A 68,626-nucleotide genomic window follows, 5' to 3' on the forward strand; every position below is an offset into this window, starting at 1 on the left:
TTAAAGATATGGGCCCTTTGAAATCTCCTGGGCCAGATGGCTTTGGAGCATGCTTCTTTCAGAATTACTGGAGTACTATTGGAGATGAGGTATGCCTTGCTGTTTTATCTTTTTTGAATGGAAAAGCTGGGTTGGATGGGTCTATTAATTTTACTCATATTGCTTTAATTCCCAAAGTTGAAAAACCTGTTGTAGCTAGTGACTTTCGGCCTATAAGCCTATGTAATGTCTTGTATAAATTAGTGTCAAAAGTCCTAGCTAATAGGTTAAAGAAAGTGCTGCCAGAGATTATTTCAAAAAATCAGAGTGCCTTCCTCCCTGGGAGATTAATTACTGATAATGTAATGGTGGCATATGAGGCTTTGCATACTATGAAGACAAGGCAAAAAGGAAGGGTTGGTAGCATGGCATTGAAGCTGGATATTTCAAAGGCATATGACAGAATTGAGTGGGGTTTTTTGGAGGCCATTATGAGAAAGCTTGGCTTTGGTGAAAGGTGGATTAAATTGGTGATGGTGTGTGTTACTTCTGTAACATATTCTGTTCTGATTAATGGGCAGCCAGGTTGTACTATTAAGCCTTCTAGGGGAATACGCCAAGGAGACCCCATTTCCCCATATTTGTTTATCCTTTGTGCTGAAGGCCTAAGTTCTCTTGTTGATATGGCTGAAAGGAGGGGTGATATATGTGGTGTTGCAGTTACCAGAGGAGGTATAAGAGTAAATCATTTACTCTTTGCTGATGATTCTGTCATATTTGGGAGGGCTAAGCTGTCTGAGTGGTTTAAAATTCAAGATCTTCTTAGCACGTATGAGAGGGCCTCAGGACAAAGTCTAAACAGACAGAAAACTACAATATTTTTTAGCTCCAACACACCAATGACAGTGAGAAGACAGATTCAGCAAGTTGCAGGAGTTGCTACATGTGGCAATTTTGAAAAATACCTTGGTCTTCCCTCTATTGTAGGTAGATCAAGGTATAATACCTTTAAGAGTTTAAAGGAAAGAGTATGGCACAAGGTGAATAATTGGAAGAATACATTTCTTTCACAGGCAGGGAAGGAAATTTTATTGAAAGCTGTTGCCCAAGCTATCCCAACATATGCAATGAGTGTTTTTATGCTTCCAAGGAGACTGTGTAAAGAAATTGCTGCAATTATGGCCAGATTCTGGTGGGGGCATATGCAAAATGATAAAAGAATCCATTGGAGGAGTTGGTCAAAGATGGGGGAATCAAAGAAAAGAGGAGGATTGGGTTTTAGGGAGTTTGAAAGCTTTAACAAAGCTATGTTGGCCAAACAAGTTTGGAGGATGTTGAATAATCCTTCTTCTTTGGTTGCAAGGGTTATGAAGGAGAAATATTTCAAGAGGGGGAACTTGCTGGAAGCTAGATTGGGTCATAGTCCTTCCATGATATGGAGGAGTCTTTGGTCTTCTTTGGGTTTGATTAAAACTGGTCTGGTTTGGCAAGTTGGGAGGGGTAATAATATTAAGGTTTGGAAGGATAAATGGATTCCATCATCCTCTTCTCATATGGTGTCTTCTTCTGTCAAAATTCTAGCTGAAGATGCTTGTGTTAACCAACTTATTGATGAGAGTACAGGTCATTGGAAGACAGAGTGGATTTCTGAAATTTTCAGTGAAAAGGATGCTGAAGCCATCTGTAGTATTCCTCTTAGCAGGTTGGGGTCTGAGGATAGAATGAAATGGGGCTACTCACAGAATGGTCTTTTTTCTGTGAGGAGTGCCTATCATCTTGAGCATTCGAGACTGATAGCTGAGAAGGGGGAAAGTTCAAATATGCTAGAAAATGAGTTTGGTTGGAAATCAATTTGGAAGCTGAAAGTGCAGGGAGTGGTAAAACAGTTTATATGGAAGGCTTGTCATGATTTACTTCCCACCAGAATGAACTTGGCCAAGAAGAAAATAATTGAAAATAGCTTATGCCCAGTGTGTGAGAGGGAAGAGGAGTCAACTATACATGCTTTGTGGGGTTGTCCATCGGCATCAGATGTGTGGGCAGAAAATAACAGTCCTGTTCATAAATGGGCAAGCTCAGTGGTGGATTTCATGGAGCTTTGGAAGCAGCTGAACTATTGTTTGGAGGAGGAGAAGGTTGGTTTGGTGGCCTGCACTTTGAGGAGAATATGGTTGAGAAGAAATGCTGTTATTTTTGAAAAGAAGTTTGAAGATCCGAAAGCTTTAATTAGTGCTGCTCAACAAACTTTTGCAGATTTCAGAGAAGCCAATTCTGGTTCTATGCCTACTCAGTCTAACAGAATTATGGCTAGATGGAAGAAGCCTGATGCATTGGTCTGTAAATTTAATTGGGATGCTGCCATTGATGCTACTAATAAAAGGGTGGGAATTGGGGTTATAGTTAGAGATTCAGAAGGGGAAATTCTTGCTTGTATGTGCTTAAGAATGAATAATTTGTTGAAACCTGCTTGTGCTGAGGCATATGCTTTGAGAAGGGCTATGTTCTTTTGCTTAGAGCTAGGCTGTTCAAGTGCAGTTTTTGAAGGTGATTCTCTAGTTGTGGTTAATGCTACTAATAGTGGATGTGAAGTGAGTCCAGATTATAGTGTTATCATTGAAGATACCAGGAAAATGCTTAGTAATGATGGGAAATGGTCTGTAAAGTTTACTCATAGGGAAGCTAACAATGTAGCTCACACATTGGCCAAATTGGCTCTTGATTGTAGTGATGAAACTATATGGATTGAGGAGGGTCCTCCACAGATTAAAAATTCTGTGTTGAAGGAAAAATATTGTAATGATTGATTGATTGTTAATGAAATATGTAGGGCCTGTTGGTTCCTACTTGTTCCTTTCAAAAAAAAAAAAAAATAGCTATGTTATTATTAATTTCATATAATAATTTATCTCAATTCTGCCCCTCATGGCAGCAAATTGATGAACTTCAGTCTTGACAGCCAAGTTTTTAAGGGTAAAGCTTGAATGATATCAACAAATGAAATGACTTTTTTGTTTTAGTTTCAACTGTACAAAGGTGGAGAATCTACCGTTAGGGCTAAATTGACCATAAAAATCTTAAATATTTGCTTGAGTAAAAGATTATATACAGTGTATTAGAAGTGAACTCGCAAGTTGTTAGATTTTAATTTGTCATATGTTAACATTAGTTGTTTGCTAAACAAACCCAAGTGGCAGCTAATGTTTAGATATTGACTATTTGGGACATCCTATCTCAACTGAAAAGGTTAGGGCATATCCAAACAAACTTAAATCTATGAGAGGTTGATCATTCCAACTTAAATTATATGGTTTCATGACTTAGAAGAATTTAGATCTTTAATAGATCAGGAGGCCGCTGTTAAGCCTTTATTGATCTAGTTCTTCTTATGACTACATGGAGGTCCTAACTAGAATTAGACCGACCAATACTATTAAGGAGTATAGGGTTGAGTTTGAAGCCTTGTCAAACAGGCTGCTTATGGCTTTGCCGAAATCCATGAACAATGAATATGCCCATAATATTAGAACAGCCTCTAAGAATGTGATTCATTGCCCTATTGAGGTGGGATAACTCGATCTCTTTCAAAAACCTAAATGTCTTAAGAAGCTAAGAATGAAATGATAGTTTCTGAAGAGGCTCCTCCAATATCATTACATGCTATCACGATATCCTGGAGTCCTAAAACCATGAGTCGGGAGGAATTGGAGATTATTAGGCACTGCTTTTCATTTATAGGGGTATCGCACGTCTTTATTGACCCTGCAGTTGTTACAAGAACTCTGACCGCAAGTTAAACCAGAAGAGAAGATTAGCGTGAAAGTTGCTAATGGAGAACAAGTCACCAGTGAAAGTGATCCCTCTCTCAAGTCTTACCACGTTACCTCATTTCTAAAGCCAGGCTGATACTAACAATTCCAAATATTCTCCAATTGGGTTGGAACAAATTTGTTAGGGACCTGATAGCTAATGTAGATAAATCATTCTAACACCTCTCCCAATTGTCACATAAATATGGATATTTTATAGTCTAGTAAATCCTCCGAATCAGAAGACATTATTTATAGCAACATATATTTTGCTGCACACATGGTTCAAACACAAGTGCCACACTCGAGCACACGGTACAGGAATACTCGATCATAGAAGACTATGCTTCAATCCTGGAGTAGTAGAATTGATGGCAAGGTGTATATGGGTGTTGCCTATGAGTGTATAGAACTGACAGATAATCTTATCGTGAAAAAATAAATAAAGTTTCAGAGAGATACAAATCAATAACCAAAATGCTTTAAAACAAACATCTCCACAGCAATTTGAAGAGAATCATGAAAAAAAAAATACCTACTGGGATCCGCAATACGTTGAGCTGCTCTCACAATGCAATTACACAGGGCAAAGATATATAATAGGAGAAAGTTAGAAGGAAAGAAACAAATGAACAACCACATAACCCGAGAAAAAGAAAAAATATACAGGGACATCAGCTTTTCACGTGAGGGAGCCGAAAAGAAAATACAGCATAAGTACTCCAATTTGGTATACGAGTGTTTTCACTATATTCCACAGCCACAATTAACAAACCAATAATGTCCAACCCATCAAAGAATCCAAAAAGAGAACACATGGCTTATTATACATGGTGGCTTTGGATGCGACCAATAAGTCTGCACTGTTCTGGAAGCAAAGAAGAAATTACTTGTTCATTGAGTGCAAAAAGCTCACCATCAATGCCGCAACCATTGTGAGTGTGCTTTCCAGGCTTAATCTTCACTGACTTTACCTGTATCCAAATGGAAGTGGAGTTATACGGGTTAGAATACAATTTAAATAATTAGTTAGACCCACAATTTAAATAAGGGTCCCACGTTTGGAACTTGGAATGAGATGATGAACTCTAACCCACTATTCAGTTTAATTTTAAGCTGAGTCTAATATCCAAACACTCAACTCTCAAACCACTAAACGCATCTCAATTTAAAACCTCTCGACACGTGAGATCCACAACCATTTTCAACTCAACACCTCTTTACACGCGAGATCCACAACCTTTTTCAACTTTCAATAAATACATCTAAACTCATCTTAGATGGATCCCACACAACTCACTCCACCATCTCAACTCACTACTATTCATAAAGAATTCAACTTATCTCAACTTATCTTAACATCCAAACGGGGTCCTAAACTTTTGGAACAAATGGTGATTTATGTACGACGCAATACTTGAGACAACAATAGAACACAGAATGATAAATCTTGGGAGAGGTGGTGGATCTTAAGGGGAAATGATCGAATCTGCCCACATGCAACTGCAACATATTGACTAACCCAACTTCACACAACCCATGTCCAACGGGTGACAATAGTGTCACATGCAGTCTGCTACAAATTGCAAGTAAAATTTAAGAAATGCAGCAGGATATAATTTCATTGATTTTTTTTTTTTTTTAATTTAAACTTTGTCTCGCCTAAACCCACCTCCCACTCCCCCCAAAAAAGTGCAAAGGCATTGCTAGAGTAATGACCTTACCTTTACATATTCAACATAGGGCAGTGAAAGGTGTCGACCCAACTGCAGCAGTATGAAAAATCTCAAGAGTCTCAACCGCCCACTTCCATGAACCAAGAGCAAATCCATGGTGTTGTCATCGTGCTCAGCTTTTGGTGCCACCACCTGAGAACTCTGAACAGTTCTGCATGCATGGTTACAAACGAGAATGCCAAGATATTGTCCTTTTGTGACAACCCATTTATCTTCACATCGAGGTATGACTTCCCTCCTCATTCCTGTTTCTACATCATCAGATGGCCCCGGCAATTCAATTGGATTTTCTACATCCCAATTAGGCTCACTATCCCACTTTGGTTCACTGTCCCATATTGGGCCTGGATCAGATAGTGTAGACGAAATATCCTCCTTATCATTGGTTGCAGCATTCGTCCAAGAACATCTAGAGGTATCATTTGTGGCAGTCAATCCAGTCCACCCTTTATCAGCCCTCGACTTCGACCTGGTCCTCGGCCAGTTTGGAGTGGTTGATAGAGGTAGCTGAGGATGAATAACTTCTGTCTCTGCTGTTACGTTGCTCCTCCCAGATGACAGGCGTTTTGCTTTTGGATCCAGGCCACGTACATACTCAGATGGTTCAGTGCTAGCATGAGTGCTACTACATGTAGTATCCAAGTCTCCGCCAGACATTCGACTGGGGGTCATTATCGAGTCAATGCTAGATAGACTAGAGGCTCTGGGAATGCCATCTTTGCTTGATCTCCTCATAATGTCTGTGTACAGTTCTGATATGTCAACTACTTCCCGTTCGGTTGTGAAGTTTCCATCAACATCCTCTTTGGATGCTGGAAGATATTCCACTTCATAGTTGTACTTTGGCAAGCATAAAAACTTGAGAAACCCAGCAACAAAATATCGCAGAGGGCCAAAGCGCTTCTGATATTTCTCAGAAAGTTCCAATACTACAACAAATTGGAAATACAGACACATAAATGACAAATATTTTTATCGGATAAGTACATACACAACAGATATTTTATAACTAATCACATATCATTGTGCTATGCATTTGATACATCACCATCAACTGTTAACTCCTTCCAACTATATTTAGTAGTTAATCATATTTCTGTTTAACTACTATGTCTATCATTTACCTAGACTAATGAATCAAAATACAATCTAGATAACTTAACAATATCAAAGGACTGCTAACAGGTCACAACATTATCAAATATCCAGAATTTCTAGCCGACACTAAACACTATATCATAAATTAAAAACCAGCATCTTCTTGACAGGAAATAAAAAAAAAAAAATTGCTGGACTACAAACGCACCAGGCCAAACAATAACTACAGCATCAGAATCAGCCCCTCAACACTCCAATTGAACATGTCGTGTAACAAGGGAGAATCCATGCATGTGAACAGGCTAGCATACGATGCCAGGTGTAGGAATTATGCTAAAAAGTACTTTCAACTATGTTCACATGACTAATGAAGACAGAAGATCAACATAATTCAGAAAACAGAAGGCAGTTATGACTCTTAACAACTTGGCAGAAAAATAAGAAACAAGTTATTATATAGAAAGGTCACATACATGAACTGTACTATGATTCAGCAGGCTATACCATACAGGCATGAAAGTTCCAGTCATACCAGGAGATGTAAAGGTCACTATAATTAGGTAAAATACACACAATTTGGAGAAATAAGTAATGTTATAGTGTCACACAGCTGCATTTATTAGGTCAGGCATCAGGACGTCAGCTCAAGTCTTCAAATTGAATGCGCCAAAAGAGAAAATCTCCAGCAGATATTTTTGGTTAAAATACAATAGTGGAAACTGCAATTAAACTGCGTTCCACAGCATGAACATGAGTTTGCGACGCTAAAAAACAAATAAAGCTTGAACATTTTTTCACATCATTGAACCAATTCAAACCAAAAATACAAAATCTCAAGCTCCCAAGTGGTACAATAGGTGAAATTAACTATCACCTCCCTTAGGTTAACTTATCAGACATTGTTGAGAGGTGCGCATCAGTTTAAACTACAGATTTCATCCTTTTCCTACCTCTTTTAGCACCTAATTAAGTAAAACATGAAGTACAACCACATAATGGAGTCACCTTTCTTCCCAAAAAAAAAGGATAACGAAACACGAAAATAGGGTAAATGCCTGAAATTAAGCAAGCCTCAAGTGTGAATCATGCTTTCTCATCTGACAATTAGCAACAAAGCATTCTTCTTCAAACTTTGTTTTTTTTTTTTTTTTAATCGGTAAAAAGGATTTTATTGATCGTAGGAATAGGCAAAAGCCCAAGTACACGGGTCATATACAAGACTCAAAAGCAACACCTAGGACTTCAAACTTCATTATAAATCAAGCATCAACAAGCATGAAAGTCAAAAATATAGGTGACCTAGAAACAAGAGAAAAACAAAATGCAAATAATTTCCATCAAAATTGTGAAATATGTTTTCTTTCACTATTTGCTACTAAGAATATAGGGCAGAAATATATTATGATATAAAGAATGATAAGTTTTATCTCCATATGCTTAACACTCCATACGTAATCTTTTTGTATCTGATGGTGGTTGCGGGCGTTTGACGGCATTTTTGGCTGTATCAAAATGAAAATGCCTTCTACAAAAAGTGTTGCAATCGAGTCCAAGGTGTTTGAGGTGTTAAGTTAGGTGCTATTAACTGAGAAAGGTTGGAAAGTTGTCAAAGATATGAGCTTGGGGCTAACTACAATTCGATGGTTTGCTAAAGCTTTAGAGGAGTGTTTGAAGGCTGGGGGTAAAGAGTTTTACGTTGCTCATTGGGAAGGGGACGGGAGCTTCATTGCACAGCGCTGCTCTAACTCCCGAGGTTTTGACATGGCTCTGGAGGAGTATGGTGGGGGAGGTCGCCGGAGTTTCATCTTCATGCCAGGGGATAGGGATGGAATGGGTTGGAGGAAGCTAGCGAAGGCATTGAAAGAAGCTGGAAGAGAAGGTGGTCCTACGCATTTGTTACCACCAGCGACGACAGTATTTACTTCTTCCGCTCGGTCGTACAGGGAAGTACTCCAACAACTGCGAGTTTTAGAGATGCCTCAAGAACATCTCAGACTAGGAGAGGTAGGTCTGCAAAGGTTAGGTGGCGCCACCTTTTCGGCGGGTGCCCATAGACCCGAGGGGGGTAGCAAGTGATCTTAAAGAGGAAACGCAGCTTCAAGTGTTGTTTGATATGAAGAGCTAGCCGAGCAAATTGATTGATAAAGTCAACTGGCTAATACGGTCCGTTAAGGAGAAAAATAAGGTGGGCTCGAGCTCGAGTTCCTTTGATCAAATGGGTCAAGGTTAGTTTCACGGGCCCAAAGGGAAGAAGGAGTTGGGTCAGCCTAAGGGAAGGAAAAGATGCTGGGCCTTGGCGTTGGGCTGAAGCCCATGTGGAAGCCTTCTTCCAAACAACAGACAGGCTCATTCTGGAGGAAATGCATGCAGCTTGAAGCTGGCCCATCGGCAAGTGCGTATGAGCCACCGCGCCGGTGAAGACTCAGGTGACCTCGCTAAAGGTTGTAGAACCACCGATGGATGCTACACTGCTGGCGGTAGTATTCACAAAGCATTGACATCCGCATAGCCCTCGACGTGCCGGAACTAGCACAGACTAGCCTGACGGTGGTCGCCGGTGCATCTACGACAACAACCCAGTTGACTAGACCGTCAGGGATTGAAGTTTTAGAAGAAGGGGCTACGAGACTACTCTATTGTCCCATCTCCTCGATTGGCCAGCCATACGGTGTTGTGTCGAAGGCCACTGCCCCCTACCTACAGTGTCCTAGCACTGTAAATCTCATCGGAAACTGGAGTAGTAGGCCCTCAAGGTAGTCACTTGGAGTTGGGCAACAACCTAAGGAAAGAGGTGCTCTATATGGGGGTGCCAGATGGATCGGATCTGCAGTTGGTTATCTGCGAAGGGGAATGCTTCAATGGGGGGGATGCTAAACCAATATGCATGCTCCCTCCTAGTCCCAATTCAAAGAGATTCATATCGGAGTGGGTGTTCAAGAAGGTTGAGGAGATACAAGCTTGCATTGGGATTTCTTGTATAGGTTTTGAAGAGTAGTTCAGGGCCTTTCTTGTTGCCATTGAAGATGGTCGATCAAAGTCTGCCACAAAGAGAGACAGGGGAACTCAAAGGCTCAAATGTTCTATTAATTACGAAGTGGAGGGGAGTGGCAAAAGGAATAGATTGAAAGAGAGGGGGGTCGCCATTGCTCATGAAACCTAAGATCCTCGTTTGGAATGTGCAAGGACTTAATGATCGCAATAAGCGCTTTCGTATAAAATCCTTATTGTGAACGTGGAAGGTTGATGTGGTGTGTTTTCAAGAAACAAAATTGTGGTTCATTTATAGAAGAATCGTTTGTAGTCTGTGGGGGTGTTCATATGTGGGCTGCTCATATTTGCCTTCATTGGGTACGTCAGGAGGTGTTCTCTTAATGTGGGATAAAAGAGCGGTGAAGGCAGTAGAGGAGTGTGTGGGGGACTTTCTCGGTCGCTAGTTTATTTAAATGTGGTAGATGGCTAGGATTGGGCTTATGTAAGCATCTAAGGGCCTAACGTGGATAGAGATGGGAGAAGGCTATGGGGGGAATTGGCGGGTTTATATTGTTTATAGGATGTGCCATGGTGTATGGGTGGGGACTTCAATATCACTCGCTTTCCCTTTTTTTGATAAGTAAAAGATAAATATTATTGATCAGAAGATAACAGGCATGGCCCGTGTATACAGAAAGTATACATCAAGTACCTAAATACATTCTATGAGAGAGGAATCAAAGACAAGAAATCACTCGCTTTCCTAGCGAGCGATCGGGGAATCATCGCAATTCCTTGGCCACGAAGGAGTTCTATAAGTTCATTTTTTATTTGGATCTCATGGATCTCCCCCTTGTTGAGGGCGACTTCATATGGTCCAATAGTCAGGGTTGGTCGAGACTGGATAGGTTTCACTTCTCTCCTTCGTGGGAGGCCCACTTTCCGAAACTGTGTCAAAAGCGGTTGTCCCATGTTTGCTCGGATCATTTTCCTATTTTGTTAGACTATGGAGGTATTCATGGGGGACGCCTGTATTTCAAATTTGAAAATATGTGGTTAGCAACTGATAGTTTTGTTGAGAATGTTCGTTCTTGATGGTCTTCTTATCAGTTCATGAGTACTCCCAATTTCATTCTTGCAGGTAAACTTAAGGCTCTGAAGCAAAATTTAAAGCAGTGGAACTTGGAAGTTTTTGGCAGCGTGGACAACCAAAAGACTACCTTAATGGAGGAGCTACAGGAGTTAGAGCGGCGGGAATTGATGGGAGACACCTCAGAGGAGGTATTGTTGAGGAAGAGTTCAGTTGTAACTGAACTAGAGAGGGTATTGTTGATGGAGGAGACCTCATGGTGACAAAATTCTAGGGCCCTTTGGTTCAAAGAAGGTGATAAATGCACGAAATTTTTCCATAAAGTGGCTAATTCAAATAGGCGAAACAATGCTATTGAGACACTCCATTCAGGTACCAAGTGCTTTCTTCCCCCTTTGAATCAAAGAACCATATTGTGCATTATTATGGGAACCTTCTCACGGAGCCGACCTATTGGAGGTCGAAGCTCGATTATTTTCTTTTTGAGTCCATTGATCCGCAAAGTGCAAGCTGGTTGGAAAGACCTTTTGAAGAAGATTTGAAGATGAGATTTATAAGGTCATTAGTGGTATGGCTAAAGACAAAGCGCGGGGCTCAGATGGTTTTTCGTTGGGATTCTTTCAAGCTTGTTGGGAGATTGTGAAATGTGATGTTATGCAGGTTTTCCTTGAATTCCACTTTTTCAAAAAGTTTGAGAAATGCCTCAACGCGACGTTCATTACTCTCATAACGAAGAAACATGGGACTGTGGAACTTGAGGATTTCCACCCTATAAGCCTAGTGAGTGGGGTATACAAGATTAGTTCGAAAGTTCTTGCTAATCGGTTAAGCTTGGTAATGGAACAAATCATTTCTAAACGTCAAAATGCTTTTGTTCGGTGGAGACAAATACCTGATTCAGTTATCATTGCCAATGAGTGCTTGGATCATAGGTTGAATGAGGGAGTACCAGGTATTCTATGCAAGCTTGACATGGAAAAAGCATATGACCATTTTTTTTTTATAAGTAATAAATTTTATTGAACGAATGCAACTAGGCAAAGCTCATGTACACAAGAAGTATACAAAAGAGACCTAATTACACTCTAGCAAGCTAAAAAGAAATCAAAAAGTCATGAGCATTCCCTCCCTTTAGTACAACAGCAAAAAACCATTGAACCAAAGAAAATACAAAAAGGTTCCAGATTTCCCCCACTGTTCTCTCCTTCTTGTTGAAGCATCTCTCATTTCTTTCCATCCAAAGACACCATAGTAAACACAAAGGAATCATCCTCCACATCGTAGCTAGCTGTGAGCTTTGATGGTATCTCTTCCAACATGCTAAAAGATCCACCACGCTCTTGGGCATAGCCCAATTCAACCCAACCCTACTTATAATGCCATCCCAAAGCTCCCTTGCCACTTCGCAATGCAGAAAAATATGGTCAGTCGTTTCACCATTCTTCTTACATAGGTAGCACCACTCCAACACAATCATCCCTCTTTTCCTTAAATTTTCAGCTGTCAAAATCTTATCTAAAGCTGCAGTCCATGCGAAAAAAGCAACTTTAGGTGGCACCAGGACTCTCCATATACTCTTCCAAGGAAACATACAAGACTGGTGGTCTTGCAACACCTTAAAAAAGGATTTCATTTTTTGTTCCCCGAAAGTTTCCATAGCATTCTATCTCTCCCATTTCCTCCTATCTTCGTGGAGTAAAGAAAACTGTAAAAACCTACTAACTCCTCCACTTCCCAATCCTGCACATTTCTGGAAAAAAGACAAGTTCCAATGCACTGTGCCATCAGAAACAGCAACCTGTTGATTTTCAGCTAATCTGAAAACCCTTGGAAATGCAGAAAATAGAGTTCTCTCTCCGCTCCATTCGTCAAACCAGAAGCTGATTCTTGAGCCTTCACCAACCTCAAAATTGGTATGTGTTTCACCAATAGAAAAAGCACATGACCATGTGAATTGGGAATCTCTTTTATTTGCTCGGGTGTGGCTTTGTTGATAGGTGGATTTCATGGATTCAACATTGTGTTACTACCACTCACTTCTCAATGCCATAAGTGCTAGTTAATGGCACCCTAGCTGGTATTTTTAATAGTTCCCGTGGATTGAAGCAAGGGGATCCGTTGTCTCCTTCTCTCTTCAATATTGTTATGGAGGCACTTGGTCGGATAGTGAAGGTTGCTATTGAAGGAGGTTTTTTAGCCGGTTTTTCAGTGGGTAATGGTACTAATGTCTCTATCATAATCTCACATCTCTTATTTGCAAATGACACTCTTTTCTTTTGTGAAGCGGATCTTGGTCAAATTCAAGCTCTACAAGCACTCTTGTTATGCTTTGAAGTCGTGTCAAGGCTTAAGATGGACCTTGGTAAATCTGAGATGGTAGTAGTGGGCACGATGCCTAGAATCAACTGTCTAGCAAGTCTGTCTTCTCTGCCTATGAAATATTTGGATCTTCCGTTGGGGGCAACCTTTAAAGCTAGAGCTATTTGGGATGGGGTTATTGAGAAAGTAGAGAAAAGGTTGGCTAGTTGAAAACAGTTGTATTTATTGAAAGGGGGTTGACTCACACTGATTAAGAGCACTTTATCTAACCTTCCGACCTATTTTTTTTTTTTTATCTCTATTTCCATCATCTGCAGAGGTGGCGACTAAGATCGAGAAGTTATTTCGGGCTTTCTTGTGGGGTGGAGTAGGGGAGGAAACAAAATTCCATCTTGTTAATTGGAATAAAGTTTGCTCCCCAATCTCGATCGAACGATTGGGAGTGCGCAACTTGAGGACCTTCAATAAAGCTCTGTTGGGGAAACGGCTATGGAGGTACCACTTGGAGGGTGACTCACTGTGGAAGGAAATTATTAACTTTAGACACGGAAGGCTTGGGGGGGTTGGTGCTCCAATGCAGTGATGGGGGGTACAGTGTGGGCTTGTGGAAATTTATTAGTAGGGGTTGGCAGTGTTTCGAAAACCACATCTGTTTTGTAGTTGAAGAGGGCACTAGAATTAGGTTTTGGCATGATGTTTGGTGTGGAGAGCGTGCTCTTGAAAGGGCCTTCCTAGCCCTCTACAGTATTGCAGTTAACAAGGATGCTTCTATGGCGGATCTACTTGCTTTTTCTCATGGTTCTCACCAGTGGAATGTCCTATTTAATAGGGATAATCATGATTGGGAATTGGATACCGTTACGTTACATAATTTTTCAAATTGATATACTCCACAGGAAGTATAACAGCATAGGGGGATAGAATATAGTGTAGGTCCATTGGCAGCAAGAAGTTTACAGTCAAAGCATATTACAAAATATTGTAATATTGACATCACAAGGTGATGTACCTTTCTTGTGGAAAAGTATTTGGAGGTCTCGCGTGCCTTCCGTAGTAGCTTTTTTTGTATGGACCACTGCGCTTGGGAACATCCTTACCACAGACAACTGAAGGAGGAGGGGACTCATTGTGATGGATTGGTGCTATTTGTGCAAAAAAATGGGCAATCAGTGGATCACTTACTATTGCATTGTGAGGTGACAAGAGTGTCATGGAATGAGATCTTTAGAAGAGTTGATGTCACTCGGGTAATGCCATTGAGAGTGGTTGATTTACTTGCTTGTTGGAAGGAAATTCAAGGTTGTCCATAGGTGGCGGCAGTATAGAAGACGATTCCGTTGTGCATTATGTGGTGTACTCGGTCAGAAATGAATGCACGGTGCTTTGAAGATAGGGAGTGCACAATGACGAAGCTTCAAGAATTTTTTTGTACACACATTATTGCTCTAGTTTTCGGCCATTATGCTTGATGGAAACCATGTTCATGACTTCTTATCTTTAATTTAGCACTTCTAGAATTTATTTAGGCATTCTTCTGTATACCTCCTGTGTACATAGGTTATGCCTATTTCATTCATTTCAATAAAATTTACCTATTACTTACTAAAAAAAAAAAAAACACGAATATAGGGCAAATGGGAAATTAATCAACTGCAATAAAATCAAGGGCTTAAAAAATGCAATACCAAGGATCGTAGTTTACCATCACTGACAAAACCAAAATATGAGACTGTCATCCCGAAGTGAATAACACCTCTCTGAATCCACTCAATAGCAAAAACATCTGTAGCTGTAAGACCTCCCTGAAACCGACAAAAAAATTCATTAAGATGAATGATCATGACTGCAATACAGATAAGAAGGTATTCTAAAAGAACAAGTCTATAAAAGCTTAGAACTTCAAAACAAATTACGATAGTAAAATAGCAAAAGGTGAAATGATGCATGCCATTTAGATTTGGACGTCATTAGTTATCTTTTCTTGAAAAGCAATCGAAGAATTTATTAGAAAACACAAAAAGGCGAAGTCCAAGTGCTCAGGAAGTATAGAAGAGAAACATCTAACTAGGATTAAAAGAAGATACAAGAAAATCATGAAAACTATTTTTTTTGTTATCGGTAAACAAAATTTTATCGATCATAAAATAGGCAAAAGCCCAGGTATACATGATATATACAAGAGCGTCGCCTTAGATTGCTAGGTCAACGATACAAGAAATTCATGGAAACTCATTCCATTGAAATCAATTACAACCAATCAATGGAGTAAAGTACTGAAAAACAATTTCCTAAGCTCTTCCATTGATCTTTCTCGATCTTCGAAACTTCTATCATTCCTTTCCCTCCAAATGCACCACCATAAGCATATTGGGACCATCTTCCATATTGCTACAATATGAGAGTTACCCCAAAGACCTCTCCAAGAAGCTAAGAGATCAATCACCCTTCTTGGCATCACCCAAGTTATTCCCACCCGAGTAAAGAAGTCATTCCATAAAGTCATGGCAATCTCACAATGAAGTAATGAATGATCAACAGACTAACAACTCTTTTTGCACATACAACACCACTCCATGACAATGAATCAACGTTTCCTTAAGTTGTCGAGTATAAGTATCTTCCCCAATGAACCTGTCCATACAAAGAAGAGGGCCTTTAAGGGGGCCCTTGTCTTCCAGATGCACTTCCATGGGGATGGGTTAGTTGTATGTGTGTGCGTGGCTTGATAGAAAGAGTGGACAGTGAACTTCCCTTTCTTGGAGTGATGCCAGAAAATCTTGTCATCAACTTCCCTCCTTATGCGAGTGGAATATATGAGATCATAAAACTCCGATTAAAATTAATAAAGCTGCCCAAAGGTACAGAGTGTTGATAAAGAAAGTTTTGAGCTCCTCCATTGTTCGCTCACTCAAAATTTCTATCATTCCAGTTTCAGCATGCCAGACAAATAGAGATTATCTTCCACAATGCTGCAATTTGTGAGCTGCCATATGACCCTCTCCACCAAACTTGACCAAGTAAGGCACTCCACAAAGCACTAGCAACTCCCAATCATGAATGGCTCTATAAAAATTAAAAATCCACTGAGGGCAGTCACTAGAAAACTCCAAGAGATCAGTCACTAAAGCCTCCTATGCTCCTATAATACCATACAGTTTCTCTGAGTGCCCTATCACCAAACCATAAGTCACGCCGTAATTGAGTCCAAGAGCCATTACCCACATCAAGTCTAGTATGGCTAGAAAAAACCCCTTGTCTTCTCTGGATTTTCATAACCCCACCCCATGTAATCCATGTACCTCATTAGAGCACCACACAGGTTTATCATGGTGGTTACTACATAAATGGTGAAACCTCCCAGAGTTGGCCGATCACAACTAAACATTTCCTGAATCCAACAAGATTGTGTTATACATTCTGTCCATGCTTCATAGTCATCTAAGTTATATCTTTGGATGATAAAAAATATATTGCAATCCTTCTAAGGGTAAGGATAGCCCTAATAAATAAAGAAACGTGTTTTGATCAAATGGCTTTAACAAACAGCTAATTGCATCTTTGCCAACACAGGTTAAACAACATGACAATAAATCAATTGTTTGACAACCATAAGGGAAAGACTTTACTTATGATGTAACAGGCGACTAAATAATTAAAAGAGGTTTAAAGTGGATTGCCCGAGTGCCATCAATACCATTCATATTAAATCTGCTACAAGAAAATAATGGTGTCAAAGCATTAATTTGTAATATAACAAGCAGCTAGTTCTAAATAGATGCTATGTCCATTTTAATGAAAAGTGTTACCTTCACAATAGCCATTGCAGCAGAAATAGGATCTCTGACTCCAAGAACAGTCCAAACTAATGAATTATCAGAACCAGCAGGTATAATTCCAATGGGTATAGAAATTCCCTCTTTCTGGTTGTCCCTAGTAAGTAGACCATTTAGAACCTGCATAATAACCAAGACCGTGTGATCTGATAGACATAAAAAGATGGAAAGTACTTGCACCATATCAAACAGTAGGAAACATAAAGGAGCAGCATCCTGGAATCAGATTTGACATTATTAAACTAGGTGAAATAGAAGTTCATTTCGATGCCACCAAAAAAAAAAAATTCCATCTGAATAATTCAGTTGGAGAATAAAATCCTACCATAGTGTTAAATTAACAAAGATATCAAGCAAAAGTTTCTCAGATAAAAACAAATAGAAAAACTTTTAAATGCTAGGTGTAAACGCCCCATGGGAGGCCCTAGCCATATCTGGGCCCATACTCTAAAAGGACTAGTCAATAGTACAATTGGAGCCCCATTAGAACCATTATGAAGAGCAAGTCTCCCTCCCAAGCAATGTGGGATCTCTTACACCATCTATACACATTAGTTAGTACTCAGTACAGGGGTATCACAATCTCCCACCTCCCTTTAAATTCCTAACATCCTTGTCAAGCCAGTCTACCGTAAGTGGTACGACTCAAGTCTCACAGTTCTAGTTGGGATAGGCTCTCATAGCATTTGTAATGCCCCATGGGCGGCCCTAGCCACATCTGGTCCTATACTCCAAAAGAATTTGTCGATGGTGCAGTTGGAGCCCCATTGGAACCAATATAAAAAAGTAAGAACTTTTACCTTCCAAACAATGTGAGATCTCATACACCACCAACACAAATCAGTCAGTACTCAGTACATGTCACACTAAGAAGAAGGCAAAAGTCTATCATACTATTAGTCTAGATATTCTATTCAATGTTTTCATTGATGCACACCCAAAACTATAAGATCCTAAAACCAGCCACTAACAATACTCCTACATTGAGAGGGGTGCAATCCACCATGGGTCAGCTTAAAACTAAACCACACCAACACAAACAACCTGAAACTTGAATCTCTACAAATGTGAAGGTTACTCCCACATTTGCTTTGACGAGAATGGTTTCCTCTTGTCCCCTCTGTATAAAAAAAACTAAAGATGGTTACAGGCTTAATTACTAAAGCCCGAGAATTACATCTTTCAAGGCTTAGGCATACTAACTATAAAGCTAGAAATCACAAAGTCTATTGTCTACATGTCTTTTATGCAAGCACTAAGGAGTATACAGGGAATACAAACGAAAACACCCAGTTACAAGTTAGAAGCTAGAAAGTCATGAAAGCTAGGTGAGTACAAACAGAAACCCAAAGAAATAAGGTGTGGACCAACTGTAGGTTTCTTGGTTCGGTTCTCTCATGATTCTCACCAATGGTCCATTCACTTCAGTAGAGAGGCTATAACTAGTAGGAGGATATCTTGACATCATTCTTTAATCGATTGTATTTGAACAAGGCAAGCGGGGTAGTGTACATAAACTTTTATGGGGCCCTTCTAATAAAGGATTATTTGGTATAACGTTTTACATTCCCATGTTCATACCCCAATCCCATGGAAGATAATCGGTCGAAATAAGGCTCCCTTAGGAATATCTTTTTTTTTTCCTTTTTGCAAGGACAACGGCTTTAGGAAAGGTTCTTACCCTGGATAATTGTAGAAAGTAACAAATTATAGTAGTTGATTAGTGTTGTATGTGTAGGGGAAATAGATCATTTTTTACTTCTTTGTGAGGTAGCCAAGTCTTTAGACCATCATGAGACATTGGCGTAAAGCATAAGAATACTCTATAGATGTTCATTAAAGCCCATTTCTACTTCCCTACTCATGGACAAGAAATCATGACATAGATTAATAAGATGCATAGTGCTTCTAACTTAGGCCCCGTTTGGATAGTGAAAATGTTTCATCTCATCTCATTATTAAAATTTTCTCAAATTCCCACACAAAATATAATAAATAATTCAACTTTTTCAAATTCCAAAACAATAATAATATTAAAAAACCCCAAGGGGTTGGCCCAAGTGGTAAAGGCCTTGGTCTTGGGGTCTCACTCCCTTCAAGGTCCAAGGTTCAACATTTCATGGGTGCAAACAATCCTTTAAGGCCACACCCCTGGTGAAAAGCTAGCGATTTAACCAATTCCATGTAGGGAAACTTCCGAGGGTGCGATGCACGAGACCGGGATTGCAGGGGTGGGTCCAAAGGGCCCTGCCTTGGAGAGGTTCCCCGACATCAAAAACTAATAATAATAATAATATTAAAAAATAATATTCTAATAATATTTTATTCAACTTTTATCTAAAACCATCTCATCTCATCTCACTATCCAAACCGCACCTTAGGCAATTGATGCATGAGATCATTACAAATGACACTATGACAGCTACCAAACAAATAGAATGTCATTTGCCCAACAAAAGTTAAGAGCAGTACATGAAAACTATTCCTCTATCACCAAGGATTGACAAACTTTGCCGGTTGCTGACATCATTTCATGGATGGTTGGTTAAGCAAGATGATCCTATGTATCCCCCAAATGCCAGCTGTAATGCCTCAAGGGAGGCTCAAGCCACATCTAGGCCTATACTCAAAAAGGACTAGTCAATGATACAATTGGAGCCCCATTTGAACCATTATAAAGAGCAAAAACTTCACATTCCCAAGTAACGTGAGATCCCATACACCATCTACCATCATCGCACAATATGGGATATCACAATCTCCACCTTTTAAATTCCCGACATCCTCGTCGGGCACATCATTCGCAGGTGGCATGGCTCAAGTCCCACATTTTTTGTTGGGATGGACTCTGATACCATTTGTAACGCCTCAAGGGAGGCTCAAGCCACATCTAGGCCTATACTCCAAAATGACTAATCAATGATACAATTGGAACCTCATTGGAACCATTATAAAGAACAAGAACCTCTTCTTCCCAAGCAATATGGAATCTCATACACCACCTACCCTACCACACAGTATGGGATATCATACCATCCATCCATAATAGTACTATTACTATCAAAGATATTCCTGGAAATACAAATACACACCTAAAGTGCATGCTAATTGAATAAGATTTCAAAATCATCTCAAACTACGAAGCCCAAAATTCAACACCAAATGTCTGTTGGGAGAAAAAGAAAATAAGTGAAATAATAACCACACTAACATCTAAGTCAAACAACCAAAATTGTAGACTTGATTTGAAACTAAATTTAACAACTTTCCAAATCATTGATTTGCTTTAACAACTAAATTATAACACATGTAAGAATTCTTGGTAAAAGCTACTTCAATTGATCCAAGGTAAGGACCTCGTATTGTTCGATGAAAACTTCCAGAAAACTAGAAGCTTAATGGAGTGAACAATACTTTTTTATCGATTATGGTGGGAACAACACGTTACATGCAAAAGTAAAAGAAAAGTACCAGATCAGAGATCTTACAAAAGTAAGTTTACAAATTGAGGTAGCTTAATATAATACATTAGATCTACTTTACAACAAAAAGTATTTTACAAGTACCATATCAAGCCACATTAGTTTGTAAGCTTTTTTGTGAAAGATCCAGTTGTAGACCAAACATTTATCAAAGCAAAAAGAAAGATCTGTAGAACACACAACAAAAATAATCAAGAATGGCTAAAGCAAATGTCTTACCTCATTAATTATACCATCACCTCCAACACAAATGATACCTGAAAGAAGTACAAAGTTTAACGAATGGGTAAAACAATATAGATGATGAACATAAGCAGCAAGCATAACAAAATCAAATCAAATAAAACAGATTGTGATATGATTAGTTGATAGTACCATCAGGACAAGTGTCAATATCAACACTGGATGCAAGTTTTCTAGCATGGCCAGCAGATGTGGTTTCTTTGACCTCCAATTTAAACCCTGCAAGCTGTCACAGTTTGCACCTCCACATGAATAGTGTTAGAATATAAATTAAATGGCTAAACTGACCTCTTCCCATCAGCTTAAGCTTTTGGAACAATTGGTGATTAAAGAAAGAGTACAAACAAAAATTTTCCCAAGAAATTTTTCCTTTTTGTAGAGGATTAAGGCAACGAACTCCTTTAACCATAAAGGTCAAGTTCCATAGTTTTTATACTTCAATAAAAATAGATGTAGAAAAATATCTGGAGAGCTTAAAAAGGAAAAGGAAGGAATTAAACAATGATTATTGCCCCAATCCCGCACCTTGAGTAGTTGCTAGCGTGACAAATTATAAGTCAATGTCACGTGCCCACTCCTTACTTGGAACCTAGCATGACAACTGGAGCCTCTGCCGTTGTATGTGGCAGTTCTATAATTATATTGATTTAAGGGAACATCTTAGAACAAGGAGTTAGACCTAGACTTGAAGAATTGGAGACCATATTTCAACTCTAGAAATATGAGGAGAAGCTTGGAGCATTTTTCTGTACAATACTACAGGTTTTGGGGGCCAACAAAGTTTTATGTTTGGTCAAGTAGACCAATATTTCCTCTTGCATTTGGCTTTTGGACAAGAATGCTATCCATGACTTACTACTAGTATTGATCTTATTTATGGTTTCACTAGTTATTTGGGTTTCGGCTTAGTAGATGAAGCCCAAGCAGTCCAAGTCCATTACAAATTATGTGCAAAGATGACAGGCTATTTTCCAGCAACTATTGCTCTATGGACTGTGTGAGGAAACCATATCTGAGGTGTGATGCCAAGGAAACCAAGATGGGATGATCTTTTTTTTTTTTTTTTTTTTTTGATAAATAATAAGAGAATTTTATTACCAAGTAAATATACATAGTCCAAGTACACAGAAAGTATATAAGAGAAAACACCAAAATACAAGCTAGAAACTAGAAAAAGCTAAAAGGAAATCATGAAGATTATCTCCATTCAATAAATGCTTCCGCGCACTCATTTATAATTTTAGTATTTTAATACAAAACAACTCTATTTATTATAAGAAATCTTTTTACTTGGTGCTTCCTTTAGAATTAAAAATAAATAAATAAATAAAAAATAAAATATATTTTTAAGTCAGGTTCAATAGTAGTACTCCAGCTCCTGAGAATTTTTAAAAGTGACTTTATTGTTAATCGTGGGAAGTGGGATGTTACATTATCACCATCATGAATAGCCTCAATCGCATTATTTCTTCGATGAAAGTTCGACATGCGGTGAAAAAATTTCAAACACTTGTCACCTTCCTTCAGCCAAAGGACCCGAGATTTTTGCCTCTATGAGATTTCCTCCATTAAAGTGATCTTCTCTAATTCATCCACCAGTACTTTTTTTCTCTCCAAACCCTCACCAGATATGTCCCCCGTCAACTCCCTGTCCTCCAAACTCTGCAACTGTTGCATCAAAAGTTTCCTTTTATTTTCCGTATTCCCAAACTCCTCCACATTCCATTCTTCAAATCTTTTTTTAAAGCTTTAAGTTTACTGGCCAGTACAAAGCTCGGGGTACCAGAAAAAGAGTACGAAGACCACCACAACCTCACCCTATCCACAAAACCTTCATCCTCCAACCACATATTTTCAAATTTAAAGTACCTATGCCCTCTCATAATGCGCCCACATTCCAACATTATACGATAATGGTCAGAACACATTCTTGGGTAACCTTTTCTGGCTCAAATCAGGAAAACAAACTTCCCAAGAAATCGAAACCAGAAATCTGTCCAGCCTCTAGACCATGCTCTTCCATTGGACCACGTAAAATCCCCACCAACCATCGGTAAATTGATCAAATCAAGCTCAAAAATCAGATCTGAAAAAGTATTCATGGCCTGAGAGAAATAATTATCCTCCACTCGCTCAAACTTTGTAATGTTGAAATCCCCACCAAAGCACCACAGAACATCCCAACAGCAGCTAACCCCCGCTATTTCCTCCCATAAAATTCTCCTAACATTACCCACATTAGGACCATAATATCAAGCAAAGCCCATTCAAATCCATCATCCACACTCTTGAATCGACAAGCCACCATAAATTCTCACACATAATCTATCATCTAAATCAACCCATCCCACACAATGAAAACTCCATAAACTGTTAATGATTGTTTGATTAACCATTTTCAGCTTGGTTTCTAAAAATTAAAGTGTCGTCTGCAAAAAGAAGGTGTGAGACTTTTATGCTGCCCCGAGACTCATCTCCCACCAAAAATCCCGACAAGAATCTCCCATCCACTGACGCTTCAATCATTCTACTCAAAGCATCCATAACTAGAACAAAAAGAAAAGGAGACCAAGGTGTGATGATTATGCTTGAAAATTCACATTTATTTTTCACTAAAATTTTCTAGCAAACCCCATAAATCTAGACCTAATCATTTTTTAAACCCCACTCTTCAAATCCCTAAAACACCCAATCCTTGCAACTGTTCACAGCATTCTTCACGCAGCGTTTGTGCTACATCATTTTTGGCGTTGAACATGTCTACAACTTGGGGAATATCACATAGAGGAAGACTGATATGACAAATAGTGAAGTAGTAATGTCTCAGTGAGAGATGAGAAGTTTTTTCAAAATAATGGCGCGACACCACATCCTTGCTACTCGATTAAACAATCTGGAAAGTTAAGTCTCAAACTATAGTCATATGCAGAGAAACATCTGGAGGTGACAGTAATGGAGAGAACCAGGAAAATCAAGGAGGTCAACAGGCAACAGACAGGGCAGCAGACAAACCCTCAAATGACACAATTTAGGGCTCCCCAGGGCCATGATTTACCCCAAAGTCCTAGGTTCCCAAATAAGGTAAGTCCTATGATGTATCGTTATTGGCTTTCTTCTATTGAAGAATAATTTGATACAACAGATGACCAGAAAGGGTCTGGAAAAAAATGTGGTGCAGAAGAAGAGATTAGAAGATTGGGTGGGACAGCCACCTTTTTTTTTTTTTTTTATAAGGAAAATTGGGACAGCCACCTACAAGCACATGGCAAGAGATGAAAGCAAAACTTTGTGATAAATTGTGCACATTAGCATGATAAATTGTATGAGAAATTAGGGAATTTAAAACAGGGCAGCATGACACTGGTGGAATATATGCAGAAATTTGACTCCGACTCAAAGTCAATTGTGGAATCCCCACCAAACACTAGCTCGGTTCAAAACTAGTGTTCTGCTAATGGAAGCCCCATGTGTGAAGGAAATGATTGAAGATGTTATTGATCACCAACTTGTGTCAGCTAATGGAGGTGGCTATTAAAGGTATCTCATCAAATGGAAGGGGAATCCAATTTTTTACGTACTTGGGCCACTGATGATGAGTTCCAATGCCTTCACCCCTCGACCTCTATGAACAATGAGGCTTTAACTTGCCAGGGTCAAGTTTTCTCAAGCCAAGAAGATATTATGGAGACAAGTGGTAGCAGCCTTATAAAGTTAATAAAAGGCATGGAAGAGATTCTTCCAAGGTCCAAGCTTTATTTTTGGCATTATGTTAGATGATGAGGAGCCTACTTGGGAGCTTGCATAGTTTAATTTGAGTCTAACTGAATTTGTTTATGTATTTTGACTTATTATCAGTATTGGATTTAAATTATGGGTTCCACTAGTTATTTGGGTTTGGGGTTGGTAGTTGAAGCCCAAGGAGTCCAAGTCCATCAGGGTTAGGAAACTTTTGCTAGATTTTCTTTTACATGCATAGTTTGCACTAAAATATTAATAACCGATCTTACTTATCCAGTATACATATCGTGTGTGTGTGTGCGCGCACACGCGTGCACTCATGTGAATGACCTATCTCAACAATCAGCAGAAACGATCAGCATTTTGGAGGTGCAGGTTAAATTATTGGTTTATGACATACCTTAAATATTGGTTCCACGATGCCATGGAAAACTTTACTAGAACGACCACGTCCAGAGCGCGGGTTTAATATCACAAGCATTTTCGGTGGATTCTTACATTTGAAGAGTAATTCGGGAGGAGTATCGGGTGGGAGTAATTCTGAAGAAGCCTGCTTCTTTGAAGAAACCAAAGGGTGTGGTAAACAATTTACAAAACACTGCTGATCTGCAAATCCAGCAACCCATCCAACTGCTTCTTCCATGGTAGGAGCGAAGAAGCGAAAATCCTTGCGACTTCTTCGTGATTTGATAAGACAAGAGAGGCCACATGAACCCTTCTTTAATGGATATGAATGTACAGTAAAATGCCTGAGACCAACATTGTAGGAAACCTGACAAAGTCATTGAAGGGAACTTTTGAGTCCAGCATGCCAAAGCTGAAAGAGAGCTACAAGTTCATAAAATCATTTGTACTCGAATCTACTGGCATGGAAGAAAGAGCTTACAGATACAACGTCATCAAGATTCAGTATGTGAGAACTCCAAACTAAAGCCCTGCTGGTAAGCTTGGCATCGACGGCTTCTTGGCTGGTAATATCAGTAGTAGAGGTTTGCTGTGCATGAGTAGTATTCTCAGAAGAGGTCTTCCTTTTATCCCAAACCAGCTTTCCGGAGAAGACCGCACATCCCAACAAATCAGACTTCTCATCTCCTCCTGCAGCTGCGGGTCCTCCAATGTCAATCCTGTGCTCGAAGGTCTTGGCTTTGTCCGGGTCATCAGCAGGAGCTGCTGGGGCGGTGCCACCGGCACTGACCTCGCTGCTACGGCGTGTAGAAGCCTTGGCCTTGTTACGTTTCTCGGGGAAGACAATAGGGGAGGAATGCTGGCCCCCCGTGGCTATTTGGGAACACAAACCCAAGCGCCTCAGAGACTGTTGAGGAGTAATCAGTCTCAAAGACGATGGCGTATTAACACTATTGCTATGCCTGGAAAGACTCGCACTCTTCTGCATATCTCCCTTTTGTGCTCGGATTTTATTTGTACTCTTACAAACAAACAGGGAATAAATATAATCGATACACGGCAAACGATGAGTTTTATCTTACATGAGCTGCATATAAGCAGACAATGATGGTGAAAATTATTCAATCCCAAAAAGAGACCCACCGATGGCACAAAAGAGCAGATCAGCCTACATAAATTTAAACTCATTTCTTTAAAATTGAAATTAGGAAAGGGAAAAAAACAAAAGATCACTATACATTAAGGCACCAAGCATAATGAATTGAAATGAAGATACATGGGGATGAGATGCATGGAAAACCAAGGAGATCGATCAGATCGAGGGCAACTCGATAAGAGAAATTGAGAGATAAGGAATCAAGAAAAAGAAAACCAAGGAGGAGGAGAAGGGAAAAAAAAGAAAAGAAAAGAAAGAAGACTTACACACAGAGAGAGATGAATAGCAGATCCTAGTCACCGGAAGCTCCTGAGGATGCTATAGGTACCGTAATGTCTTACATGGGCAATGGCAGACGATGAATGAAAATAAGATATGCCAAAAGTCGCAGAGAAAGACTGAACCTAAGGGAGATGGGGGCCCTCTATCGGGTTATTCATAATTTCATTTACTCGTTGTAGTCCAGGCAATATATAAGCTCTACCAAGTTTTATTTTATTTTTACCTACTTCTTTATTTATTTATTTATCTATCTTGGCTACTACTTTTTTTTTTTCTTTTTTTTTTTTGAGCAACTACTTCATTTATCTTTTTTTTTTATGGAAGACTACTTCATTTATCTGAAAGAACAAGATGATATTATATTGTAAAATCGAATGAGGACTATGAATCCCTCTAAGGAATTTTCATACTATTCCAAATATTTACGTAGCTAAGACAAATAAAGAATATTGATAAGATAACCCCTTGCCTTTCTAAAAAAAAAAAAACGAGTGGAACCACGTAAAAATTCATATTTATCGAATTATTATAATATTGTTGTGTATTTTTCGCTTTAAAATCATTTATTCAAATTTTCAATGTCACTGGTTTAAAGCCATTGATCCAAAAATAAAGTCGGAGAGAAATTTTGAATTGAAAAAATAAGAAGGTAAAATAGAAAAAGATGGGTACACGGGCAAATTTCAGAGTCCAAAAATTCGGCCAGTAAATAAATAGTGCATTGATCTTGCCCTCCGTAATTTTGGGTTGTGAAATTTGGAGTCACGGTTCCTTGGCAAAAATACAATCAAAGACATGGGTAACACTAGAGCCATCCTTCATCTCCCTCTACCAGACCTACCTGGTTAGATTTTATTTTCGGCATCCTGTTTGTATCTTTTGTTTTTTTGTTTTTTGTTTCTTTGTTTTGCGAAAATAAAGCCTGATCTGCTACTTGAGTGTTACCTCTGAACTACACGCGTTGCCAACAAAATTAGAAATTGTCGATCTTCAAGCTAGAACAGGTGGTATCGACAACAGACCGATGTGTGAAGCTGTCATGCGCGTCCTGCATATCCAGCCCTCCAACAGCAACACACTGCACTGCCCACCTCAACAACATTTGCTCTCCAAGAAGCGTCAATAGGAACTGCTCGTCAATCGATGTGTGCACCACGTGTGCCTACCCAGAGCTCCATTCTCCCTAGGTGCCCTCCTATGCAAAGCAAACTGATTCCGCTATCTTCTTCCGTTCATCCTTTCCTCTAAGCAAAGCAAACTGATTCCGCTATCTTCTTCCGTTCATCCTTTCCTCTAAGACCACAATCATCATACTTCTCTCCAAAGGAGTTTGAGAACTACAATATTGGATTTCATACTAACAGCCACCAAGCTACACCAATAGCACCAGCACAGCACTACATTGGACCCTATTGCCCTACTTCCTAAAATAGGTTAGCAGTTCACTTTCCGTTGCAGCTCAGAGAAGAGCCCACCACCAATCAAGGTAATCCTTCTCTTGGCATTGCGCCTGGAGAGAAATGGGAGTGGACTCAATAGAGTTTATTTCAAATTTTTATTTTTTCTTTTTTTGCAGTTACAGTTTTAAAAATTTCATTTCCTTTTATCTTTTGTAGTTTAGTTAAACTTAATTTGGAGCCCTATTGGGATAAGAAATTATTTGTATAAGTATCAAATAGACAAATATCATATAAGTCCTTGTAAAAAAGTAAACATCACCTTAAAAAAGTGTAAAAAAACTATTCTTTATCAATGGGATCCACTTTTTTACAAATAGCTTTTATAAGTCTTATGTATTTGGGACTTGTACCTAGCATTACTTGATTACGATATCTTTCTTCTTTTTAATTTTTTTAATTTTAGATTGTGTTCGGTAAGTGAAATAGTGTCATACTATTTCGTTATTATTTATAAACAGTTAATTATTATTCATAAACTATTCATTATTATTCACAAATCATTTAAAATCATCTCAGCATCCAAATGTAAAATAAGTTTGTACCAAAAATTAAAAAAACAATCCAAATGTATTGAATTTTCTCCCTAATGTTCAACGCTTCAAGGACACTCTAGAGTTTATCTCATACGACGAGAGTAAATGCAAATGGGCCGGCAGAGCATTGTCATTATTTTATCTGTATGCATATGCAAACATATATTTGCATAACTAATCATTAAATTGATTACATTAGATTATGTATATATAAATTTATGGATATCTATGAACAGTAACTTTGCATCTTTACAGGTGTTGTTCAATCTTCAAATCCTATTTTATTAATTTCTTCTCTCTCCTCCCACTCTCTCTCTCTCTCTCAATAGTAAAAAATTGGTGTTTTTGAACACGGGTTAAATGATAGAATTTATAGTGGGTGCTAATTGTAAAATATTAAAAAAATAGTTTTAGGAAAAAAATTAATAATAATAAAATTTATTTTTATTTTGGTTCAAAGATATATAATCCAATGTGAGAGTTTTTCTTGAATGGCAAAATCAATCTCTAAAACATGTGATTTTACACATGCATATAGATAAACCAATGCTAATGCTCTTACAAGTCATTGCAATTTAGACTAAAATCAAATTTAATGCATGAAAATTACTAGCTCATTTTAGGCTGCATTTGTATGCTAAAGTGATGTTAGATCATTTGAACTAATATGTAAATAGTAAAGTTTTGAAGTCTAGAAGTGGAGAAGAATTGGAATAGTATTTCTTATTATTTTAAAATAAGTTACAATCCGTATGTCTTATAGACTACAAGGATAAGGGAAATAATAATAAAAGGAAAGAATGACAATTGCTAGAAAATCTCCTAGAATATCTCCTAAGAATATATACTAGAATATCTCTTAAGAATATTTACATAATTACATAAATTTCACCTATAATTCAGGGAGAGTTGACTGGATAAATTTGAAAATTTTCCAACACTTCCCCTCAAGCTGGTTTGAAGATGTCTTCTATAGCTGCCAATCAAATTTCAAATTGCTTCTTTGGTAGTCCTTTTGTAAGTATATCTACTACTTGTTCAATAGTAAAGATAAAGGGTAAACAAGTCAGTTCACTGTCCAGCTTCTTCTTTATAAAATGATTGTTGACCTCAACGTGTTTTGTTTTATCATGAAGCACTGAATTGTGAGCAATGGCTATGACATATTTGTTATCACAATACAGTCTCATAGGTAGTGGATTAGTGACTTTCAATTCTTACAATAATTTCTTAATCCACAACACTTCACAATTTCCATGAGCAATTGCTCTAAGTTCTACCTTTGCACTACTCGTAATTACCACATTTTGTTTTTTGCTATGCCATGTAACCAAATTTTTTACCAACAAAGGCACAATAACCAGAAGTTGATCTTCTATCGATTATACTCCCACCCCAATCTGCATCATTGTATACCTCAACTTGTAGATGTCTATGGTCTTCAATCAATAGACCTTTTTCTGGAGTTCCCTTTAAATATCTCAGGATTCTATAAATTGCATCAAAGTGGTTAGGCCCTGGTGAGTGCATGAATTGGCTTACCATACTAATAGCAAAGGCTATGTCAGGACGTGTATGTGATAGATAAAGTAACTTTCTAACCAATTTTTGGTACTGGTCTCTATTGGTTACTTTCTCAGGCTTGACTTTGCAAATTCCATACCGAGAAAATACTTCAAGTCACCCAAGTCTTTAATCTCAAATTCATTAGCAAGCATCTATTTTAATTTCTCAAGTTCTTTGTTGTCATTACCTATCAAAATAATATCATCAACATAGACAATTAGAATAGCAACCTTCCCTTCACTTGAGTGCTTATAGAACATGGTGTGATCAACTCGACCATAGCATTAACCATGACCCTTTACAGCCTTCCCAAAGAGTTCAAACCAAGCTCTCGGAGATTGCTTGAGCCCATACAATGCCTTTTTAATTTACACACCTTATCTTTGCCAAGATTACCTTCAAAACCTGGTGGTAATTCCACAAACACTCCATCCTCTAGATCTCCATTTAAAAAAGCATTTTTTAAATCCAATTGGTGTAAGGGCTAGTTAGAATGTACAACTAACTGCTAAGGAGAGTAACACTCGGATTGAGTTTATCTTGGCCATTGAAGCAAAAGTTTCTTGATAGTCAATTCCGTATGTTTGTGTAAAACTTTTTGCAACGAGTCTCGCATTATATCTCTCTATACTGCAATGAGCCTTGCATTTAACTGTAAACACCCATTTGCAACCTACAGTTTTATTTTCCTTTGGTAAATCAACAATTTCCCAAGTACTGTTATTCTGTAATACATTCATGTCTTCAATAACTGCTAAGTTCTAATCCGGATGATCCATACCTTTCTTAATGGTCCTTGGAACAAATAAGTGAGAAATATTGGATATAAAGGCCTTATAATTCCAAGAGAGTCCTTGATTTTTTTTAATATGTGCATTTTTCAATGCGATGGTATTTTTTTAATATGATTTTGTCTGCATATATAACGACAATATTTTATTTGCATTTGTCTAATGGTAACATTTTTTGTCCTTTTATATAACATTAATATTTTTTCCCTTACTCCAACGGTAACACATCTTTTCCATGTGACGACGATAATAGTTGTTGTCATTTCTTTGATGGTAACATTTTTTGTCTTTTTTTTAACAGTAACATTTTTTATCTACACTCCGACAGTAACATTATTTGTCCTATATGTAATGGTAAATTTTTTTCTGTATAAATAGGGCTTTTGGTTCCATTCACATTCTCAAGAACCCAAGTCTAATTCCATCTTAAAGAGAAATGTAAATTATTATTGTAATATGTTCATTATCTATAATAGTTTAAACAATTATAACGCCGAACTTATCAATAGATTCTATCCATGCACAAAATCATTCTCAACATCTTTAAACTTCTAGAATAAATACCACCAAATATACAAATTATATAACATACATCCCAGTGTTAGACAGTAACAGCCAACCTCAGTCTCAAACTCACTGATTAATGTTGTCAAAATTATACAAATTATACTTTATCTTTATAACAAACAAATTACATAAAAAAAAAAAAAAAAAAAAAAAAAAAAAAAAAAAACCAAAGTCAATTTTGTTTAGCATTACGTCTTGCCATGATTTCACTTTGACGTTGCTAGAAATATATTCATCATAGTCCAAGCAAGGTACTCATATCGATTAGCATTATTCACTCATCTCTTTCTCACTGATCTCTCTGCTCTCTGATCCGCTTCCCTCCAGGCGAATTCCAGTTTCTAGGCCTCAATCTTTCGTCCTCTTGTCGGATTTTATTTTCCTCTCTTTCTCGATCGTATTGCATTTTCTCGGCCTTAAGCTAAAAAAACTCTTTCTCCTAAGCACGTGACTCCTTAAGAAGAGTATAATCCAGCTTGCTCAACTCAACCATCTCTTCTACTGGCCTGCTTTGGGCCTTACGTTTTGCTTAGGGGTGTAACCGGTTCGGTCCGGTTTGGTTTTGGACAAAATTTAAGACTGAACCGGTATGTACCGGTTTAGTATTTTCAAAACCGATTACGCACCGGTTACCCTCTTAAACCGATACTCCAGTTTTATCAGTTTCAGGTTCGGTTCAGTCCAGTTTTAATGTATTATATTATATAATATAGTATATAATACTATAGTGATAATATATTATAGTATATTATAATATATATTATAACTGTATTATAGACTATAGTGATATATTATAGCATATTATAATATATAGTGATATAGTATTAGAATAACTATTAATATGCACTATATAATATTAGTATATTATTAATACAATAAACAAAATGATATAAGATTTTAAAATTTAATATTATATTAATTGGTAATTTATCATATAATACAAAACTATTATATATAATTATATATTATATATAAAAATTATATATAATAGAAAGAATTAACATATATATAAACCAGTCCGGTTTGGTTCGGTCTGGTTTTAAAAAAAGAAAAATTGAAACTGGACCTATTTTGACCGGTTTTAAGAAAAATAAAACTAGTATCGGACCGAACTAAACTTTGAACCAAACTGATCCCACCGGTTCACCGATTTATTTTACACCCCTAGTTTTGCTTTCTCAACTTTCCTTCTCATTGGCCTCTCCAATTCAATGACATCATTGTCAACAACATTCTTGACCTCGATACCACATATTGAATCTACAGTAGCAGCTGAGGTACGAGTCAGGGTCAGAGAGATCGTCAACTTTCGCTTTGGACCGTTCTTTATGTAACACTAAATCCATTTGGGTTTATCCTTCAATAGATGCCAACAATACTCAAACTGAAAGGAGGTTTTCTCCAGCGATTAGTACATGATCTTCTTTTTGTCAAACTTGCAATTAAAGAATAAAATGGTAAAATTAATGACCAAGTAGGTAAAGGAAACATAACTTATAAAAAAGCAAATGCCAAAAGCATATCAAAGTGGATGGTTATACATTGTTTTGCTTGGTCATTCCACTTTGATTCAACCTTTCCACTTGAGCCAGTTTAGCATAGAATTTGTTGATTGTCTTTTGAATGGTCGACCACCGATATATTAAGGACTCAACACTCCACTTAATTGTACTTTCTTTATACTCATTGAAGTAATGACTATTTTTTTTTCAAAGTTAGGTGCTTAGATGGCATCAACGCTAGTATTCAGCCATGCTGAGATAAGTAACTTGTCTTCTTCGAGATGAAGTTCGCACCTCTGGCTGCTTTTCTTATGGAGAAAGGCTCTCTACTTGGGGTAAAGGTGGAGAGTCATCAAAAGTCACAGGAGATTGTTGACTTTGACCATTGTAAGTGTGGTAAATTTAAGGGTCCTGACTAAAAAGGTTAATGAAGTACATATGTCTATGATCTTGTGAATCTATCTCTAAGAAATTGTAGACACACAAAAGTTGGTAGACATGTTAAAAACTTAAGAACAATAGAGACATAATTTTGCTAGCTGGCTCAGGAACCGAATAGTAACATATAGGAAATTTGGCACCCTTAAATGGCTGCAACAACCGGTTGCCACTACTTATTGGCCGTTCAGGTTACCATGCCATGGAGGTATGTGTCAAATTTCTTGTACTTCCAAGAGGCTTTGTCATCATCACAACCGAGGGGGCTAGAGAAGGAAAATCCAACGACAACAATGCTCAAATCCAACGACAACAACGCTGCTAAATCACAACATAACACCAAGAAATATAATTTACAAATTCCAAAAAATGCTAAGCACGATGCAAATGAATAAGACCATAAAAACATAAATGAATGAGCAATATATGAATTAAAACTAAATATTGTAAAGGAACAAATACAACTATCGCATGTATGTTAGAGCAGGAAATCAACATGCAAAATTAGCTTCTTCGATTTCCAAAATCCAAACAATAGGAAATCAACATGCAAATATTATAAAACCTTGTCAAAACATAAATGAGATAAGCAATATATAGATTAAAACATAATGTTTTAATCCAATATTGAGCAGCATGCAAAATGAATAAGAACATACAAATATAAATGAGAAAGTAAGAAAGTAATGATCATAACAGAAAGTAATGCTAAATGGTTGTGTCGAATAAATGAACATCACATGAATAAATCCTGTTCACTTAAGAAACATATAGTTATAGTAAAGAAACTGAATCGATGCTAAATGAATAAGAGCATTCACATCCGCTTCCATAACGAATGTGTGTTCCATAGGGTTCAAAATAGTTTTTTTTTTATTTACTGTATGCGTAAGACAGGAGCCCAACCTCGAATGGCTGCAAAACCTTAAACCCCAATTGCCTTTTGTGAAAAAAAAAAAAAAAAACTTGGTGGCCATCCGGGTTCGGATTATCCTATCATGTTGATGGAGCCCTATTAAAATTACTTCTGAACTAAACCTCTCCCATGGAGTAATTAGAACTATTATCACAGCCTTACACTAGACATGCAGTCCAGAAAAACAAGCTTAAATCAACAACAAAAGCTACAAAGGACAAAGGTAGAACTAAAATTAAGTGATTGATATAAAAACTTACTTAAGACAGATCCACATTAACCTATGCAAATATAAAATGATGAATACATATGCAGCCAAGCCTATATACATGATGATCGTGGACCACCACTCAATGCCTATCATCATTTATTTACATTACCATCAAAAGAATGATGTTGAATGAATGCTGTCTATCTCACTGGTAACACTAAATACAAACTAAATAGGCACTAAATTTCTCATACTTTGATGGCTTGTAGAACTAGAATTATTCACAATAGCAGTTCAGAAAAGGAAAAATATCGTTGGCCAGAACGTATGGGTAATCTTGGATGATAAAATGTTGTTATTCATCCTCAGTCACATAAGCCAATATGTCTAGATTAAGTAGCATGATTCACCAATGAAACCATTTAAAATATGCCCAGTCTTTTTGTTGGTATGACTAAAGATGATACAATCAAGAATGAAAAAAAACATTATTCATTTCAGATAATTTACAAGCACTTTCTCCTACAAAATCTAAATACAATATTTGCGCTTATAGACAAAATAAAAGAATGAAAGAAAAAAAATAGAAGATTGAAAGAAAGTGAGGGAACCACATAACAAAGGAAACAATAAAAACTCTAGTGGCTCAAAATTTTTTTATGTATGATTGCTAGTACTACAAGGGTCCGACTCAAAGCATGGTATCTCCAACTACCAAAGTAATCTCTATCCTGAAGTATTTCAAGTGAAAATGAAAGCATGAAAAATAATGAAAACAAATATAATGAATGTAAAGATAGTGAAATCAAATTAAAACCCTAGCAACAGAGTCATAAATACAAATGCAAAATCACAGCCTGCAAAATCACAAATAAAAATGCAAAATCATAGACCCAAATGGAAAACCCTAAATAGATTGTGAGAGACCAACACTATAAATAAGAGCAATTTTGTAGAACAAAGATGTTCGACTTGGTGCTATAGGTTTGACTTGCTGAACAAGAAAATTAGACTAAATCACAAGTCAAGAAAATGTGTAAATTAGACATAAGAAAATTGAGTAAAGCATGGCATCAACATTGAGTTAAATCACAGAGTAATCACAGAGTTGAATCTCAGAGTAAAGCACGACATTAGATGGATGTAAACAATGAAACAATATGGGCGTATGCTAGGAAGAAGAGGAATCGACACAGAACATCCTACTGCGAGAGAGAGAGAGAGAGAGAGAGAGAGAGAGAGAGAGAGAGAGAGAGAGAGAGAGAGAGAGAGAGAGAGAGAGTGTGTGTGTGTGTGTGTGTGTGTGTGTGTGTGTGTGGGTCTTACCAAAGATGATGATCAAAGGGGCTGCCAAATGGGGAGGCGAACGACGGTCAGTAGCAAGGAGGTTGAGGATGAGAGACAATGGCGGGAGATGAGAAACTGAAAGGGAGGATTGAGGATATACAGTGCTTCCCCATCTATGGGGAGCCACTGTAGCATCCCCAAAACCAAGCCCTAAAATGAGGAGCCGGATGGAGCATGCATTTAGGGAAAATCCCAAATATAAACCCTAAAACTTAGGAAAAATGAAGCTTTAGGGAACCAAATGGAAATGCTCTAAGATCCTCTACCATTAAAAGCACCTATATCTCAAACACAAGCCTCTTCCATATGTCAAAGATGCATATTTTTTTTTTCTAAGCAAACATTTCATAGATAAACTAAGTGATTACAAAATACTAGATTCAATAGAGTGGAAACCTCCAACAATCATCTCAAAACATACAAATACAACACAAGAAATAAAAAAGAGGGATCAAGAGTTAAAAATTTGGCTTATACTAATTTCCTACAAAGGGAAAGCCGCTTGAAGCGGTTTTTTTATAGTCTGATAAACAGACTATAAAACTACAACTACAAGTCGTAGTGGATAGTTGTGTGCTACATTTTGTCGGTCTAGACTGCTTGAATGAGGCTTTCATGACTACTTTATCTTAATCCTTGATTAGGAAAAGCGGGAATATAAGGAAGTAGCAACCAGAAGATGAGTCAATTCGCCGGCAAATGACCGTCACTGGTTGTGGAGGCACAAGTGGTTCACGTGCCACTCTTAGAAAGAAGGTAAAGGTCATATATAAGATATCCGAAGTCACTAATCTAAGTGGTGCTCGCGTGGCGGTAGCAAACTCCCCTTGGCGCGACAGCACATGAGTTTCACGTGCAGCTCACATCGCTCTTTTGGTCAGTTTTCTTCCATCATTTGACAAATCGACGGTTGGAGAGTCTGTTGGTGGGAGGTGTGGCAATTGTAGTAGGCCAGTAGGTAGCAGATCAATGCATCTTGGTGCTTTGTATTGAAAACCACAAAAAAAAAAAAAAAACTGAGAAAAAAAACTATGGACAGTTCCAACATTAGCATGACAAGAGGAAGGAGGGAGGAGCCAAAGCTCCACTTTACTCTGGGCGGAAATGATGGAAACTTTGATTACTTTGGTAGAGAAAAAAAAGGCCTATGGAGAAAGAAAAAGGCTTAATATTTCTGGATGCATATTTTATTTACCTATACTTTAGATTAACTATATGCCTATAAATTTTTATGATTTTATATTAAATAAAAGATAATTTGTAAGAATGAAGTTCATTTTTAATGTAATGAAATGATTATATCAATTGATTGTAAAATATGTAGTATATTCTTTAAATCTTATTGTGCGCTCTAATACTAGCTTGGAAGAACAATAGGAGGGAGCACACAAAAAGAAAAAGGGCTACCGCATCAAAAACATACAATTAAATAATGGTCAAAATAGATGGTCAGACCACTTCATTGGTCATATTATGGCTAGCCCAAATAGACGACGATAAAATTACTGTTTATTTAGCTAGTTTGATATTAGTGTATTTTGAATTGACCAAACTTTTGCTAGATTTCAATTTTTAGCATAGCTTGCTCATACTTCTTGTACAGTAAGCATAGTCAAGCAAAGAGAAATGTTATGAACCCATTAGGTAGAACTCACCCTTGAAAATCAATTTGCAAGGAAAAGGTGCCTAGGGACTTATAAACCATCAACCAATTACATATTTAGTCGATGTGTGATCGTAACAACCACCACGCTCCGCTACTGACGTCCACGGCAGTCTTGGCGCTTACATGGGCTGTCTGTGCACTAGGTCTTTCCTAGCCCCGAACGAACACTGCCATGCCAACATCACCCCTTGTGCCACACGAATTGCAACCATCGCAATATGGCCTTAGAATTGCATTTCATACTGCATACATAGGGCAGCTCTGATACCATGTGTTATGAACTCATTAGATAGAACTTACACTTAAAAATAAGCTTGTAAGGGAAAGATGCATAGGGGCTTATAAACTATCAACCAATCTCATACTTAGTTGACGTGGGATTGTAACAAGAAACAAAAGAGTAACCTAGTTTATTGCTTGATTGGCAGATACCAGTAGCACTTTTAGCTGTTATAAATGCCAAGAACTTAAGCAAAATATGGATTTCATCTACTATTATAAATTCTTTCAAAAAACATTTGCTTTCTTACAATCTCAACAAATTTTTGGATGTCTTAGAAAATCGTTTCAAATTCTTCCATTCGAGCAACAAGTGATGCCATTACTATGCGAGTCTCGGCGTGTCAAGTTGAGCTCATCTAAACCCCATATTCGAATAGTATGATCATCGCTGGCGGAAGCCAACATGTAAAGATTTGTAGGATTCCAGCTCACACAATTAACAGCTCCCGAATGCCCTAGCAATGCCTGTAGGAGTTCCTCAGAACCTCTGTGCCATATATACACCTACATAAGAAATTGCAAACCTTGAATTTCAATTGGAGTGCGCTTCTTTTTTATTGAAAAGAAAAGAGAAACATATCTAACCATTTTATAAATAGCGTGAGTGAGAAGAAATAATGAACAGTTGCAAGTTCTTTCAGGTATGTCTACAGGTCTGGTTTGGTTACCAAACTTATCTTATCTCATCTTATATAATCATTATAACTTTTTAAAATTCACATACAAAATATAATAAACAATTCAACTTTTCAAAAGAAAAATAATATTAAAAAATTATATTCTAACAATATTTATTTAACTTTTATCTTATTTCATTTTATCTCATTTGTGTAACCAAACGAGACCGAGTTCTCCCAAGTATATAATCCAATCAATTTGTGATTCCCTACTGAAAACTTTTAGATCAACTGCCTTCCTTGGATTAGCGAGATTTTAACCAAGGTTGTCATATCTATGGTGTTCTCATCTTAGGCCAATGATAAAATTAAAAAAATTAAAAAAAAGGATCAAATATGACGAATTTAAGATTGCATGAAACCCAAAATTATTTCTACTGAGAAGAAAATAACTTTTATGATCATAGGCCACAAATTGCACCACATCGAATGCAATGTCGATTGTTTCTCGAAACAAATGATGAAAGTCAATGATTGAAGGGACCCTAGCAACACGATCCCGCACAACCCCCCCCCCCCCCCCCCCCCCCCCCCCCCCAAAAAAGATAAAAAACATTTTCCCTATCCTTCATTTTTATTATTTTATATTTTAAATGATCCTAGTGTCCAACCCCTTGCTCCTTGGGACTGGAGATACCATTCAAATCCAAAGGCCATGAACAACGTATACCTTCGGGCCACTATTTATGAACAACTCATCTCACCTAATCATTACAATTTTTCTAACTTCCAACATAAAATATAATAAACAATTTAACTTTTTCAAATTCTAAAATAATAATAATATTAAAAAATAATATTTTATTATTTTATCTCAACTCAACTCACTATCAAAACTGGCCAGACAAAAGAGTTGGGTCCAAAGTCAGCTTACCTGTGAATCCTCACTCCCGCTGGCAATAAAGGCTTGCTCAAATCCACCCAAACAAGATCTAATGACAAATCTGGAACACTTGTGACCTTTGTACTTTGCCACAACCTTTAGATCACCCTCTATACTCCAAAGATGAATTTCTTGATTTATAAGATTGACCAGTAGGAATTTATTGTCCTTTGACAAGGAGAACGAAGTAATTGCTTCCTCCTCTTCAACCAATCTCTCAAATTTTGCCTCCCTGTCAAGCAATAATATTGAGGTTTCTTTGCATATGCTTATGATCCTCTTTCCATCATCAGTTACAGCCATGTCTGATATCCTGAGTGTTTGCTGCCCTTTCCAACATTCCAGCTCTCTTCCATCCAAATCCCAGAGGCAGATACTCTTGTCAGTCATACCAGAGAATATCCCTCTACCATCAGGGAACCATCCACAAGAAATCAGGCCAACATTGTTTTTCTCATAAACAAGGAGGCATTCTCCAGATATGACATCCCAACGTTTAATGACCTCCTCCAGTCCACACGTGAGGAGCTGGCGATCATTCGGACCCCATGACACCATCAACACTGGCTTCTGGTGGCCAGTTAGTTTATGCTTCAATGAAACACGACCATCCTCTTTAACCTAAAAGGGTGGAATTTCTAAATCCTTTAAGAGAACATTCTGAAACAAGAAATTGACATTTGTATAACTGGGAAGGTGACATTCCAGAAACAGTAACAAATATAGTAAGATAAATGGTACAACAAGATGTATTTGACAGTCAGAAGTCTCTGAAATTTCTGCCATTTCCTCAAATACCCAGATGCCATGCAACATCATAAGCATCCAATTCAGACACTAAGAGAGAGAGAGAGAGAGAGTAAAAAGTTAAATTACTTTCGACCGATTAAAGCCAATAATCAGATAAACAGTTACCTCCCATATAATTGCTGATTGATCTTTCGATGATGAAGCTAAATATTTCCCATCATGTGAAAATTCCAAAAACCAAACTTCATCAGTATGTTCTTGAAGTATCTGTCAGATTCAATGAGCAAAATTTTCAATTTACAGTCCATCTCTAAGGCACATAAGAAATAAATAAAACGCCCATTGCATAGGCAGCTTAACTTTAATAAATCACAAATATACAGTAGCATTTTGAGAGAATAGAACTTCATTATCAGTGACAATAAAATCTAAACTGGCGTGTATGATGTTTCATTGAAAATTTTTTTAACAAAAAGAATCTCACCAAGACTAAAGGCATAACTTTTTTCGATACTAAAGGCCTGACGGGATTGTTGACCCTCAAGCCTCAAGGCTCAAGTAGGAAATCAATGACTTACCTTCTCCTCAGTCGGGTGGGCATGAGGGGTAATAAGACGAAAACCTTAGGCAAGAATAGTTTGGTGCTTAGTACTTTGACAAACGTTTGCAGTGGTTTGACCATGATTCATGACACATTATGTAATGATCTAAGAAAGGCTCAAGCCACATTAGGTACTATAATTCAAAAAGACTAGTCAATATTATAATTGGAGCTAAATGAAGTCATTAAAAAGGGCACGAAATTCTCTCTCCTAAACAATGTGAGATTTAATTTTTTTTATAAGTACTTTTTTTGTATTGGCACTGGGTGTTTGAGAACAGCGTCCCAACTAATCCTAGGGGTACACAGATCCTCGGCAATGAGCTTCCTGCAAGTGCACCTCAAGTAATTCAATGGAAAAATCTCCTAGTTCGATGGTTCCTAGAGATTGTTTGCACCCAAGGGGATTTGAACCTTAGACCTAGGGAGAGTATACCCCCAAGCCCAAGGCCTTTACCACCTAAGCCAACCCCTAGGGGCTAAAAATGTGAGATTTAATTAACTATCTTCCTATACTCATTCCAAGGTATTACAATATCCACCTCTTATACCCTTGACGTCTTTACCAAGCCCTTCCAACATAAGTCGCACAACTAAAGTCCCACAATTCTGGCTGAATTTGACTTTAATACCATTTGTAATAACCCAAGAAAAACTTAAGCCACATCCTAGGCCTATTCTCCAAAAGGAATTGGCAATGTTATAATTGTAGCCCATTAGAATCATCATAAAAGGCAATAACTTCTCTCTCGCAAAAAATGTGGGATCCCATTCACCACCTTCATATAGGCTTATAGCCAAAACTGAGGTATTACACATTACCTTCATCAACACTTGGACATTTAAAATGGAAATCCTTACATTGTTTGTTCTCATCAGTAAGAATATGAAAATACAATTTTATGATTTCTGCGAATGATGATGCTAACATTGTCTTACAGCTCATGCCATGTCCCATCGCTAAGGTATGAGTCTCAAAATTCAGCATGCCTCCATGGATGTAAAAGGTTTTCTGTCACTGAAGTTTTACCAGATGTATGAACAATACTACCTTAGCTCTATGCTAACACAACATAGAAGCCAAAAAAAAACACCTTCAACATACAAACTGACATCAAGAAAGTTTTGACAGATAGCAACACAGACAGGAAAATAGATTATCTTCACCGGTTTCAATAAATAAGCCATCCCACTAATCAACAATTGTATTATATTTTGCATGCTCTACAAACAAAGCTCAAGAACTGCAAATGAAGCAACTGGGGAAAACAGGAACAAACAACCATAAAGCTAGAAGGCACCCTAACCTGTAACGTTTGAGAAGGAATTTGGTTTTTCCCACAATGATGATCCGAGTACAAAGACAAATCACTATCCAAAGTGTTGTGAAATATACAAGCATCTCGCTGCACATCAAGAGCCTGTTCAACTAGATGTTCTAACCTTTTTTCAGGTGTCATTACTGCTGCAGGAAGCACCTTCTGCAGTGTCTCCAAAATATTTGACCGTGACTTTACAACATCAATATCTTGACTGGAAAGCCCAAGTCTTACATACTGTGAAGGTGCGACAATGCAGGCAGCAAGCTCATGAACTCGACTCACATTAACACAGAGAGGTACAATCTCATTCCGTAAAGTATCTAAAGCATCGGTTACTTTTTCCATTTTCAGATGCTCGAGGAACTTCTGCTCCAATATCAGGAAAGATGTTGATTTCACAGTTTTCTCATCCAAGACACCAATTGTATGCAGCATAGCCACACATTCATTCCATTTTCCATCATTCACTCGCTGCATAAGCAAATTAAATACTGATGAGTGCAATGTTATACCTGACTCTTCCTCTAAAAGGGCCCCACTCTTATCATATCCAAGTGAATACAATGCCCTAGTTATAATTTTGATGAATTCTGATCGTTTGATAATTCCTTTCGAACCAATAGTTTCTTCATCCCCATGTGAGGGTAGAGGCCTAGCCATTGAATATCCCATAGAGCAAGCTACGGGCTGCATATGAGATAAGTCTTTCAATAAGCTATTTGATTCAGCCAAACAAATTTTTGTGCGTTTCAATGGCGGTTCATTGTCCTCTATACCTCCCATGAAATGCTTGACTTAGCCCATATAAATTCTACAAGTCAGAGAGGAACAAACTTTAATAGGAGGAAAACCTTGATCTTAGAAGAATAATAATGACAAACTACCAGAAATTATATTATAAAATAGGCAATGGAGAAGGTTTAACAAAGAAATGGGTGATAGGCAAGGGTGATAGATTTATTGTAATGTTGGAGAGGGATTAGGGGTAATCACCACATTGCATCTGTATAGAAGATGGTGCCTCTATGCTTAATGTGGTGCATATGGAATGAAAGAAATGGCCGCTGTTTCGATAATAGGGAACGCTCTCCGGATGGTTTTAGGGCTTTAAAACTCAGCACTGAGATCAAAGGACAAGAAACTTAGATTAAAAGGGAAGACAATAATAATAATAATAATAATAATAATAAACGGTAATAATGAACAATGAGAAAGTAAAAAGATCAGGAAAGCGAGAAGCAATATTCTTTTTCTTACAATTAACTGTAATCATAAGCACAAGAGACCAAACAATCCTTTTAAACTACCTGAAGAAGCCAAATTTCATAATCTCAAACACAGGTCTCCTTTTTCAAAAAAATCAGAAAGCTCAAATTTACGAAACTGAGGACTTTTCTGGATAAAACAACTACCACAAGAATTTATAACTGAAATTCCACCATCGCCATAACGAATTAAAAGAAAAATGAAAGTGGCATTTAGATGCAGTTTTGAAGATGATAAATGTAATCAGCTAGTATTCTCATTTATAACTATTATAATCAACCATTTTCTTAAGAGTAATAACAATAACCAAACAAAAAGAACACGAAGAAGACATCATCCACCAGACCCCGAATCAAACCAAAGAGAACGATGACTAGAACGATGACTTGGCCGCGCCCCCCCCCCCCCCCCCCCCTCCTCCTCCTCCTCCTCCTCCTCCTCCGGCATGACAGAGAAAACTGTAATAATCTTTATGGAAAATCGCGAAATAAAAATGTAAATACAATTACCTATTAAAAAAAAAATGTAAATACAATTGCATAGAAGCATAGAAGGTAATGCTAAAAAGAACAGAACAATTATCATCGAATAGAAGATTAAGAGTAAAAACAAAAACAGCATAGAAAGATGAAACCAATCTATGAACAAGGAGTAGAATTTCACACCAGAAAATACAATCTCGATAAAAACAATCCAAGTCAAAGATTCTTACTAAAAGGACAAAGTCCCCACAGAGCAAAATATGAGAGAAATCTAAAGAAAAAGAAAAATGGGTTTTCTACGGAGAGAATACGTACGGAGAAAGACAAGGAATAACCATACACGGAAGACCAAAAGCAGCACCGATTCAGACATGCAAGGAGTATATATATATGGATAGATACGGATATATTTATTGAAAAAATATAATTATAATTATAATTGTATATTAATCCATATACTAATATGATTTGATTAATTAAAAAATAAATTTTATTAAAAATAATATTAATTTAAATTTTAAATATAAATAAATACGTAGGTTAGTATGTAATTTTATTTATAAATAACAAAATCCATAAAATATATATATTAGGCACTAATTCTGCTTTCGTCAGTTGGCAGAGAGGTGGAAGGGTCTTCAGATGCCACACGACTAATGTGATGACCACGCAACATGGATTGGACAGAGAGGAGGGTGGCATCTGTGTTTTGTCTCGAGAGAACCAAATTAGAAAATCGAGGATGGTATATCTTGCCGGAACTAACCAAATCAAAAGATGAAGGGTTTGTTTGAAAAATAAATCTCTATCTCATTTAAAAAAAATTAAATTAAATATAGTCAAATATAAATATTTTTTAATTTTAATTTTTCAATTTTTTATTTAATTATTATAAAATTTTCAAATTTTTAAACAAAACACAAAAAATAATACTATTTTTTCAAATTTTAAAATAAAATTATATTAAAACATTATATTTAACAATATTTTAACTTTATAATTTTTTATTTAATTTTTTTCTCACATTTTTTAAAATTCAATAAAACATCTTAACTTAAACTATTTCATTTCTATTCACAAAATTCTCAAATAATTCTCATTCTCCAATACCAGAATAAAGCCTATTACTTGTTATTCAATTACATAATTATTATATTGTGATAAAGCTATCCATATTACAACAAATATTAATATTTTTTTTGAAGAAATATACAGCAGAATATCTTTATGAGTGGAATCATTTTCTTAGGCCTAGTTTGGATAACAATCTCCACTCATTTCATCACATCTAATTATTACAATTTTTTCAAACTTTTCAATAAAATACAATACACAATCCAACTTTTTTAAACCTCAAAACAAAAACAAAAAAAAAATAATAAATAATAATATTTTATTCAACTTTCATCTCATCTCAATTTATTATTCAAACGAGGCCTAATCCTCTTGCAAGAAGCAAAGTATTATTTTATTATGATTAAGATTATCATATTATTTTTTTAAAATATGTTAAATCTGTACAAAATATTATATTTGACAAAAAAATGTTTTATACTAGTGTGTTTTTTTTTTTTTTTAAGAATTTAAGGAGTGATTTTTTCTTTTTTAGAGGAAAAGAGGATAACATCACAATTTCTTGATAACTTAATGGAGTGATTGGTGATTATAATACGGATGGTAGTTTCAAGTTTGAGGGTAATTTGCGTATTTTTCCCAAAAAGAAGATTTGTATAGCACTTCAGGCTTTGGGCGTCATGCGTGTATCTGAATGTAGAATGAGTTCTGGAATTTGGATACGAGTACCAGACGCGATGACAAGACCAACCCTCGTCGCCCCGTGGGAAACAAATGCAAATAAGCTTTATCTTCTGGAGCCGAAGGCCGCGAGTACTAGGATCTCAATCCCCCACCGCATTCCATATGTCAATGAGTCCTCGCTGATTTCCATGTGTGGGATATTCCTAGCCAAATAAATTCATACATCGCTTAAAAATGACCTGCGACAGAATCTAAACCGATGCACTCACGACCTTAAAAATGCCAAAGATAGTTGAAACAAGTAACGAACTTTCTAATAAGGCCCTCGCAGTCCCAAACAACATCTGTGAAATATTTCGCATGCGAATCAAGCAGCATAAGAATCTAAGATGATCACCCACTAGAATCTTCCGAATCTGAACCATCAACCATCTTCTCAAGGGAATCCATATCCCCAGCTTCAGAAAGGGTGTGTATCCTAAGCTTGTCTGCATCTTCACTGAGTACAAAAATGGATATCATGAGCATGGCTAACAATGTTTTCAAAGTTTTGACTTAATCAAGAAAAGGATAGAGGCATACTCTGTAACTCCAAAAATTTCCTTGACAACCAAGGAGCTGTCTCTCGAACAGAACTCTGGCAGCTAGACAGAAAATGAAACAGAAGAACAACCAATTCAAGGGATAATAAGTAATCAAATCGGCTTGAAAACAACCCCCCCTCCCAAACCCACCAAATAAAAACAAAAGCTAAAGCTTAGAATTTACTAAATTCATAATGAAAATATCTTTCCGATTTTATTTTATTCTAAAAAAAACACATGTCATAAAACTGTGCAAAGTCTCAAACACACAGATACACCGGGAATTCTTGCATGCATTACAGATATGTGCCATGCCTCATAAGGAATTAAGATTCAAGATCTTTGAGTCAGTGCCTTAATTCTCTTTTACAGAAATCAAAAACCATTTCTATTCAAGAACGTTTTGAGGGGCCAAAGAAGACAGTTCAGCTGTAGGCCACACTCTCAAAACCACTGTCCTTAACATCTACTGATCCTTCCACCCATGCAATAATGCAGCTTGAGGCAGGTTTAACTACTGAGAACACGTTTGAAAATTTGATGAGGAGCAAGGACCAAAAAATTTCAAGGCAGTTTTCCTGCTATCACAAGCTTAAATTTTTCACGGTAGCAGTTTATTAAAAAAATAAGCCCATGCATCAGCTTTTCAGCCACTTACCTCAGACAGATAGAAAACCTTTCCAAAAAGGGCCTGGACAGCTAGTTTTCTCTTGAAACCCTTTTCAGAATAACCTGACATGTCCAAGACAACGGGACCTGAAAATCATAGACAAGCCATAAGTATCTGATAGCATTGGAGCTACAATGAGGTATTTATCTAACTAAAATCTTACTCTTGAATACTTATAAAAAAAAAAAAAATCTTATTCTTGACTCGTTCCTCAAGAAGGTTAATGAGCAAGTTCGCTTATGCATCAAGTGCACAAGAGGATGAAAAAATCATCAATGCAGACACCCCAACGCTAATAGAAAGTGAGAGGAGAGAAGCAGACATGAGGAATAACAATGGGAGAAAACAAGCATCAATTTTCAATATAATAAAGACCTCCTTCCCATAAGTTTCCAATTTTCAAAGGAATGTCTTGGTTTATCTTGTGAACAGCTTTAAATAGAATAACACATCCTAAAATTCAGGAGAGCAAAAGAGTCCCAAACAAATCCAATGTGTGTCCATGCATGCAGCAGAATTATGAAAAGGGTGGGAAGACCTTTATGAAATTCACTGTTGAGAGACTATGGTTTTCTTCCCTTCAAGACTTTAAATGGCATTCGTATGGTAGGAAGTTGCAATTCCCAATCATGAGAAAGTGTTGATTGTTGCAAACCATATACAAAGTAATTTCAGAAAAAGAACACTCAGTCTGGAGCAATAGGTTACAACTCCATTTGCATATGATGGCTTGTAGAGTTGAGATTGTTTAAGCACACACGAGACAAACGAATACAATCTAACACTAACAGTGTCATACTGTCATTGCATTGTAACCATAAGGAAAAATCTTTAAGACTCCCAAACCAAAAATTATTAATTCAGGACAAACAGTGTATTAAATTATTAATACTCTTGAATATATGAAGCTAAATGGTAGGATATTTGGATAGCACAAACTTATCCAAAGCATTTCTTATGAATTACTAGTCTACATACAACAAAAGTGAGAATAAGTTTTCATTTACACTAGTAAACGCCCTAATCCTAATGTTTTAAATCCCAATGAATTGTAAATGGGCAATCTTGTGGCTTACAACATGATAGGACAATTGTTTTCATTAGAGATTATATAGAGAAGATAAAGTTGAGCGCGTGTCTATGATGCTTTATGTCTCCATCAACATCCAATGTACAACATGGGAAGGAAAAGGTCTCCCTCAATGTATCCCCATCAGATTAGACTTCTAGACAGGCCAGAAGAGAACATCAGACCATACAAGTGCCGCAAGCAATGGAACTAAGAGTTACCTTTATCTCTCACAATGCGTCTTGAAATTTCGTTTAAAATCTCAGTCACTTGGGAATCATCCAACATGGAAGCTTTCCTAAGCTCAATTAAATTGGAAATCAAGTCGGGGTTGAAGGGCTTCTCATTCAAAGCATACCGAATGTACTTGCGCAAGATTTCCTCCATCCCGAAACCAGTCTGGAAATGAATGGGTAGTTGAGTAACAAAACTAAGACAGCTTTTTGTGCGAAACCGACCAACACAAGGAGATCACCCGCGTCATGTTATAGACTTACAAGGAAAATAATCACGATAATCGACACAAAGCATTTATCTTTCTCTTAGAACAAGCGACTGGCGCGGTTAGAACAAAGTAGAGGATGCAAGCAGAATACATTAGAATGGGAAACCCATCAAAATCAATCTTAGAAATTGCATGTGTGCAGGTGGGTGTGCTATGCATGTCATCTCACCTTTTTCTCAAGTCTCTTGAGAGCATCATCAAGTGTTTCGTTATCTCTTCCCTCCAGAAATACCTCATCAATTGATTTGCAAAGCATCACATTTTTATTGACCTGAACTAAGAGAAAAACACCCATTACGAAGATAAATCACTGTTAAAAAACTCCATGGAATGCACCAAAAAAAGACCCAGACCAATCGCCTGCGCTTTTCTCTTGGGGAAGTGAACTTTCGGACGGTCTTGACAAAGGCGATGACGAAAGTCAGGCCGGCATAGGCCAAAGGAAGAGCGAGAATCCAGGGCAAGGAGCTGGAGCCGACTCTAGGCCCGGGAATGGCCTGGGCGACGGAGCCGGTGAACTCCACGAGGTCCAAGGCCTTATCCTGAATCCAAGGCAAGTCTTCCTCCTCCTCCACCACTTGTGCCTTCTTCTGCTGTTTCCCTTGCTCCTGGGGAACGGCGTTGAGATCTTTCTTCGCCGCCGCTAAGCGAGTTGAGGGGTTTCTGCGTATTGTGCGCAAACAAGGGATTTGAATAACACTAGGAGCAGTGCATGAAACAGAAGAAGAAGGAAACGTCAATGTGGAAAACTTGGAGCGGGGAAGCAATTGAGACGCATAGGAGCAAGTACAGGCAGCAGCCGCCATAGCCATGGTTAGGGCCGGGGACGGTCACGGCAGAGACAAAAATGCCAAAGGCAATTTATCAAGTTTTGGTAATTAGCGTAGTTGGGATACTGGTGGCATTTCTTGTTATTTATCTATGTATTAAGACGATAAATGGTCATTTGAAGACGAAAAAAGCTACTCAGCCTCCGGTTTGCCTAACGCACGCCACACTCCTGTTAGGAGCCTCGGTCCAGCTCCTAAGCATTTGGGGTCCTCGAGCTTGCCTTGGACATGGTCTTGACCGAAGATGCCACTCTCTTGCTTGGTTTTGCTCCTTCGCCGGCAATGGGGCTTCCTAAGGCTTAGAAGGGAATGTGTTTGGGGAGGGAGAAAAGATATTCAGAATATGAGGGTAACTAATATGGTGATGCATGCAATGCAAAATGGTGCAGTTGAGGCTCGGCTTGTGTATCTTGGGGAGAAGTTGCCGAATGAAGGAACAAGGCAAGGGGGTGTGTGGCCTTGGCGTATAGGGTTGGTATTGCCCGAAATGGCAAGGGACAAACTGCACCTTGGAAAGGTGGTTTGTCCACCCCCCACTTTAGGTGTGGCGGCTAGGGTTGGTTTTTCTAGGATTCCCGAAATGGGAAGGGAGGTAGGGTTCTTTTGGGAAGGCTAGATGCAGGCGGTTTAAAGGGGATGATGGCTATGACCGGTTGATGGTGATAAGCTATCAAGCTCAAATCGATCAAGGGTTGTGGGTGAAGTGAGAGCTGGCCGTGTAGGTGATGAGGATGGTGAGATGGGTTGTGTTGGGATTGGTGAGCTTGCTAAGCTTGTAGCAATGCTATAACCGATAGTTAATGGTTGAAGATGCTAGACAATACCATGCAACACCAATGGATAACAATGGAAGAATGCCACGGAATGGATATTGTTCAAGCACATAAATCAATGCAATACAACAATAAAGTGATAGAAATGAACCTTCTCTATTCACGAATTGCAAGAGAAGTTTCTCTCAAAGGGATTCACGAATTTCACCCTTAGAGCCCAAGTGTAAACACCGAAAGCCTCAAGAACATAAGTGTTCGGAAATAATCAAAATGTCCAAAAGTCCCTCTTACAATGCATAAAGGTAAAATATATAGTAAAACCCTAGGGAGTCTTCAATGGTGAGGATAAGTCCACGTGGCCCTTGAGATGTCTTGGTCCGTGGAGATAGGGCTGGTTGGGTTGGTGCTCACTTGGTCGAGCATGGCTGCTGGGTGGCTGGTGGTCGCTGCGCATGGCTTGTGCGTGGGTGTGCACCAGGCCGGGTCTGGACAGGCAGGCTGGTCGTGCAGCTGCCTGACTTGGTCTGGCATGCATGCTGGCCCACCAGCTCGCTGGCATGTGCATGCTGATCGTTTGGTCCCCACGGTTGGTGGTCTGGCCGTGCAGCGTGCATGGCTTGCATGGCTGGCGTGGCTTGCATGGCTGGACGTGGGCATAGATTGCCTGCTGGGTGCTCGGGCTGGTCGCGTGCGTGGCTTGCCAGTGCTGCCTGCTGGCCGCTTGCAAGGCCTGGCCCTTGGCCTGGCTGTGCGTGTTGGCTGGCCATGGGTTTGGCCAGTGTGCGCGCCTGGCTTGCCTGCAGGGCCGTGCGCCTGGTCTGGCTGGGCGTGCTGGCTGGCCATGGGTTTGGCCAGTGCGCGTGCATGGCTTGCCTGCAGGGCCGCGCGCATGGTCTGGCTGCGCGTGCTGGGCAGGCCCGCGGGGGCTTGTTGCTTGGGCCATGGCCTGGCCTAGGCTTGCCCGGGGGGTCGTTGCGAGGTGTGTGGACACCAAGGCCAGCACGTAAGCCACTTGGCCGTGGCCTCCCTTACGTGGGTTCTTGACATTTCCACGTCACGGTTTATTATTAAAATAAATCGGGTTGCCCTTTACTCTGCTCCCTACGTACTCTCTCTTCTTCGTCACCCCTCAATCCGACGCCCTCACCTCAGACTCTTCTCCTTCTTCATCTCCCCTAAATGCAGCTACCCTCTACCATTACTGTGAGACTCTTCTCTCTCACCCATCGCCCTTCACGTCTCTCTCCCTTGAACGAAGGCCCATTTCTCTCAACCCCTTCAATTCCGAACCCTAGAAGAAATCATCCTCGACGGATTCCAAGACCCACCCATCTGACTCACTTCCTTCAGCCTCTTCTCGCCATCCCCGAAGGAACTTTATTTTTCTTTTTCTTTTTAATCTCTACCTTCCAAAATGTCTCTTTCCTTCCTTAGTTTTGTGTTTGTTAGATCTATGTTTTGTCTTTTAATGGTTTCTGAGTTTGGGTATATTCTCATCCGAGAATGGCATAAATTTAGTAGTGATGCCGGGGCGGGGACTGAAATCGTGCCGAAATCGTGAGGCTGGAGGACTGAAACCGTGCCGAAACCGTGAGGCTGGAGAACCCGTACAGAAATGGTGCACCCAGAGGGGAACTTTTGTTCTACCGTGACGGAGTGATGAACCCACACAGTTCCCTAGTGATGCCGGGGCGGGGAGAGGGTCAGGCCGGCAAAGGACACGAGCTGGGGGCGTGGAGGAGAGAACGCGGGGAAGAGTTCTGAAGAAAGTGAAGACGAACCGGGGGAGGGGGGGAGAAATTGAAATGTTCTGATCAAAACTCGCGTTTTAATTTAAAAAAAAAAAAAAAACCACGTAGGCTGGAGTGCGGAGGTTGAGTGAACAGTGGGTGGTTGTGTAGTGTAACTCTTTGAAGACATTTTGTAACACTGATGTAAGAGCATTAGCATTGCCATTGGTGTAGGTGAAGATAAAAGATAACATTTGATTAAAATTATATGTTTTATTTTTTATTTATTTCATCTAAGAAAGATTCTCACGTTAAATTATCTATATATTAGCTAAAATAATATTTATATTTTTTTCTTAAGTTTTTTTTTTTATATATTTTATAATTATATTGATCATATATTAATTAATAATTTAAGTTATAATTAAATTATTATTTACCAATTATCTTTTTTACCAACTTAATAGTATTTTGGAGGAGAGAAATAATTTATAAACTATTCAATAAATGGGAAACAATAATCTTTCTAATATGTAAATTTAATGTAATTTATAAGTAAAAAAAATGCATTTATCTCTTCCATTGCAGACAATTTAGTGGGATTGTTAACTAAATCTTGGTTTGCATTTATATTTGCCTACGCTGCTCTAATAGATTCAAGCACCTTAATTGTATTTGAGTAATTATAGATGCATAAGTTTGTTTTCCGATTAAAATTTTAAATTTGATCAAGCCGTATTTAATTTTCAAATACAATTAGTGTGCTTGAATTTATTAGTAGGAAAACGCTTCAGATCGGTCGGGTTGTTTATACTCAAATAATAGCCCGCCAATCATCTGATGCCACGTAGGAGAAAGCTGTAAAATGTTAGTAGACCGTGAAGCAGGGAATCAGAAGGCTTCAGCTTGAGTTTTTCGTCTGCCCTTCCCACGATCGCGAGCCACGGGTTTTCTCCCTTCTGCCATTTGCCTCAGCCCGACGCCGACGGACGGCCAAAATCGTAGCCCGTCGCCGACGAAAGTATCTCAGCCCGACGCCGACTCAATCATCGCAGTCCGAAACCGACGCCGAAGTAAATCGGAGACTGAACCATTTGAGTCTGAAACCATTCACCCTTCCGAATCGTACTGCCCTTCTCAGTCTGAAACCAGCTCAGCTACCGTGAGGGAGGGGACTCACGTTCGGAAGATGAAGAGGAAGAAGATAAAGGCTTTGTCTCTGTTTCCCCTCGACAAGACCGCCAAAATTCCACCACCAACATCTTTATCTTTGCCAAAGACGAGTTCGGCTCCGAACTCAGTGTTCCGGTACTTTCTTTCTCCCCCCTCCCCCCCGTCTCTGCGCCCTCTCCTTCTGGTCCCACGATTCCTACCTCACTCGAGCCCTCTCCTCTGCTCATGTCTCCCTCCACCTTACCCCCAATGGCCGAGCCGACGCTGCCGTCCCCATAAATTCCGACGACCCATCTACCCTTTGCTTCGCCTCCGCACACGCCCTGCGTATGCCCTTCCCGGAAGCTCTTAATCTCATCGTCAATCCCCATTCCACCAATTTCGTGGCGTATGCCTAGCAGCAGAACGACTGCTTCCGGTTCGAGTACTCGGCTCTGGCTCAGGACTGTGATGTGAATGGTTGTCCCACTTCGTCGAGGATTCTTTCTCGGAATTCTGCACGCCTTTCCCTGGCGGAATTTCAATCGAAAAGCCTATGAACGAAGGGCACGGACCAGAACCGGAACAGGCAAAGCCGTGTTTCAAAACTCCTGTTCCGGCCAGGGCAAGAAGCAAGCGTGCCAGAACCAGCGGCCGAGTTTGGTGCTCAATGTTTTGAATACCGTACCGGTCAAAATATTGGAACGAAATATTTCGATACCGGTACCGTTTCGGGATAGTCAATATATGAATAAATTATATATATAAATATATATTAATTATATTCTAAAATAATAATATATATATGAATAAATTATGCATAAATACACATATATATAAATTATAAATAGACTGGTCTGAATTGAGGGTCAAAAAATAAGGTTGTAGTTTGAAAAAATTAAAAAATAAAAAATAAAGACCGAAATACCGACTGGTACGAACTGGTACGTAGCCCGGTACATGCCGAAATATTGGCCGGTATTTGAACCGGTACGAAATAAGTACAATTTTTGTATCTGACCAATGGCCGGTATGGCATATTCCAATCGTACCGACCAGTACAGTACGAAATTAAAAACACTGATAGTACTGCTAAATAGAAGAGTTTATTAAAAAAATTGACAATGTTTATGCACCCCAAATATGCCCCCAAAATGCAATTGCATTTTTTTTTTCTTTTTCTTTCATCTATTTTTTAAACATTTAAAATAAATATAAATTTATTGATAATTACTTTTTTAACCATTTAAAAAAAATTAAAATATACGAAGTGCAACATGCATGCAAACATTTCCCCCAACCCCACCAAAAATAAAGGAACAATACCCATTTTCCCCTACCATAAAAGTTATGACGCACCACATGAACAATACAAAATTTTCACCTTCGTGCTAAGCCAAGTCTTAGGGGTAACAATTTGTGTTTATAGGTCAAATTCGTGTTGTGTTGAGTTGTAGATATTTGATTATATGGTTCAATTTGAACATGACTCGTTAAGCTAAACGAGTTGGCCTTTCGAACCCTAACAAACTCATTTACATAACGGGTCACGTCGTATTACTTGTTTTGATCCATTTAATAATTAATTAGAAATTGATCAATACAATATAGCTCATTTCAACCAATTTTCATGTAAATCTGTTGAACTAACCCGCATAACTCATTTGATTTTATTAATATAATTTCACATAAAAGTTAAAATCTATATTTATTAGTAGCTACAATATCTAAAATAAAAAAGACTACCCACTAATAAAAAAATCATTATTTTCATATTTTAACATATAATAAAACCAATATTACAAACTCAACAATAATAAATAGAAAAAAAGCTAGATGTAACCGTGTGGGGTAGCCGCAGGATAACCGCATCCCGCGTGGCATTAATTTCAAAACGGTTCGATCTCATTTTCAAAGTTTCCTTTGTCTTAGCCTTAGTCTTCTGGGAAGTTTTTATTCTTCAGCTTTATCTTATTGGTATTGCTACTATTACCATGACAGAGAGTGTAGAAAAGAACAAAGCCAAACAGAGAGGCAAAGAAGGTCTAGAGCAAGTGTTGGTCGACCACAATTTGCAAGTGTTGGTCGACCACAATCATTCTCTTTGGTGAAACGAAACATTGGAACCCAAAAATAAAAGAAGAAACCAAATGAATGGGATTAGGACAAAATCGTGCATTTCCTTTTACCTTTCTGGCAATGCAATGCAATGCAATGCTGGCTCTAGTTTTAGTTCTTCTTGGCGCTATGGAGGGTTGATATGGAGGATGTATATTGCGCAGAACTTGGTACGAGGCAATGAACAATTACTGAGAGTTCTGAACAGTTTAGCATTGGTAGTTGGGTACCCTCTTATGACAAAATCATTGAAACCAAATCACTACGATGACTTTCTAGAAACATTAGCCAGTACATCATTCAAAATCAAACCAAACTTTACCCAAAATCCAGAACCGACACATCATTTCAAAAGCTTATTTATTGACTTAAGGCATGGGTATGGGCACAAGTGGAGACACAAGCAAGGACCAAAATGTAAGGAAACAAACTTAAGCAACGAGGTACTCGAGCACAATAATCTTTGCTTTTTCTCCTACTCACATAGAAGCACAGATCTGAGATCGAACCCTCTGGTTTTTCTCCAACCCACAAAAACAACCACAAATCTGAGTTGTAGAAGAGAACCCCTCTGCTCTGCTTTTTCTCCTAACAAAGTTTGGGCATCCGTTGGTTTCTCTTCTTTCATCAATTTTCTTCTTCTTTATTTATTTTTTAATATATTCTCTAATGTAGCATTAGCCAATTACACTGCAGTTATATGTAGAAGCACTGTAACAAATATGAGCATAGGTCTAGAATCACAATCTCAACAATAAAAATATAAGCATACTGAGAATTACCAATATTGCAACCTAATAATAATAAAATTTAAATGGGTTATTGCGGATTAAGTGAGTTGACCTGTTATTAATTATATTTTAATAGCTCAACTCGTTTTGATCTGGACCAATTTATGTCAAATTCAAACCCACTAATTTCGTATCATGTTCATGTTCTCTTGTATGCAAACACTAAAGACTAGCCTACGAGCTCAAATCTTCAATAAACCATTAAAATTGCTTTATTGACATACGAGTGAATGGTATCATTGTTTTAAATTTAGTTTTGATGATCTTTTCAATCTAAGTATTTAAACCGAATATTTCGATATAGATGTTTTCCTATATACCATTTCAAGATTAATGATATATATTTATATATATTAATAATTAATAGAATAAATACATGTATATGCAAGTATATATCGTGTGTATATGGAAGAATTGACAATTTATAAACTGAATATACATCAAAAAATTAAAAATAGAGATGTTGGTGTTAAAATAAAATATTTAAAAAAATACAAACTTGAGTTGAGACACAATAAAAAAAATACAAAGAAAAAAATTAAACAAACGGATAAATTATTAAAAATAATGATTTTTTAAAAAATAATTAGGGGACATATTCAAAGTTATTAAAATACATTTAAGATGTTAGAATTAAATAAAAACCATGTAGATTTAAAAATTACAAAAATGTCATCCAAACTCAATAAACTTATAAAATTGTCATTAAAACATTCCAGAACGGAATAGGCTCCGAAATGAAAATTTCGATTAGAATTGCTAGAATTAGCAGAAGGCAAGTGCTGGGGAGCGATCGAGCTATTAAAATAAGTAGAGCGGCCCTCCATTGAGGTGGTAATACGTAAGAAAAAACACAACACGGAAATTGGACCTCTCCGCACCGAATCACCACAAGCTCTTCCTCATTTCATCTCTTCAAGTCTCTTCCTCATTTCATTGCCATCTCCAAGCCTCCGTCTGCAATCTCTTTGCACCGCCACCAAGCCCGACTCCATCTGCTTCCTCTTCCAAGAAATCCAACTCCTCTAGCGCCGACGGATCCAACTCCAACTCTCCCCAGTCCATCACGTAAAAATCTCGCATCTTGCGAAGTTGTCACTGTAATTAATTCCATAAACGCATGGAGGAGTGCCCAATACGATCTGAGAAATATGAAAAATGAAAAACTCATAACAAATGAAAAATCCCTTCCTCTGCAAACAAGCCATATAGCAAGAATGAAGAAGCAGATTATGGTCTCTATTGTACTTTTCCATCTAATCTTCCCCTGCGAATAGGCCGTATAGCGACCGTGAGAAATGTTCAAACCTCGCTAACATGAAGCTCTGTTGCCACCACCAAGATTCATCGCCCAGTCATCTCTCTCTCTCTCTCTCTCTGTCTCTCTCTCTCTCTCTATCTCTCTCTCTCTCTGAGTGATCTCTATAACCAAACCTTTCTTTGAGATGCATGTAAAATGAGAAGGAAAATATGTGAAAGCCCAAGCCAACATACCAAAAATCCCACAGTACTGAACACCTCAGTTTTGGTTAATTTCTCATTTCAAGGGTCTTCTTTTTCATTCATCTATCATTTCTCATTTGCTCTTTAGACTGCTATCTCTAATCTATTTGTCTTTATTTCAAATATTTCTAGACGGCTAAGGCCTCTCTTTCACTTTTTACCAAACCAACATGTTGTCCAGATGACTAATACAAGAGGGGGGTGAATTGAGTTGTATTAAAAAAATAACAATTATAAATCAAATATACAATATAAAATATAAACAAAATATGAAATAACAGTAAATATAAAGAGTAAGGGTAAGAGAGAAGCAAACTCAGTATGTTAATGAGGTTTGGCCCCACTGCCTACGTCCTCGCCTCAAGCTATCCCTTGAGGATTCCCAAATTCACTATTCAACCTCATTCAGGTGGAGATAGAAACCTATTATACCTTTGAATAACACCGCTACAAAGGATCCTTGTAGAACACCCTCTACACTTGCAATCACCTTACACGTGGTGATTCGACTATTTTCTGTGTAGAACACTTTCTACACGCACAAGAGTTATACACACCCTTTCACTGATACAAGAGCTAATAGTGGGTAGGTTATCAGAAAACACTCCTCAATGAGTGAAATAAGAACAATACAGCGCAAACTATATTTTTCTCAAAATGAACAAGGATTAAGACTCAATGCTTAGAGAAAAGAGAATGAAAGCTTTGAATGAATGTTGTATGCCCTTGATGTTGTGAATGTGAAGCTCTCAAATGATCTATTTATAGGCATATGAGACTTCATATTCAAATTTAAAAAGATTCACATGTCAAACACAACATCATTCACTTTTTCAAAAAATTCAAATAAAAGATTCTTCTTTTTCAATTGTTAAAGACAATTATTCATTTTTCAAAAAATTCAAACCTAATCTTTTACTTTTGGCATATGACAAAAGAAGCACACTTTACTTTTCATAAAATTCAAACCTAATTTTTTTACTTTTTACATATGACAAAAGGAGCACACTTTACTTTTCAAAATTTTCAAACAAAAACATCTACCTTTTGCATAAGTCAAAAAATCATCAATCACTTTTGAAAATATTCAAATAAAACATGCACATGTTAAAGATGACAATCAATCATTTTTAATATTTTTAAAATTCAAACATTTAATCATGTAATGCATATGTGAAAGATGATAATCAATCATCTTTCAAAATTTTCAAAATATTAATGCACATGTGGAAAATGTATTTTAATGTTTTATGATAAAATATTAATTTTGAGTCTTACGTAATTTTGAATTTTTAAGAGATTTACAATATTATTCTATAATTTTAATGTGAACTTATTCTCTTCTTGCTCATGTTTGGTTCCTTGATGTGCTTGATTCCATTGTGTGGACAACTTGAGCTTGAGACTCCTTTATTCTTTGAATTTATTTTTTATCATCAAAATCTATGTATAGATATATAATTACACAAATCTTGAAACCTTGGGTTCAACAATCTCTCCATTTTTGATGATGACAAATACTTGATAGAAACAGAAGCCTGTATTAATACTTAAGCTTCCCCTAAGAATGTGCGTTAGTTTTTTAAGTAAAAGTATAAATATAATTCCAAGTATATATAACAAGTTTAGCAATTCAAATAATGTTAATGTTCTAGTCTAACACTTCTCCCCCTTTTGGCATCATTAAAAAGGATCCGCAGCAAGTAAATAGATTGAAGAAAATGGTGCATTAGTAGAAACTGTAGATAGTTGAAAAAATAGATCCGAGCATAACCCGACAAGTGTGGCTGGAGATTTGAAAAAATCGCCTGATGTTGTTGACAAACGAGATTGAGGGCTCTGAGTTTCTAAAAAAAATGTCATTTTCACCAATCGGTAAAAAAAAAAATCACATTGCTCCTTGAATTGGATGATAGCTTGTCTTGTTCTTTATGCTATATCTATAAAATCAGTCTTAAAGTTCATCCAATCCACATCAAATTTTCTTCTCATCTCTATAACTCATCTGTATTCTTTCAACATTCTCGCTTTAAACTTTCAATTCTTTTCTCAATGGCTCATTCTTATAATATTCCTCTGGATTCATCCATGAGGTATTCTACACCTCAATCTCCTGTCCTTTCTGCAGCTACCATTGGTGCCATGTTGCAGCAAGAAAATAACAATTTGGCTAATAAGTCAGATTCCGATGCTATCTATGACTTGGTGAGTCTTGGAACTCGCTACTTCTCCTTTATTGTTACTTTTTTCCAGTAGCTACAAGTCAAAAACCATGAGGTTGAAAAGCTTAAACAACAAATTGTTGTACTTCAACGAATTGTTCAAGAGTTTCACATAACGGAATGAATCATTCGGCAGAAGAATAAACAGTTGAAATCTCTATTAGATTCTTCATTTCGCTTGCCAGTTCCCGTGGAGAGGGATGACATGATATTGTATGAAGAGAATGAGCGTCTAAAAAATGAGGCTAAGAATCTCAAGTTTATGTAAAATTATTTAAAAAATCTCTCTATATTTTTATTGACTCTGGGCTATCTTTTAAGGAATATTCATAGCATGCATCATACATATTTCTCTTCTAATTATACATAATCTATCATTTGGTAAAGGTTTTGTGAAAATATCTGCTAACTGATCGTGTGTGTTTGCGAACTCTAGTACTATATCGCCTTTCTGCACATGATCTTGAAGCAAATGATATCTTATTTCAATATGCTTAGTTCTAGAATGTTGTATTGGGTTCTTTGAAAGATTTATAGCACTTGTATTATCACATTTGATTAGAATGTGATTATACATGAGTTTAAAATTTTCAAATTGTTGCTTCATGTAAAGAACTTGAGTACAACAACTACCCGCAGCAACATATTCTTTCTCAGCAGTAGATAGTGCAACAGAATTTTATTTTTTACTAAACTAGAAAACTAGTACATGACCTAAGAAATGACGTGCTCCACTAGTACTTTTTCGATCTATTTTACAACCAGCATAATCAGCATCTGTGTAGCTGATTAGATCGAAAAATGTGTGTTTAGGGTACCATAAGTTTAGGTTAATTGTACCACCAAGATATCTAATAATGCGCTTAACGGCAATTAAATGAGATCCTTTTGGAGATGATTGAAAGCGTGCACATAAACACACACTAAGCATAATATAATAAGCTACCAATCATACTTCGATATACTTTCGAGTCAACTGGCTTACCGATTTCATCTTTATCGAGTTTAGTTGATGAGCTCATTGGTGTTCCAATTTCTTTAGCACCTTCTATCCTAAAATTTTTCAGTAATTCCTTAATATATTTTGATTGATTGATGAATGTCCTACTTTTTGCTTGCTTAATTTGCAATTCGAAAAAGAATGTAAGTTATCTCATCATGCTCATTTCAAATTCTTCCTGCATAGTCTTAACAAAAACTTGACACATATTTTCATTAATAGCATCGAATATTATATCATCAACATAAATCTGAATAAAAAAATATTATCATTTTCATATTTAATGAAAAGAGTTGGGTTAATTTTTTCTCTTGAAAAACCTTTTTCAATCAAGAAACCACTGAGTCTCTCGTACCAAGCTCTAGGAGCTTGTTTGAGTCCATATAGTGCTTTTGTGAGTTTGAAAACATAATTTGGAAAAATATGATTTTCAAAACATGAAGGTTGCTCAACATATATCTCTTCATTTATAAAACCCTTTAAGAAAGCATTTCTAACATCCATTTGAAAAAGTTTGAAATCTTTATAACAAGCATATGCAAGTAGTATTTGAATGGCTTCTAATTTTGCGACTTGTGCATATGTCTCATCATAATCTATTCTTTCTTCTTGATTGAAACTTTGGGCTACAAGTCGAGCCTTATTTCTAGTAATGACTCCGGACTCATCTTTCTTATTTCTAAAAACCCATTTTGTTTCAATAATAGTATGCTTTTTGGGTCTAGGGACAAGTGTTCAAATATCATTTCTTTCAAATTGATTCAACTCTTCTTGCATAACTAAAATCAAAGATTCATCAAGAAGTGCTTCATCATTATTTTTCGGTTCAATTTGAGATAGAAAAACAGTATGATTACAAATATTTCCAAGAGATGATTGAGTACTTACACCTCTTGAAGGTTCTCCCAAAATTTGTTCCACTGGATGATCTTTCATAAATTTTCACTGTTTGGTTGCATCTTGTATTAAATTTTGATAATCTTTCCTGATATTTTCATGTTGAACTTCCTCTATTGTGTTCTCTTTGTTGAAATTGAGACTTTCCGTGTTATTTATACCTTCTGTTTCTTCATCATAGATTTCTTGGAGAGTAAAAAAATTAGATTCATCAAATACTACATGCATAAATTCTTGTACAGTCAAAATCTTTTTATTGAATACTCTATAAGCTTTATTATTAGTAGAATACCCAAGAAAGATACATTTATCAGATTTTGCATCAAATTTGCTTAAATTATCCCTGTCTTTCAAAATAAAACATTTGCATTCAAATATATGAAAATAACCAATGGTGAGCTTTTTCTCATTCCAAAGCTCATAGGGGGTTTTATCTAACTTAAACCTTAGCATAACTCTATTTATAACATAACATGCAGTACTTACCGCTTCGGCCCAAAAATAATTAGGCAAGTTGTTCTAATTGAGCATTATTCTTACCATCTCTTGAAGAGATCTATTTTTTCTCTCTCCTACCCCATTTTGTTGAGGAGTTCGATGAGCAGAAAAATTATGCACAAAACCATTTTCATCACAAAATGTTTCAATATTTTTATTAACAAACTCTTTTCCCCTATCATTTCGGATACTTGAAATAGTATAGCTATTTTCATTTTGAATTCTCTTGCATAACTAGGTAAAGGAATTATGTGTCTCATCTTTATGAGCAAGAAAGATGACCCAAGTATATTTAGAGAAATCATCAATAATAACAAATGCATAATATTTTCCTCCTAAATTTGCAACTCTATTTGATCCAAAAAGATCAATGTGTATCAGTTGCAATGGTCTAGTAGTAGAAATATGTTTCTTAATTTTAAAAAAAGTTTTTGTTTGTTTACCAAATTGACATGCATTACAAATTTTGTCTTTAAGAAAATTTGCTTTTGGTAAACTTCTCACAATATCATTTTTTGAAAGTTTGGAAATAAGTTCTATGTTGGCTTGACCTAGTCGTCTATGCCATAGTCAACTAGTTTCATTTTGAACTGAAAAACAAATAGAATCTTGTGAGGTAATTTCTTCAAAATCGATTGTATAAATATTGTTGCTTCTAAAAGCAATAAAACAAATATTACAATCATGATCATTCAAAATAATGCACTTATCCATTTTGAAGGTAACTGTAAATCCTTTATCACATAATTGACTTCTACTCAAAAGATTATGTTTTAGACCTTCAACAAGTAGAACATCTTCAATTATGAGAGAAGATTCATTACCAATTTTACCTATTCCCACGATCTTCCCTTTCGAGTTGTCTCCAAATGTCACGTGTCCTTCTTTTTTAGATCTAAGATCAAAGAACTTAGTCTTGTCTCCCGTCATGTGTATTGAACATCCACTATCTAAAAACCATTTATTTTTGTTTGTGGAGGACTTCATGCATACCTATAAAAACAATTAAAATACTTTTTCTTGGTACCCAAGTTCTTTAGGTCTTTTATTTATTAGTATTAGAATAAACATGATTTTTAGGTACTCATATGACCCTAATAGTCATGGTATGTTTTCTTCTAATAGGACAAGCATGATAATTATGACCATTTCTATTACAAAAATTACAAATAGCATGTGGCATATATAAAGAACTAGAGAAATTATAATAGTATCTTTTTTTTTTACCAAATTATTTTTATGAAAATAATTTTGAATATTAGACTTTGATGTAGAAGGATTATCAAAGAAGTTTTTATAAAGTTTGTATTTTTGTTTTGACATATATCCCAAAACTGTCTTGTCAAAAACACATCTTTGACTACAATAAGTTTTTCAAAATTTCTTTTTCCATTCGTAAAATTTTCAACAATATTTTCTAAATCAATTTTCTTTTTCTTCAATTTCAGATTTTCATCTTTCAAAACGATGATTTCTTTTCTTAAAATATCAATTTGGTTTGTTAAAGAAGAATTTTTCTTTTTCAAAGCAGTATACTTGATACCCAATTTTTCAAGTTCCTCATATACCTCTTCTAAAATATTTTACAATTCTTCATATGAAGGATCTTCAATATTATCAATATTTGTTACCTTAATGTCATCTTTAGCCATAAGATAAAGATTTGCTGATTCTCTATTGCTTGTATCACCATCTGAGCTACTTGAATCATCATCCCATATAGATTTCATTGCTTTATTGCCCTTGTTTCGATTTTTCTTTAGTAGATGACAATCTGGCTTGATATGACCATGCTTATTGCATTTATAACAAATTAAAGTGTCATTTTTACTTGAATTTTTCTTGGAAAACTTTTTGAAGGATTTCCTCGGATGAGTTTTATTTTTCTTTAAGAACCTCTGGATTCTTCTTGTTATCATCGCACCTTTTTCATCTTTATCGTCATTTTTCTCATCTTCATCACTTTCACTTTCATGAGGAACATCTTTAAGTGCCAAGCTCTTCTTTGGCTTTTCTTCTTCTTCTCCTCTTTTTAATATGTACTTATAAGTGATAAGTGACCCGATGAGTTCATTCACTTCGAGCTTCTTGAGGTCTCTAGCTTCAAGAATCACTGTCACTTTTGATTCCCAGCATTTTGGTAGAGAGTTGAGAATTTTTCTTACTATCTCCACCTTGGAATAAACTTTACCAAGAGCTGTCAAACTGTTTATAATGTTAGTAAAATGAGTGTGCATACTAGAAATAGATTCATCATCATTCATCTTAAACATTTCATATTCATGAGTAAGAATATAAATTTTTGATTTCTTGACTTGCGAAGTTCCTTCATAAGTAACTTTCAAATTATTTCAAATTTCTTTTACCGTAGCGCAAGTCATTATTCTATTAAACTCATTTTCATTGAGAGCATTAAATAATAAATTCATGACAGTTAAATTCAAAGTATAAAATCTATTGTCTTCACAATCAAACTCTTCTTCTTCTTTTTTTACCTTTACTCCATCAACTACTTTTGTTGGAATATAAGATCCATTTATAATGTATTTCCAGATTTCTCGACCTTGACCTTGAAGGAATATTCTCATTCTAATTTTCCAGAATGAGTAATTGTCTCCACAAAAGAGTGGAGGCCGACTGCTAGATTGACTTTCACCAAATGAAGCTGCAATGTTAGCCATAAGATCTTAACTCAAAATATAGTTAATCTTATAACAGAGCTCTTAGATCTGATACCAATTGTTGCCCAGATGACTAACACAAGAGGGGGGGTGAATTGAGTTGTATTAAAAAAATAACAATTATAAATCAAATATATAATATAAAATATAAACAAAATACGAAACAATAATAAATATAAAGAGTAAGGGTAAGAGAGAGCAAACTCAGTATGTTAACGAGGTTTAGCCTCACTGCCTACGTCCTCACCTCAAGCTACCCCGTGAGGATCCCCAAATTTACTATTCAACCTCTTTCAAGTGGAGATAGAAACCTATTACACCTTTAAATAACACCGTTACAAAGAATCTGTGTAGAATACCCTCTGTAGTGATTCAACTATTCCCTATGTAGAACACTTTCTACACGTACAAGAGTTATACACACCCTTTTACTGATACAAGAGCTGATAGTGGGTAGGTTATCAGAAAACACTCCTCAATGAGTGAAATAAGAACAATACAGCGTAAACTATATACCTCTCAAAATGAATAAGGATTAAAGCTCAATACTTAGAGAAGAGAAAATGAAAGCTTTGAATGAATGTTGTATGCTCTTGATGTTGTGAATGTGAATCTCTCAAATGATCTATTTATAGGCATATGAGACTTCATATTCAAATTTAAAAAGATTCACATGTTAAAGACAACATCATTCACTTTTTCAAAAAATTCAAATAAAATGTTCTTCTTTATCAATTTTCAAAGACAACATCATTCATTTTTCAAAAATTTCAAACCTAATCTTTTACTTTTGACATATGACATTTTCAAAAAATTCAAATTTAATCTTTTTACTTTTTATATATAACAAAAGGATCACACTTTACTTTTCAAAATTTTCAAACAAAAACATCTAACTTTTGCATAAGTCAAAAAAAGTATCAATCACTTTTAAAAATATTCATATAAAACATGCACATGTGAAAGATGACAATCAATTATCTTTAATATTTTCAAAATTCAAACGTTTAATCATGTAATGCATATGTGAAAGATGACAATCAATCGTCTTTCAAAATTTTCAAAATATTCATACATATGTGGAAAACGTATTTTAATGCTTTATTATAAGATACTAATTTTGAGCCTTAATCCTAATTTCGAATTTTTAAGAGATTTACAACATTACGCTATGACTTTAATGTGAACTTGTTCCCTTCTTGCTCATGCTTGGTTTCTTGATGTGCATGATTCCATTGTATGGATAACTTGAGTTTGAGACTCCTTTATTCTTTGAATTTATTTGTTATCATCAAAATCCATGTGTAGATATATAATTAAACAAAACTTGAAACCTTGGATTCAACACAAAACATCTGGCTATGAAAATATAAGTCATTTTATTTTTTGGTTCATACTCTAGCATTTTGTGGGAGTTTCTTTTACTCAATTAAATCACAATTCTAGGGTTGAAGTTCTTTTTTTCTGATTTTTTGGGCTGTGAATTCAGAGAAGCTAGCTAATTGATCATTTTTATTTTGAGCTTTAGATGGTGGAGATTGTCAATACATGTTGTTTTCCTTGTCTATGATCTCTATAATTTGGATTAATTACATTTTATCCTCTCGAACTTTCACTCAATTCACAATGTGTTCCAAAACTAATAATTGCATCAAAGTGGACCTGCTTACTTTCAAAACTTCTCAATCCTCTATTCCGTCTACTAGCAGCATTACATTAAATGAAAACGTCCTCCAACGTTCTACTTACATGCATCTCCTTCACTGTAAAGACAAAACCACCCATCACTGAAGGAGAAATTCAAAAACCCCCAAATGCAAAATTCAAAAACCTTAAGCCTACAAAATTTGAAAACCCTAAATCGAAAACCACTGACTTCCTCCAGACTAGACCATTGATCGATTGCTGTTCTCATTGGTGTTTCGTTCGTCTTCACACCAATCTGAGTGGCTTCAAACATTTTCGTTCGTCTTCATCAAGTTTGTCTTCTTCGTGTAGTAGGTGTCGCAGAGGTAAGTCCTTATCAAAATGAGTCAATCTCTATGGGTCCAATGTTGTATACTTCCTAATATGACGCTAGTATATTGCTGAGTGGCTTTAGTTGTCCCAATTTGAGAACAAAATAACATGGGGGTGTTTTGTTGTCGAGTTGTGACAGAGGTGGTCCCTTGTATAGGAAAAGGACAAATTTATCTATTTGATCCAATAGTTTACTTTTGTTTATTTTATGTTTGGTCTAATAATTGACTACGGTCCATGACTAATTTAATTGACAATATTTTGTAGGATGGCTACGAGAAATTTGCTATTTCAAGTCCATCATGTTGGGGTAATTGGTAGGCGGCAGTATGAGAAATATGTTGAGGGTAAGACTGATATGTACCATGAATCATATGATGAGGATTAGCTATCATAAATTGAGATACAAACGATTGTGACCAAGTATACTTACAATTTAGGTGACCTTGTCTACTATAGATAGCCTGGCTTGGGATGCACAATGGTCTTAAATTGCTGACATCTGACTATGATGTGCTATCCATGGTGGTTGCGCTTCAGGGTCAACAAATAGTTAATTTGTATCTTGTGTCTCATTCTCGAACTTCAGTGCATTAGTCTTATATGCATGATCATTAAATCAAGGATGATGTGAGTGAGGATGAGGAGGAAGTAGAAGAATGTTGCCTTAGACTTAATAATCTATTTTGGAGAGCAATGTTGAGTAGTGAGGATGTCAGCATAGTGGGAACATCGAGGTCGAGGCCTACACAGCCAGTGTTCATTGGTATTGATGGTCAAGTATCACTTGATGATAAAGAGCCACAATCTCCCTCAAATGCTAAGGATAAGGAAGACAAAGGGAGTTATCTGCCACCTAGAACAGGCCAAAACAAAAGTGGTCTAAAGTGGCCAAAGGAGGATGACAATGGTATAAAATACTCATCCGTTTTCTTGTTTATTATTTTAGTATTCATTTTTTTAAAGCTACTAAACAGTGCTTGGTTTCAAAATTAGCAAATAACTTATTTGATGTGGCACCAACTTATGTCCTTCAATCTCTTGTTCATAATGATGACGAAGGATATCGTGATTTTAGGTTCCTTAAGTTTCAACATGTTGACTTGGAGAATCAAAAAATATCTATTGGAATGAAATTTGGATCTACAATACAATTTAGAGAGACAGTAAGGAGGCTCAACCTAAATATTAGTAAGTCTATAAAGTTTGTAAAGAATGATGAGGATAGGGTTACTATTGTCTGAAATACCCCTAAATGTTCTTACTAGGTTTATGGATCTTGGATTAAAGGGTAACAGACTTTCCAGATAAAGTTTATGAATCCAAGACATGAGTGTAGCAGGAGTTATAAGTACTCCATTGTCACATCATCCTGGATTGCAAATAAGCTAATTCCACTGTTTGTGAGCCAACCTAATGTGCTTATTCAGACACTTGTTGATGAGATTAAAAGAAAGTGGGGGAGTGGAAGCTCCTAAAATTAAGTTGTATTGTGTTCAAGCGAATGCTCAGTTTACCATATTTGGAAGTCATAGAAAATAGTATACCAAGGTATGAGACTATTGTGAGACCTTGAAACAAATGAACCAAGGTAGTTGTTTGTTAGTTAATGTGGAATGAATGGCTCATAAGTTACTCCTATTTTTCAAAGGATGTACGTAGGATTGGTAGCCTGTAGAGAGAGTTTAAAGGCTGGTTATAAACCATTGATTAGTTTGGACGGTTGTTTCCTAAAAGGACCATTTAAGGGGTAGCTCCTATATGCTGTTAGTAGGGATACAAATGATAATATGTATTACATTGCCATGAACATTGTGGAGGTAGAGTTAAATGATAGTTTAGGATGATTTATTGAGACACTAATATTTGATCTTGGACAGCAGCTTGAATGCAGGTGGACATTTATGAGTGACAGTCAAAAGGTAATTTTGTAAATCTTTCAATATATTCTATTAAGTTAGCCTATTAAATGAGTCACTCATCCAATATTTTTTGTAAGGTTTAAAGCCAACAATGGAAGAGTTGGTGCCTTACAATAACAACCATATTTGTGTGAGGCATTTATATGCCAATTTTCAAGATGCTGGCCACAAGGGTATGGCTTTGAAGGAAATACTGTGGTAGGCAGCCACAACATACACCAAAAGGATATTTGAGAGAGCTATGGAGGAACTGAAAGCCCTCAGTGAGCCTGCATTTGACTACCTGAAGGTCATAGACCCATTACAATGGTCTAGAGTATGGTTTAACACATTTTGTAAGTCTGACCTAGTAGTGAATAATCTGAGTGAATGTTTCAACGAGTATATTCTGCAAGTAAGGGATAAGCCAATTGTGACTATGGTGGAGACCATACGGAAGAAACTAATGAGGCAGTATCAATTGAAAATGAAAGTAACTGGTACATGAGAGAATACAATAACATCTCG

At 36.9% G+C, this 68,626-nt stretch overlaps 3 protein-coding genes across 7 annotated transcripts; all 3 read right to left on the reverse strand.

Annotated features, from left to right (window-relative positions):
* Nucleotides 1–4,357: 4,357 nt before the first annotated feature.
* On the reverse strand, nt 4,358–26,307 carry LOC122299458 (sphingoid long-chain bases kinase 1). 3 transcript variants are annotated; one of them, XM_043109772.1, is made up of 9 exons: nt 26,122–26,307; nt 25,181–25,720; nt 24,695–25,066; nt 20,689–20,782; nt 20,533–20,570; nt 16,805–16,951; nt 14,701–14,800; nt 5,510–6,450; nt 4,358–4,759 (listed from the first exon to the last, which is right to left on the reverse strand). In XM_043109772.1, the coding sequence occupies exons 2-9, from the start codon at nt 25,685–25,687 to the stop codon at nt 4,610–4,612; spliced, it is 2,349 nt and encodes a 782-aa protein (XP_042965706.1). In that variant the 5' UTR covers nt 25,688–25,720; nt 26,122–26,307; the 3' UTR covers nt 4,358–4,609. The 3 variants fall into 3 exon arrangements, with proteins under 3 accessions (XP_042965706.1, XP_042965705.1, XP_042965704.1); XM_043109771.1 differs by having other exon boundaries at nt 25,181–25,786; XM_043109770.1 differs by having other exon boundaries at nt 25,181–25,867.
* An 11,294-nt stretch (nt 26,308–37,601) lies between these two features.
* On the reverse strand, nt 37,602–43,802 carry LOC122299096 (WD repeat-containing protein 26 homolog). 2 transcript variants are annotated; one of them, XM_043109024.1, is made up of 6 exons: nt 43,713–43,793; nt 42,643–42,769; nt 41,635–42,460; nt 39,892–39,993; nt 38,968–39,597; nt 37,602–37,920 (listed from the first exon to the last, which is right to left on the reverse strand). In XM_043109024.1, exons 3-6 carry the CDS (start codon nt 42,430–42,432, stop codon nt 37,702–37,704), a joined length of 1,749 nt encoding a protein of 582 aa, XP_042964958.1. In that variant the 5' UTR covers nt 42,433–42,460; nt 42,643–42,769; nt 43,713–43,793; the 3' UTR covers nt 37,602–37,701. The 2 variants fall into 2 exon arrangements, with proteins under 2 accessions (XP_042964958.1, XP_042964959.1); XM_043109025.1 differs by lacking the exon at nt 42,643–42,769 and having other exon boundaries at nt 43,713–43,802.
* Nucleotides 43,803–45,402: 1,600 nt separating this feature from the next.
* LOC122299097 lies at nt 45,403–48,885 on the reverse strand. 2 transcript variants are annotated; one of them, XM_043109026.1, is made up of 6 exons: nt 48,337–48,885; nt 48,153–48,254; nt 47,700–47,877; nt 46,398–46,495; nt 45,738–45,799; nt 45,403–45,654 (listed from the first exon to the last, which is right to left on the reverse strand). In XM_043109026.1, exons 1-6 carry the CDS (start codon nt 48,793–48,795, stop codon nt 45,549–45,551), a joined length of 1,005 nt encoding a protein of 334 aa, XP_042964960.1. In that variant the 5' UTR covers nt 48,796–48,885; the 3' UTR covers nt 45,403–45,548. The 2 variants fall into 2 exon arrangements, with proteins under 2 accessions (XP_042964960.1, XP_042964961.1); XM_043109027.1 differs by lacking the exons at nt 45,403–45,654; nt 45,738–45,799 and adding an exon at nt 45,932–46,256.
* Nucleotides 48,886–68,626: the final 19,741 nt, after the last annotated feature.

Source organism: Carya illinoinensis, chromosome 16 (genome assembly GCF_018687715.1).
Source record: "Carya illinoinensis cultivar Pawnee chromosome 16, C.illinoinensisPawnee_v1, whole genome shotgun sequence".
Lineage (NCBI taxonomy): Eukaryota > Viridiplantae > Streptophyta > Magnoliopsida > Fagales > Juglandaceae > Carya > Carya illinoinensis.

What these genes read in the sequence shown, in the direction of transcription:
- LOC122299097 (XM_043109026.1), bottom strand. Translation starts at nt 48,795, where the DNA reads ATGGCTATGGCGGCTGCTGCCTGTACTTGCTCCTATGCGTCTCAATTG. An exon ending in TCAAGAGACTTGAGAAAAAG is followed by an intron (nt 47,878 to 48,152) that starts GTGAGATGACAT and finishes ATTCATTTCCAG; the next exon opens with ACTGGTTTCGGGATGGAGGA. An exon ending in GAAATTTTTGGAGTTACAGA is followed by an intron (nt 45,655 to 45,737) that starts GTATGCCTCTAT and finishes TTTTGTACTCAG; the next exon opens with TGAAGATGCAGACAAGCTTA.
- LOC122299096 (XM_043109025.1), bottom strand. Translation starts at nt 42,432, where the DNA reads ATGGGAGGTATAGAGGACAATGAACCGCCATTGAAACGCACAAAAATT. An exon ending in TTCCTTCTCAAACGTTACAG is followed by an intron (nt 39,994 to 41,634) that starts GTTAGGGTGCCT and finishes TGAATCTGACAG; the next exon opens with ATACTTCAAGAACATACTGA. An exon ending in AATCAGCAATTATATGGGAG is followed by an intron (nt 39,598 to 39,891) that starts GTAACTGTTTAT and finishes CCACCCTTTTAG; the next exon opens with GTTAAAGAGGATGGTCGTGT.
- LOC122299458 (XM_043109772.1), bottom strand. Translation starts at nt 25,687, where the DNA reads ATGCAGAAGAGTGCGAGTCTTTCCAGGCATAGCAATAGTGTTAATACG. An exon ending in ATCTTGATGACGTTGTATCT is followed by an intron (nt 25,067 to 25,180) that starts GTAAGCTCTTTC and finishes TGACTTTGTCAG; the next exon opens with GTTTCCTACAATGTTGGTCT. An exon ending in TATTGACACTTGTCCTGATG is followed by an intron (nt 20,571 to 20,688) that starts GTACTATCAACT and finishes TACTTCTTTCAG; the next exon opens with GTATCATTTGTGTTGGAGGT.